The 72,089-nt window shown below is 41.4% G+C and overlaps 1 long non-coding RNA gene across 2 annotated transcripts; it reads right to left on the reverse strand.

Annotated features, from left to right (window-relative positions):
• Positions 1-36,394: 36,394 nt before the first annotated feature.
• LOC123599124 lies at positions 36,395-58,622 on the reverse strand. Of its 2 annotated transcripts, XR_006712986.1 has the most exons (5): positions 57,944-58,622; positions 54,198-54,256; positions 52,081-52,249; positions 46,980-48,055; positions 36,395-37,724 (listed from the first exon to the last, which is right to left on the reverse strand). It is a non-coding gene; the product is annotated as an uncharacterized LOC123599124 (long non-coding RNA). The 2 variants fall into 2 exon arrangements; XR_006712985.1 differs by lacking the exon at positions 36,395-37,724 and having other exon boundaries at positions 46,592-48,055.
• Positions 58,623-72,089: the final 13,467 nt, after the last annotated feature.

A 72,089-nucleotide genomic window follows, 5' to 3' on the forward strand; every position in this document is an offset into this window, starting at 1 on the left:
CTCTTCATTTATCTTCTGATAAATGCCACAGCACACAAACATTCAAGAACAAAACCATAAGAAGGTGTCTTTAAAGCAAACTGACATTTTGAAAACTTCATCCAAGAACTCTTGCAGATGGACACTGAATACAGGCAAGGTGAGCTGTTCTTTTGTAGCGAGGTTTATAAAACATCAATGAGAATATGTGTATATTGAAATTACAAAGAAGGGATTTTACAAAGTCAGGCACATAAGTATGGGTTTCCAAAATATAAAAGTCATTGAGTACAATAGTGCAAAATTCTACAAGTTTCTATTTAAGTTTTTCGACTGTAGACTTTGCGTTTGCCTGAAGCAAGAAGCCCAGCTGTTTTACAATGGGGTCTCTTGCCTCCTAGCAAGAGACAACACAGCAGACAATGTGTGCCTTAAACAGCAAATCTGTTCTCAAGAGCTACTTCTCTTGGTTGTCTATGGTTTCAATAAAATATATTCTGGACTTATTAATTAATGTTGCACAGCATTTATTTCTTTTATTGTTTATTCAAAAATTTTGACCAGTATTAAGTTCTTATGGTTTTTATTTTTTGATGCATTAAATTTAATTGGATCACAGGACTCCCATTTTGAGGATTGGGTATTTAAAAAAAAAAAAAAAAAGCATTGGTTTTTAAACTGAAAGGTTTGATGGAGTATTAAATTTGATGAATCATAGCAAGTGTCTGTGTTTGTTAGCTTTTATAGACCACATTAAAGCATTCATTAATAAAGTCACACTACATTGCTTTGAGTAGGTCCTAAAAGGTTAACGACTTGATGCAGGCTGGTGTTCTTAAGCCTTACAGTTTGAGAGCGTCATGTGTGAAACTTAGTTCACTTTGAAATTGGAATACAAAAGAGATTTTTATTTTCTCTCAAAGGAATTTCTTATTCCTCTTTCTCTTTTCCGTTTCTTCTTCTTTTCTTCAGCCATCACCCCAAATCTTGCTCACTCAGGTGTACGTATGAAGCCTGTGGCTTGTTAGCTGCAGGATGACCCTGAGGCGTCACAGGAGAAAGTCACCCTCCCTCTTGGCTGCTCCTACGGTGACCTTCCATCAGGGAGAAGCTGACTCAATTATGAATCACCCATTTTGGAAAAGGAGTTGTTACTTGAGAAGTATATTTTTAACTGTTTGATTTCTTTCCCTCGGAGAGTCTGTTTTGGAAGATAGGATATAGAAATATTTGCAGTGTTTGAACTAGAATAGCTCATACAACCACCTATTATAATATCATGCATCCAGAGGACACTGGATATTTATTTGTTGACTGACTGGATAACCACAAGACAAGGGTCAGGGACCCACATCCTCCTGTTCTGAGGCTAGGAGCACTTGGAGTAATATTACATTTGAATTGTTTACCCTGGATAATTTCTGAGTCAAATCTTTATTTTACATGTCAGAAACAGCATCAAATCAAACTAGATTGGAATTGTGAGTCTCCTGTGAGAAAATTGCCAAATTAAGGAATTGTGCAAATCCTTAATATTAAGTATAAGCTCTATAGACACTTCATGAAAGTGCATGAAATCTGTGTCTTTTCCAGAGGAAACTTTCTTGGCAAAGTCACATTTTGTGAGGGTAAATTTTTCTTAAAAGGGGACTTTGTGCAGTGTCTTGATTCTGTGGGGAGTTGTTAGTAAAATAAATGACTCAAATTGGTTTTGTGTGGGAGACAAATCAAAGCATTTCCATGAGGCTGCAGGGCTGACCTGTAGTAGTTTAACCATTTCCTGAGCAAATAGAACCTGCTGGATTGGATGGATGATAGTTCCCGTGTTAGTCATTGTGGAGAGAAAAATAACAGTTCATATAAAAGAGGCCACCAAGGGTTATATGGCTGCAATTGTTTCCAGGCTGAAACAACTTTGTATCTGTTTATTATTGTCAGTATCTTGTTATATTGTTCTTTCAGAATCAATAAAAGCTAAACTCCCTCCATGATTTTACTACTAGACTCTCCTGGAAGGATGTATAGTACTAAAAGTCAAGAATGCCAGAACAGGGGAGGAGACAGAGCTAATGATGAGTCAAAGTTAAATCCACTTTATTTAACAATCTTTTTTTTCAGAGAGGAAATTGTTTCATTAATGTAAAACATATGGGAAGATTCTTGTTGTTTTTTTAACACGAGGAAAACTTTTTTCTTTAGAAGGAAAAAGGAACAAACACACATACAGAGATATTTTTATTTTGATTATAAAAGTTGTTTTCAGAAGATTCATTACTCTCAACTTTTCCACACTTCTACAAAATCCTGGTTGTCAGTCATCACCACGTGAGGATCAATTTATCCTCCCTAATAGTAGTTTTTATATTTAATAAATTTAAAAAACCTTTTTTTAAGAAAAAAACTAGATTAACAAGCATAATCATTTGAATTTTTCCTCCTTGGTATCATATCATCCATTCCTATCTATTTAAGGCATGAGCATATCAGATACTATTCAAATATCTAATGATTGGTGTCCACAGAAATAACCTTCTCCAGCTTTAGGGTCCAGGGCTGAATCCATGGCCCTGTTAAACCCATGGTACTTGATAAATACATAGCAACCAGCTCCTGGGAAGGTAGGAGGAAGAAGCATTTTCACAGTGTTCGAAGTGTAAAAGTGCCGTGCCTAATTTGATGCTACCAAAGTGGGAGGAGATAGGACCAGCTGACTCTGCCACCAGTCACACATCGGCTTCAGCACATTACCATAGACCCCTCTAAATTACATGATTCTGATTCTAGGATTGTTTAATAGATTGGGAAAGGAGGGCTCCATTTGGTTTAAAATTTTTTCTTTACCCCAAAGCCCTGAGAGCAATTTTATCTAAGGCCCCTAGTTCTTAATAGGTGCTAACCTTATTCAAGCACTGCCAGAAACCAGTGCCAACATATTTCTTTGTCCGGAAGCTCTTAGTTAAAACCACTTTGTTTAACACAATGTTGTAGGGGGGAAAAATCCCCACGTGAGGAAAAATAGAATGGTAGATTATAATGCATAATCCAGTTGTGTAATTTTTTTGAAGTTTATTATTATTTTTTTAAGATATGGTTTCATTATTGGAATCTGAATCTCTGTAGAATGAGGCAGCTTTGCAGGACTCATTGTAGAGTCAGTAAACAATGGAGTGAGTCACTGAAATCTCTGGACCTTCCACACTGAAACGGGGAAAATAGGGTCCATCACATGTATATATATGGTTAATCATATCGCTAAGGTACTTTGAAGAAAATTATGTAGAGTAAGGCTTATCATTTGCAGCTGCTTAGGTGGAATGTCAGCAATGCAAGCAGGCCAGTTTTGAAGATAATAGATTTATGCCTTGCAGAAAGCCAAATGTGTGATCACTCAGACCAGAATCTGTTAAGTATCATGTTGCTATTTCTCCTCTTTCTTCCCCATTTCAGGTCACATCTCAAATATGAACGTCACCCAGAGGTTACCCAGGTGATCCTAGGCCATCCTGAGCATGCAGCTGTGCAGGGCTTGACCTTGAAGGACAGATGGCATCAGGGGGAATTCTTTTATACCTTGTATTGGCCAGGGCTCAGCTTCTGACATTTCTGTCTACAGACGACAAAAGGCTTTCATTGTAAGCTGCTTTCTGATGCGTGCTTAAAACCAAGTTGAACACATTAAAAGGGAGAAGAAGCAGAAACTTGCTCACTGTGCTCTGTGAAGAATTAAAAAAATTTTATGGAAGTCGATGAAAGGGGAATAGATTTTTGAAATCTTTATGCCCTCTCCCCTCAAAATTGGACTTAATATTTATTTCAGGTTAATTATAATTCTTCATTCATTCCAATATACATTTATATTATGTTCCATAATATATTTCCCTTAAAAATTGACATTTAAAATGTTTCACATAAATTATATTTAGCTGAGTTTGCTTTCTATTTCTGATCTGAATAATATCAGGATTCTTGCAAACCTAAACCTTCCCTTAGTAAAATTTACTGTCACTGGGGTATGATATGCTTTCATGGGTTCCCCTCTAATTTTTTTCTTTTTTCAACTATAATACTTTCTCAGACCTCCTTCTCTATAATGTTACCAAGATTCTTTGAAGTATTATCTGATTTCAGAACTAAGGCTTAACCATTCTTCTTCAGGAGACTTTAAATAACTCTCTATCCTTCTAATTTAGTACTTCAGTCCACCATGTACCCACTTTAGTCCTCTTGACCCAGCATATTTCTGGAAAGTGCAAGGCAAAGTTTCTGAAATTTGGCTGTTGATCTGATTACATAGCGGCTATGTGCTTGAATGAAAAAATAATAATAGCTAACGTTTATTGAGTGGTTTTAAAGTCCCTGGCATTGTTCTAAATGTTCTTTCTACACGCATTCCTCACTTAATCTTCACAATGACCTGAGGAAATAGATCATATTATCATACCCATTTTCCAGATGAACAAAATAAGGCACAGAGACACATCAGTTGAATCAGGATTCTAATTCAGGCAGTCTAACTCAGGAGTCCTCATTTTTATCCACTATGCCGTCCTTCACAGAGCAGTCTTACAATCTGTTTTGAAAGCTATATTCACGGCTGCGTGTGTGGTAGAAAGAACACTGCACTAAGGGCCAGAAGATGGACCTTTAATGCAGTTTTGCCACTAATTAGTTGAATAAACTTGGACACGTTGGCCTCTCTGGAAAAAGCTAGGCAGAAATCCATTACATTAAGTCCTTTTATAAGCAGCTTATTTATTTTAAATAAATACTATGGCTCTCAGTGGGAGGCCATTTAAGCAGAGCCATTAAGGCCAACATAGAATAGTTTCTGGGGCCAGACTGTGAGGTTGACACAGGGCTCCATGCAGGACTTCCTGGATTGAGTCCCTTTTCTACCTCTTACCAAATGTGAGATGGTGGCAAGTTTTTCAGCCTTCCAGAACCTCCATTTCGTCATCTGTAAAATGCAGATAGTAAACGGTTGTCCACCTAAGAGGGTCACTATGGGTAGATGAAGAGTGCACATAAAGCATTTAGTGTAGCATTTTATGTGATTCTCTATATGGTCCTATGAGGTTACCATTATTATCCCCATTACACAGACGAATAAAGCGAGGCCTGCAGAAGTTAATTAATTTGTCCTAGAGTATTTATATTGTAAGTGGTAGAGTCAGGATTCTAACCCAGGCAGATGGGTATTTAACCAAATACCATCTTTTTCCCAGTCTAAGAGGATTCTCTGTGTCTGATACTATTACCTGAGCTAACAGTCCCTCTCCAGTGTATCCTCCACCCTCCCACGGTTCAGCAGCCAAAGCATTTTAACTGGTACTTAAGGCAGAGTTTTGGGATACTGCTGCAGCACTAGACCCACAGTTCATTCTGATTGGTCAGGGCCTGTCTCTGTTCTGATTGGTCCGCATCCCTCAACCCTCCTCCCCCACACACATACATGCTCTATCACCAAACATTGGTCTCTTTTCTGGAAGACAAAGAGGGAAAGCTGGAATGCTCTCTCAAGTATTTTCTCTAGATGTCAAGTTCTATAGGCTTATTAGGCATCCACTCTCCCTGGTCCATCCCACTCCCCACATGCTCACATAAACTTGTTTTGCTAGGAGCTAATTTCCAACTTAACACGAAGTATTGAGAATTAAAGTTTCACAGAAAAGCTACTGGTAGAAATAGATTTCAGATGTGTTGAAATTTGCTTATGTCATATGTCAATTGATTAAGAAAATTAAATGTTGTACCCAGGAAAATATAACAATGGACAGGCAAGAATAGCATGTATCTTTGGGACACATGTTAGAATACAAGATAGTGCCCAGATTTTGCTATATGTTACAGGTGCATTTATTAAAGGCTTTGGAACTTTCTAACCTTGAACTACCACGCCCCATCCATAGAGAGATGCAAAGCCATTTGTGACATGTAGTGGTTGCATCGGTTTCTCTGAAAATGCCTTTTCTTCTGGATTGATAGCTAAGATACTCATTTTCTCTGAATAGTAGGATTCCTATATTCTGATACTTGCCTGATTTCTCAAAGCCCCCCCAAAGTGCCTTATCACTAATTGATTCTGATAAACTTTGGTCTATTTGGGTTCTCCTTTGTTGAAGAATACTGGCAAGAAAAGTTACTGGTTAGCACTTTCGGGTGGACACCTTCCACCCAGGAAGCCATGTCGGTTTTGGGTTTTCCCAGTGATGCTGACCTGAGTCTGGGCTACTGAAAACATGGCTCTTTTGTCAAATGCCCTAGAGTCCTAGTCATCCCCACTGCTATCTCTTCTGCCCTGAACGTCTCTGGAGCAAAAACTGAGAGCTTTGTGTGGTGGGTCGGGTCCACAGAGTAGCAACACTCAGGTTTCCCCTCATGACCTATGCAATTTATTTCTAACTGGAGCTCTCTTCTTAACTCCCTGTTATCTTGCGTTTCGAGAACGCTGCTCTTTCCTCTGTGTTGTGTGCCCTGGAGCTCGTCGGGGGGAGCACCCAGAGAGGACATCTTGAGCATCTGTTCTTCTCCATGAGCTAAAGATTCCCATCTTGACTGAGGTCTTCCAGTTTTCAATCTGGTGATGCTTGATAAAAAAAATAGCAAAATAATATGAGTTGGTAAATAAATGTTAATATATGCTTCAAATACAAAAGCAGTTTCTTCTGCAGTAGATAATGTAGGAAAATATACAATGTTAGTATTTGATTTGCATCAGTAGGTGAGAGCCCTGAATCCTTCATTACGAGGTTAAATCTGATTTTTGTTTGTGACCAGCATGAACGCTGACCTCTGCCCTTTGAATGATCTTTCCGTCTCCCAGAAAGTTCATGAAAAGGTCATGGAGCTGCACTGACTTCCTCTGTGTGTGCATGGACGTGTCTTTGCTATTGATCTGGGAAAAGACCTTGCTTTGTCCATTCAGTGGTTTTGTTCACTTTATTTTTAATGGAAACCTGATCAGTGATTATAGAATTTTTCCGCAGGAATTCACACCTGAGTAAGTGCAGAAAGCTAACCTCTTTTCATGTTGGTTATTTAGTCTGTGTTTTACCTTGGCCATAACTCCCAATTAAATGCATTTCTTGAACTCTTAGCAAAGCAAAATATGGCACTTACTGGTCACAGGTTCAAAGCAGGAGAGAGAGGGAAAAAAATGGCTTAGTAGCTGGAAATAAAAACACCAGTGAATTCCTCTTACGGATTCCTTCATGTCAAATTCATATCATGAGTGACTTTCAGTTTTCCCTCTAGATCATCTTGGCATGATCGAGGAGTAAAAATAAAAATGATTTCTAGTATATTCCTGAAGTGATTCCTTCTTTTGATGCTGCCTGTCAACGTAAAAGGGGTTATGAATCTCTGGAAACCTGCTCTACTGACACCATCTGCAGCATAGGCACCAGTTTTCAAATCAGCCTACAGTAAGTGGGACAGTTGGAGGGTTTTAAATCTCCACTAGAAAACTATTGCCATTTACAAACAACAAGCTTTGTACTGAAATGGTGAAAAATGCACTTGCGTCATATTTAGAATGATTGTGGAGGGGGATATAACAATACTTTTCAAGACTGTAAGCAATACGTATATTCATATCTTGCGCTATTTATCTTGTAGATATACAGCACTGAAGTTCTTGGCTGCTAGCTGTTAGGTTAGCATCGAGAAGGAAAGATCCTGAGGTTTGTCACTGCTGTATATCACCGCAGCTGTGCCCTTTGATTACACTGGGGCACCACCAGTCATTAATAACGGGGAAAGCTTTCTGTCTGGCAAATGCATCGTCGTACAGTCCTTTCTTAACACCTAAGCATCTTGGTGTGGTAGTGAACGTAAATTAAAGGTGAAGATTGTTTATTTTATAGCCACACTTGTAAATAGAGGTGGCCTTTCCAGAGCCGTTCAAGAAAGTGTATTTTTCCTTGCTTTAAGACTTGAAATGTTCTCATATTTGGCAATTCGCTCAAGGGAACTCAGTCATTAAGTCTCACTCGAACAAACAATATGAGCACAATGTAATTACAATTTTAATTTCATCACTGTCACACTCGTGTGGCTACCAGAGGGTTACAAAACAAGCTATCATCCAAGACAACAATTGCTGTACAGACTTAAAAACCCAAGTGTGCCCACGGTTGAAGATTTCTTGAAGAGCATGATGTGAATGGAATTTGCAAATACAAAGCTTTTCAACATAAAAAAAATGCTCAGATTTGAATCTGATCGAATGTGTTTCTTTGCAAGGTTGATGCCACCAGCCAATTTTCCCAGAAGTGCTACTTTCCCATCAAAAGTCACCCCAAAGTTGACCAATTGCTAGAGAGCTCGATCACATTAAACTAACTCGCAATAAATGGATTTATAAATTCCACCGCCCTATGGGAAATGTTACAATGTTTTAAAGGCGAGTGTAACCACACTGTCAGTTTTATCTCTATTTCGTTTCTATTGCCACTAGCATCCAGTAGGACCCATCATTTCTTGCTGGGATGATTACAATAGCCTCTTTTGTTGTTTCCTTACCACCAATCCTTCTTCCCTTAATTCAGAAATATTCAAAGTATGAGTTTTTCACAAGCCAGTTCTGGGGGGGGGGGGGGGTTGAAATCAATTTAGCATTCCATGGTCAACATTTTAAAAAAGAAAAAAAGGAAAGACAACAACATGGGATAAAGCATACTGCAGCACGGTATACAGAGTAAGGGTGACTATTATTGCCTAAATTATCTTTTCTTTAGTTGTGTGTGTGTGTGTGTGTGTGTGTGTGCGCGCATGCTCTTATTCTCATTGGCTCCAGATATAAAATGTGTTTCTTCTATAGGTCCTGATCAAAGAAGTTTTAAAACTCCTGCTCTAATCCGTGTTTCCCAAAGTGTAAGATGCTTCCAGGCAATTTGGACTCATAACTGGGTCATGTGATCAGAAACTTACTGCCTTTTCTGTTCTTTACCCAGTTTATCTAATTGGATCAAGAAGGAAGTCTCATGTTGGTGCTAGTATATCCTTCACATCCATCTGACACTTGCTGAACTAATTTTTGTTCTTGTCATTTTTTTTTCAACTGAACACTCACTGTAGGCAACTGCTAAGTTCTCAAAAATACAAAGCTTGCAACACGCAACTTCACTGGCAAGGACTACAGAGACATATCAGCTATAAAAACAATTTTGTGGAAACATGTGGGAGAGAACAGTAATTTGGATGAAAGAAAGAAGACACTGGAGGGTTTGGGATGACTATTTCAGCAGAAGCAAAGGTTCAGAGGTGTGAAAATATAGTCCATGTGGAAATCTCCTATCCGTTAGCCCCCATGCCTTGCGCTGTCTTTTTGCCTCCTCTATTTCTATTTTTCCCACTTCGTACGTTTAGCTTCTTCAACTCCCTCGCCTCTATGTCACCCATCTTTCTGCCCACTACAACTTTTCTGGGGAGCATTTTAGCGAAGCTACTTTGCAAGCGTTAAAAGACAAAATTAGAACAGTCTTCAGACTCAACACTTTTGAAAAGTATCTGGATCAAATTTTATATTATTTGGTTAATATGACTACCACTGTGTTCACTTTTAAGGCAAATGACACTGACTTCTCACTTATGCCTGTGATATAAAGCTTATTTTAAAATAATTTTGAGGGGAAAAAAGGCAGCTAATTAAAAGAAAAATATTAAGGAATTTAGAGTACAGGAGATACATGTTTAAGGACAAAGGTTGTGATTGGCATATGCAAATCACTAAAGTTTTTACTGAAGTTGAGATGACATTATTAATCAATTTTTAAAACTATTGCCAAAATAATCTTTCTAAAATGCAAATTAAATTAAATCTAACATGAGATAATTAAATTAAATCAAATTAAAACTACACAAAGTCCCTCAGCACTGTTCTACTGTCTATAGGATCTGACCCCTGCCTCCTTTTCCAAATTCATTTCCTGCTACAATCCTACTCACAACCATGCCAAATAATTTGCTCCTTTACACTTCTATGCTCTTGCTCATTCTGTGCCTTCCTTGGGAATGCCAGCCACTCCCTTCCCCTGCCACCTATGAGGTCCTGCTCACCCCTCAACACTGAGCTCAAATATGAAGATCCCAAGCCCCTCCCATCAGCTGGCACTCTATTCTCCATTATTCTATGGTGACTCATTTATACCACTGGGATACCATTTATTACAATGACCTCTAAGTCTTTTTTTTTTTTTTTTTTTTTGCATTTTTATTTACCCTAAAGCACAAAGTGCTTTATTCATCTTTGTCTCTTAAGCATCAAAGATAGTTCTTGGCGCATACACACAGTAAGCACACACAAAAAAATTGAGAATGAACAAATTCCTCATAATGAAGATATACTTGGCCTAAGGCCAGGACGAGACATACTGTAGGAGCCAATTACAAAATTTAAATTTGCTACATCAGCTCAGACAAGGCCAAAGGGGATTTGAAATGAGTAACAACAGTAATAATAATACAAACCAACATTTAGTAAGTGCTCACTAAGTTGAGGGCCTTCTACAATGCATTATCTCATTTAGTCCTTAGAACAATCCCTCAGGGTAGAAACTGAGGCTCGGTGAGGCTAAGTAACTTGTCCAAGGTCAACAGCTGTTCAGCAGTGGAACTGGGATCCAGAGCTAGGTCTGTCTGCCCCCAGAGCCTGCCCCTAGCCACCAAACAGTGTGAGAAGGATGGGTCAGTTGCTTTCTGTTCTCTAAGGACAGTGAGATTGGCATTAAGAACCTACTTCCGTTGGCTTTGCCCCTGTTGGTCCCCACTGCACCTGTGTTTGGTGAGAACAGTCTGCATCTTTGCTTCCATCAAGCTCTGTGTCTCCCAGGCTTCCCTAGCACTCTGCCTCCCGGGCTTCTGGTCCAGAAGTCATTCCCCAAACTTGAATCTGCCCCATTGGCCTGACTGCCGGCTTCCCTCATAACTGTTTGGTTCACAAAAACAGCAGCAGGTCCTGGTCAAGAGCAGGAGTCTGCTGCCACACTGTTTGGTGTGTGCAGTTCAGCTGTTGACTGCAGGCAAGTTATTCAACCTATTTGTTTCCTCAAGATTAAATATGACTTATTATTTTAGAAGTGCATAGAATCACGCCTGGTACATAGTAAATATTATTGAGTGCTAATTAAATAAAGTGAAACCCCTCTGGATTATGCCATTTCCTACTCTTCCAGGTAGACATTTTGCTGCTGCTATTTCCTTGTTCCTTTTAGGTGCCCCATAGAGGCTGTCAGAACACTTGACTGTCTTCTGATATGGCATAATTTCTTTTATTCTCAGACAATCCCCGCTTTGGGGCCGGCACTGTGCTAAAGGCAACAGGACAAGAACAGATGAAAAATGTAGTATTTGCCCTCAAAGAGCTTAAGATTGGTCACAAAACAAAACAAAACAAAGCAGAAAACATTGTCTCTGTCATATGGCATGCTGAGAGTCCCCAGTAGGGGCAGGAGAACAAGTTTGGGCATGTGGGATGGGGTGGGCACTTGGGGGTGGGGCATGGGAGTCCTACAGACAGGCCCCTTCCTGGGGAGAAGTCAACAGTTTAATCTGCCCAATGCTAGAGGCACAGAAAGCTCAGATATGACCTGTATAGGGTCCCATTTGAGGGGTCTGAGCCAAAGGAAGGTGAGGAGGCAGATCCTGTCGGTGGGGACTCCTGAAGGGAGCAGTTCTTGGGGTAAGGTAAGATCCCAGAGGTCTGATGAGGTTGGGAAAAGGCCAATCATTACCCAGCATCCCTCCTATTTATTGGTTAGTGTAATGGTTAATTTTATTTGTCAATTTGACTGGGCCACAGGATGCCCAGTTATCTGGTTAAACATTATTTCTGGGTGTGTATGCAAAGGTGTTTAGAAAGGAGATTAGTATTTGAATCCTTAAACTGAGTAAAGCGGATTGACCTCCTTAATGTGACTGGGCCTCATCCAACCCACAGAAGGACTGAATAAAACAAAAAGAGGGAAGAAGGGAAATTTTCTTCTTTCTGACTGTTCGAGCTGGGAATTGGTCTTCTGCCTTCAGATTGGAACTTAAACACCATTGATAGGATTTTCACTCCCAGGCCTTTCAATTTGGACTAGAACTTATGCCACAGGTTCTCCTGGTTCTTGGGGCTTTGGGCTTGGACTGGAACTCTACCACTGGCTTTTCTGGATCTCCAGCTTGCAGAAGACAGATCATGGGTTTTCTCAGCTTCCATAATCATGTCAGTCCCTTATAATAAAGACATAAATATGTAAAGTATATAATATTTTTTAAAGTGAGAAATATTTTGTTTAACTAGAAGAGAAGCTACCACTATGTTTTTCATCTTATAATAGTATTAAGTATGTAAGTATTTTCATCTCATAATTGGTATTAGCTACTTTGGCAATGAATTATGAATCATTCCAATAACTGTGTATTGCATACTTACTGTGGAAAAGAAGGCAATGTGCCCAGAAAGCATGAGATATAAATGAGTATGACATAGTCCCTTGCCTGGAGGAACTCACAGTCTAGTGGGAAAAATGTTTACGCAAATAGGCGAGGCAGTGTGATGTAATGGTTGAGAGGGCAAGCTTTAGGCAGTGGTGTACTGGTAGATGTCTAACAATGGATGGTCTGGAATAAAATGAGGGCTGTAATGGTTTGTGGCTCATGCCTTTTCCATGGTGTAGATATTCTCACTACAGCCTATGTTAAGCTACCAGTACGACATCACCCAATGCAGAGCTGGAAGGAGATACTGTTGGCTCTCTCAAGCTGGTCCAAGCTGGCACCTGCACATCACTGGTTCTAGAGGTCATATGTCTATTCTTGAATTAACTGTGCCATGTACTAGCTATGTAGTAGTTCATAACTCCTTTTGACTCCAGCATCTTCATCTGGAAAGTGGAATTACAGTAGTACTTATGGAGTTATCTGAAGGCTGTAGGATAAGCTATGGACAATATTTAGAACAGTGTTTGGTGCATAATCTCAATAAATGCAACTTGTAATTATTATAATTAAGTACAAAGATGATGGAGAGATGGCTTCCAAGAGGAAGACTGTAGGATTTAAGAAGGAGGTAATTTTTTTGTATAGTAGGGATGGTGGGGGTTGTAGAAGGGGAATCTCGAGTCTGGGACTGCATGGCAGAGCCAGGCAGGTAAGAGAGTATCAGACATATTCTGAAAATTCAATTCACTTTGGCTGGAATATAGTGGTTACACATAGGAGCAGAGACATAATGTGCTTAGGAATTGGGCTGAGCCATGTTGTGGTGTCCTGAGGGCCAGAAGATGGGGGCTGGGGGAGCCACTGGCTATTTAGATGTAGAGAGTGACATGAGGCCTGGTATTCCTAACAAAGTTCTCTGATGAATGTTCTAATGAGTGTTCAAGTGAAATGAGGTGACTGCTTCAAATCAGTGCTTGGGAATCATTACACACTTGTTCTATCATTAAGATAAGTATTGACTGGCTCCTGCTAAGTCTGGCAGACCACTAAAGAACATCTAGGCAGACTCTCAGGTTCCATTTCTTGTCCAGTACTCCATCTGGAAACACAGTTGGGCCAATGAAAGTTTTTAAATGGGTATGTCTTCTATAATCTTGAACTCACATCAATGCAGTTTCATATCTGGCAGATATTACAGAGATTTATGGTCTCACAGAGTGGGATCTGCAGTTCACAGAATCACTAATACAAAATAAATTGCTGCCCTTTAGAAATGACTTGCAAATAGAACTACCTCAAATATTATAGGGTAGGGGAAGAATATTACTTTCAACAGAGCCGATTGAGGGAAAAATTACTCTGTTGGTATTGTTTTCCAGAATATCACCTTTTTAGAAAACACTTTGTTTCAAAATGGTTCATTTGCTCTGGATCTAATTTTTATCATCTCCAGCTTTGTTTTGTAAACAATGTTCAAAGAGCCGAATTTTGTTTAACAGTTTACAAATTGCCCTATATCACACTATTTTTAAAATAGCCTTAACATTAGTGTACTGTTTACTAGCTTAAACGCTTACATATATTACCTTATTTCATGCACACAGTCACCCTATGAGACAGAAGTCATAGGGTTTTAGAGTTGGAAGGGAACTGTGAGATCAAATTTGAGATTTTCATTCTTCATTCATTCACTCAACAATATTTGTTGTATGTGGACTTAACAGAAACCATGCCAGAATTACCCATGGCGAATAAGAGAGAAGAAGTCCCTGTGCTTAAGAAATTTACATTCTCAGTGGGAGTCAGACAATAAACAAATAAATAAATTACCAAGATAATTAAGGGCCTGTGATATATGCTCTGAAGGGAATAAACAGGGTTCTATAATAAATGGGGTGATAGAGAAGGCTTGGGTGGAAGATTGTAGTTTAGATATCATTGCTAAGAGGTGACATCTGAACTGAGAAATGAACAATAAGAAGAAGCCTGTCACTGAAGACGTTGGGGCAGAACATTCTGAAGAGGGGGGCAAGTGCAAAGGCCAACAGTGAGCCTGAAGTAGTTAGGGAAACAAAGGAGGCCAGTGTGGCAGAGTGAAGGAGCAAAGGGAAGAGTGGTACCAGATGATGTGGGAGACATAGACAAGGATAGATCCAGAAGACTTTGGTTTCAACCCAAGCCACTGAAGGTTTTTGAGCAGTGGAGAGATATGTATCTGTTAGATGGAGAATGGACTTGAAGAAGTAGCAAGACTGTAGGCAGTGAGACCAGTTAGGAAACTGAGGCCCAGAGAGGGAAAATAACATTATTGGTACCAGAATCAGTTCCAGAACCCAGGTTTTCTCCTCAAGGTCCAGTGTGCTTGTCATTTTTCAAATAAGAAAATGTCCAAGGAACTTTAAATTTTTTTAATGTTTATTTATTTTTGAGAGACAGAGAGTGTGAGCAGGGAAATGGCAGAGAGAAAGAGAAAGACACAGAATCTGAAGAGGCTCCAGGCTCTAAGCTGTCAGCACAAAGCCCAACGTGGGGCTCGAACTCACAAGCTGTGAGATCATGACCTGAGCCGAAGTCGGCTGCTTAGCTGACTGAGCCACCCAGGTGCCCCTGTCCAAGGAACTTTAATTACTGTTTATACAGGAGCATCTGGAAAGTTTATCATCTTCCTAGTCTTCAGAAAAAACATTATGGAGAGCTTTGCTGTGTGTGTGCATGTGTGTGTGTGTGTGTGTGTGTGTGTGTGTGTGTGTGTGTGTTAGAAAAATTGAGAGCATCATCTTTGCATCATCTATAACTCATTTCAACAAACACATATGGCAGAGTTACCAGGTACATGGCTGTGGCATACAATGCGCCATCTACCTAATCTCTGGTCCTTTCCTTTCTCCTTGCCCACAGAACCTTATTTTGTTCATGATGGCATTATACCCTTATAACATCTCGGTTTTCTACTCTCCTTTGCAGTTAAGAATAACCTAGTTTTGACAAAATAGAATTTTGCTAAGGATTTCTGGGAAAGGTTTCCTTTTCCAAAAAAGGCTCCACTTCTTCCTACATCTCTGTCATTTTCTCCTTCCTTGATGAAACCCTGTGTATGAAAGCCACATGTTAAGATGGTGGAGCAAAGAGCTGGAAGGGGCCTGGCCCTTGATGGTTTAAAGTGAACATACCAATTGTGCAGATACTACTTGTGAACTTTGTGACATATGAGAAGATATTGATCAAACCACTGTATTTATATATTTTTTAATGTAGCTGAACACATCCTAACAAAGTCACTGTCTCAGTGGGAGACAGAGATAAATCAATATATGGTGGCTGCAACCCAATATCAATAGCTCATGAAAATGACATGGGATGTTAACTAAGTGCTAGGGTGAGGCAAAGGAAGAGTTGATTTTCCTAAACAAAGGGACTATTTTTCTAAATAAAGAAATGTGGTACTTTCTTCAGGAGTAATTAAGCCATCAACTTATACAATAAAATTTCCCCCCCACATAAGGCCTGAAAATCAAGGAGACACGGGACAATGGGCATTTGAATTACACCAAGAGAGGGAGCTCTAGAGGGTGTCCAATTAACTTGCAGTCAATCACCCGCAAATTAATTTGAAGAGGTGTCAGGAGATTGAGGCAAGTTGGAGCTTTCTTTGTGGATTGTGGATTTCTCTCTAAGGTTGCATCTAGAGTCAGCTCCAGGGGCTCTTGGTCCCTTTTTTTGGATTAGGTTCACAGCACATCTTCCTTCCAGCTTCTCACACCCAAAAGGGTGATTGGTCTTTGAAGTTCACCCCATTCTCAATCATGGCATCTCCATGGCTAACCAAAGTAGATGTAAAGGAGAGCTTTCTGTGTCATTTTTTTTTTCATGTCTACCTGAAAATACTGTCTGGCCCCATGAGAGGCTTTTAACAGCTTATTCAAAGGCATAATTTGAATGAGGAGCAAGGAATGTATTCATGTGCTCATTTTCCACATTAACATTGCTCTTAAAATCTGTATTTTCTCTCTTACACATAGACACACGGGGACATTGGACTGTCAACTTGAGGGAAAAGTCTATTTGTAATGATGACTATGTAATTTTAAAGCCCAGTGCAGCATAAGTATTATGTGTTATTCCATAAATACTCATTGTATTTCTGACTCATGGACTTAGATGGTGTTCTCTCACCTTCCATAGAAAAGGCTGGGTAACAGCCAACTTATTAAGTGACTTTATAGGGACAAGAGGAACCCTAAGCTCTCCATCCTCTTAAAATTGCCCCAAATGTATAACCACTGTATACCATCCATAACATCTAGTCTAACCTTGGACTAGATTGAGAAATCCAGGTGGGCATTATCCATAGTAATAAGTTCTGACGTGGAAAAGCATTTTACTTCATACGCTTCTGTTCTTCTTTTGTTATCCAGCCATCAATGCATCCAGGTGTAGCCCACATTTATTGTGTCCTGATTTCAGTTATTCTGGAGTGCTTTTAGTTTGCAAAGTATCTGGGAAAATACATTAGGAAGGTTACAAAGAAAGCCTGACTATGAATGAGCAGTCTCATACAGACACAGTCCTGGAGGCCAGACTGTTGTTCTGAGACCGGGCATGGGGGTGGCTGAGTTACTTTCTGGGGGGTCACAATGCTGATGATGAAACACCTTTATAGGTTCTGGTGGTTACAGTATTCCCTCTCAAGCCACTTACATTTTGATGTTAAAACATTATTTGTCAGAGATGTGAAAACTGGTCATGGCTCATGTTAGGGAATATAATCTTGGCTTCTTGTCCAAATGATGTCCTGAGGAACACTGGCTTTGTGGTCATTGCTGGTTCCAGGGTAGGGACTTGCAATGATTTCCAAGCTGGGTGGGAAGAGAGGAAGAAGAGATCAGTGAGTTTGTTACCAGGCAGCAGGGATATACTTTTCACAAACGCACAGTGTCTTGAAAGTTTGGTTTCCCATCACCATTTATATTCCTGAGGAATAGATGTGTCTCTCACTCCGCAGCAGTGTTTCGTGACATTTGGATTTACAATGTTCAAGTTGAAGTCTCTAGCCCCTTGCAGTCTGTCAAAAACAGCTTCTTTGTCCATTTATTTTTGTCTTCCACACCCAGTCTGAATATCTTTTGTAAATTTATACTTGACAACCCTCGTATTTCAGTAGCTGGCTTTGGTTTCACAATCTACCTTGCTTGCTCAGTTACATTAGCTGAAACAACAAATTTAATCCATGATGTCAATAGTAAATTATAGCAGAGAAGTAATATATGTCTGACATCATAAAGGTCAAGGCCATGGTAAAAACACTGCAAATTCTGGAGCCATTGTGTTTGAGCAAGCAGTGGGCTCTTACTAAACACTAACATCATGAAAATCAGATTAGCACTAAAAGCTGCATTTGGCTAATCTTATTTTTTTTTAATATCTTCTTTTTTAAATGGAAAATTTCTAAAAGCAGAAAGCTCTTCTGCTCTACACTGGGCTGTGGATTTGTTCCCATGGACATTGGCTGTGTAATTATATTTTATATTTGGTAGTGGATAAATAATTAAAACTAGAATTACTTTTCTGAAAAGATTCATTTAGAGCACACGTTTTCTATTACCATAGCAGTCGGATGGGGGAGGGGACATCGCCTCCTACCTACCTAAACTACCTTGCCATTAAAGTATCTAAATTACCTCGGTGAATTCTGAGCGCAGAAGTGGTTGATGAATTGCTTTTGCATAAATGCACTTTCCCTTTGCTAGAATCTAATTTTATGAAACACACTCGTGTGTGTGTGTGTGCGCACACATGTACACACACACACACACACACACACACACTCACCAAGAGACACACATATACCAAAGCAGCCGCTGAACCCTCTCAAGAAGAAAAATTGAAGGCTGGAATTTTCTCTATATAATGAAGTTTTTTTAAACGTTGCCAGTAATATAAGCATCTCTGAGGAAAGCCCAAATGGCTTCATCTCCTATAGGGAAGAGCAGCTCATGAATCACTGTTTCCATGAAGAAGTGTTTCATTCCTTAAACTGGTGCTATCAATTGTACTGGCTGATTTTTTTTTATCAGTATCAAAATTTGATTTTGGCTTAAACTCATTTATTACAAGTAAGGAAAAAATTCTTCTGCAGAGTGAACTAAAAAGCCATTCCGTGGATACGAGTCTGAAAATCCCATGCCTTTTGTGGTTATAATGTGTTTAGATGGTTTGATCTGTCATGGGCAGCCCCAGCAGCCAAGGAGGCCTCTTAAACAGCTGACAGCTCTCACTTGGCTCAGATGTATTTTCATTTGTTAATTAGGAGCATTTATTTTAGTTTCCATGTGTTCTTGCTGTGTGTTAGACATAAGAAAGATCATATATCTGAGTTCCAAGATACAATAATGTGGCACTAGGTATTATCTCCTGACAGAGTCGTTGCTGTTTGCGTCAGTGACAAGGGAGAAAATGTCATCACGCCCCATCTGTGCCCAGTGACAACCAGCACTTTATGAGACTATTTCTTGTGGGTCTGGAGCAATGGCTCTAAAGAATCGGAAGAAGACAAGCTGAAAAGAAAGTGGCCTCCAGTGAGGTCTGAAGATGCCCAGCCTCTCCTCTAGTCAGGCCTCTCTGTTTTGCCTGCCTCCATTACTACCTGGAGTGATGAGTTGGCCTTGGGCCAGGGGGGAGAAAGAGTGTGGAGGCCAAGGTGCCCAAATCCCCTATTTCTAGTCCAGTTTGTTTGCCTCACTTGTAATCACCACAAGCAAGCTGAAAAAACCTAGCCCTCAAATTGACCTTGGACTATATGAACACCTGCCTCAAGATCATATAGCACTTCGAAGAAAGAAAATGTCTCCTGAAAACTAAGGTTATTGCAGTGAAGAACTGTACATTTTTTATTTCCAAGATTTCTTTAATTTGGTAATTGATACCCATAAATATACCCTGGAGAACATGAATGAGATACAGTTCCTGCCTGCGAGAACCTTAAAATTGAAAATCATAACAAAAATACATAGCCTCTAAGTAATCTCTCAGCCTTTAATCCCTCTTTATGTCACACTGTTGCAAGGGAGATGGGAGCGTGGGGAACAGGTGCGCGTCACTCACAATGGGCTTGGGAAATCTCTCACGGTGCCCGTCGATACACTGGCGGCATTGTCGGCATTAACTTACAAGGACTTACACATCAGTGCAAGATTGTTGGTGTATGTTATGCATCTTGCCTTATATCATCAACATGTGATTGCGATATTTTCCCTTCATAATCAAATAGAAAAATGATTTTCTTTCTCTAAGTTTTGTTACAAAATAAAATATTATCCTACAAACTAAGTTTTGATAATTTCTGAACAGTGATTAGGTTTTTCTCTATTAAAAATTTTTTATTTTATAGGTTTTTTAAGTTTATTTATTTTAAGAGAGACAGAAAGAGCGCATGAGCAGGAGAGGGGCAGAGAGAGAGAGAGGAAGAGAGAGAGGGAATCCCAAGCAGACTCCTCAGGGTCAGAGCAGAGCCGACATGGGGCTCAAACTCACGAAACTTGAGATCATGCATGACCTGAGCTAAAATGAAGAGTTGGATACTTAACCAACAGAGCCACCCAGGCACCCCTTTAATTTTTATTTTAGAGAGAGAGCGAGAGTGGGGGGAGAGGGAGAGAGAGAAAGAATCTCAAGCAGGCTCCACGCTCATCCTGACACAGGGCTCCATCCCACCACCCTAGTATCGTGACCTGAGCCAAAATCAAGATTCAGATGCTCAACTGACTGAGCCACCCAGTTGTCCATTTCTCTACTTTAATCCAAGAGTGTATTTTGTTTCCTGAATGACTGAATAAGTGAATTGTGATCTGCCCACATAAACTAATGGACTTCTCTTTCCCTCTAATAGTGACTAGAATTTGGAAAAATCTGCCCTCCTAGTTTGGCTTTAAAGACATGGCTTTTTGGCTTCTGGGCTATGTCGCTGTGTCTTTGGCCACATGTTAGTGGTAACTAACAGTTGTTGAGTGTTCGTGTCCTAGGCACTGTGCTTGGCACTTCGCTTGCTGGATCTCAGACAGTACCTAGTCCTTTGAGTTAGGTATTGTTATTTTCTCATTTTACAAAAGAGAAAGTGGGACTTAGCAAGACTAGGAAGGCTACCCACACAATAGGTCAGTTGCTAGCCTATGGACTAATTTCCTTTGGGTTAGGGACCCAACCCTGCTCCAAAAATCTGTTCATGAATCCAAACCCAACTGCCTCCAAATGTCACATCCCTAACTTCTACTAATCCTGCCTTAGTGTGGGTTCACATTACAAAGGCCCCTTGTGTGGACTATTCTCCCTGTTGCTCCTCTCAGTCCTAGAATGACAACCGCACTTCCTTTAAAATTTAGAAAACAGTAGTTTCCTGGGCTCGCCTCATCACCCCAAGCAAGCCTGTTAGCTGCTGCTCTTGGCAGGGGAACTGGGAACATGACGAATGATAGTGGTCTGCTCCAGGAATAAACAAACTCTTCATTATTCCATTAGCTATTTTCCATTTCCTGCTAAGCCTAACAATTTATTAGCACTATTTAAGTTAATGTATGGCTGTATTATTTTACGTATTTACTTTATATTCTTCACATGATGACATATTTAGGTGTTCAGATCCTCTGTGTGGTTTTTTTGAAGACTAAATTGGATGAGTTTGAGAGGGTAACTCTCCCAGTACTGGTAGGACCACCACTAATTCCTCTTTATGGAGCACATTTTTTTTAAAGGGCTGAAAAGAGATTATCTCAAGGCCACTGGGAACCAAGTAGGTTTGGAATGTAATGCCATACGAGGAGAACACATGTACCCTTGCTTCTCAGTTATCCTATGCTGCAGGTAAATCTTGTGTGTGTGCTGAGAGCAGCATTAGACAAGACTCAAGAAGCCCTGATTTCCAGCCTTCTACTATTTGGGGTTTTGTGAAAATCAAAAGGGTATGTAGGTGGTTTCTGTTAGGCTGTTTGGATGAGGAAGAAGAATCTCTGACTCCAGCAGAAAAGACAGTTATTGCAGGATCACATGTGGACGGATAGATTGGGAGGGAAAACAGAGTCCCAAAAGACAGAGGGCACTGTAGGGTCACTTCTGGCCATTTCTTTCTTGCTCTTCTCTCACACACAGGTGACATGGTCTTGCCCTCATGGTATCTGTTCTCTGTGACCTTGCTGTTCTCTTGGTGCACCCACTGCTCTTTCCACACCAACTGGCTTCTTCCTTCCCTGTCCTCCAAGGCTTAGAAAATGGAGGCCAAGAAGCCAAATACAGAGTGAAGAAGTGCTTTATTTGACTACCTCAAACATTTAAATTTTTTAACACTTATTTATTTTTGAGAGAGAGAGACACACAGCGTGAGCAGGGGAGGGACAGAGAAAGAGGGAGACACAGACTCTGAAGGAGGTTCCAGGCTCTGAGCTGTCAGCACAAAACCCAATGCAGAGCTTGAACTCATGAACTGTGAGATCATGACCTGAGCCATAGTCTGATGCATAACCGACTAAGCCACCCAGGCGTCCCTGACTACCTCAACATTTAGATCAAATTTTGAATATGAATGTTTTTTGGCAAAGCATGTGCTATTGTCATATAGTTACAAGTTCACACAGTTACTTCATTCAGATGAAAACATTTGAGTTTGCAGCCACTGTCCTCTGTATATATTTTCTGTACTTCCTTCTGCTTATTCATAATTTTTTTCTGTCTCTTAACTTTAACTTGGTTTTCTATGACTACTCATGCCCTTGACCCCTATCCAAATAATATGCTCTGCAATTTTTTTAGCATTTACTGTTTACCTTCATATGATCTGTTTATCTCCATTTACAGTCTTGAGAAAGAACCTTCCTATACCATACTACATTAATAGGTCAGTCCAAGGTACCTCTACTGACATGTTTATTATAAGTGAGAAAGTACTTTGTAATATGGACAGTGGTATACAAATGCAAGGTGTCCATTATTATTATTGTTATTTTGTGACAGTATATATAAGGGTCATATAGATAGATCAAACTATCACAAAAATTTCTCTCCTGGCACATGTGATGATTTATTGCTTTGGAGCTTATCCAAAGACCTTAGCTAAGAAACACAGCAGTTAAGCTATGGACCAATTTTCTTACTGAAGTGAGCATACCCATGGGTCTTCTCTAAGCATCTATAGGGGAATAATTTCAGATTCAGACAAATGGCTCAGAGTCTTGGTTGAGTTGTGTAATGTGTAGGCACAGTCAAGGCACCCTGGAGAGACGTGGGCAGGAATGGGTCATTCAGGGGCACCTTAAAAAGAATTTGTCATTTTTGGGTACTACAAAACCATCAATGTTGAAAAACATCAGGTGGCCTTCACTTATGCTTACAAATTTGGTCCTTTCCTTATCTTTGATACACTCAACACCTCTAATGCCATGGCAATTTACCTGTTTCACTCTGTTCCAATGTCTGTCGCCCACAGAGGTTCCAATTAAAAATAAATAACAGAAGACAAAATAAGGAGAAAAAGCTCTTCTGTTTCCCGCAAGCTTTGGGATTAAGGCTGGATCTCTCTCTCTCTCTCTCTCTCTCTCTCTCTCTCAATGTCTCCTTTTAGAAAGAGATAAAAATAGTCATTATCAAGGAAGCCAAACTAATAGATTAGAAGATTTTGTAAATATTTAGACTTAGCTAATAAAGTAGCATATATTAACAAAGAATATACTCTTAGAGATCTCATAACTAGAACTAATTAAGGTTGGTAATTAACTTTGGAAAGAACCCAAAAACAAAGAAAACAATTAGACAAATGATCTGTTAGTTTAGAAGATGCAAAACTTTGAAAGTGCCAATGACTCAGTCGAATGTCTCTTAAACTTTCTACCAGAAACATTGGAAACCTGATGGGCTAGATCCTGGTGTGTGTGCTCTCTGCTTTAGCCCTTTCCACAGGGATGTCGTGAGGATAGAGACCATAGATGTGAAGACACATCAAGCATTAGAAACAGAGATGCAAAATATACCCAAGTTATTATTATCATTCTTCAGATTGATTGTTCTAGCAGGACTTCTTCATAAAGGATACTATGGCATTAGATCCATTCATAAAAAGCCCAATAAGCAAAAGACAGAAAACAAAAATCAAAACAAAAACAACACAAACAAAGCAAATGGCAAACACCTGGAGTAAGTTCCGGAGTGCCCAGCTAAGCATCTTTCAATGGGTGGGGGAGCTCTGGCCTGTGAAGGCTGCTCAGGGCTGGACACAGAGCTGAAGAATAGCATTGCAAGGGGACTAAATCACTGGGCTCATGAAGTTGTGTGTTGTGTGTCTGGAGGGTTGTCAATCAAACCGTTCTGGTACTCACAAAATGATTCAAGGAGCCCTAACATGAGAAGGACTGAGTCTCTGTGGATGCTGAGAATTGTAGGTAATACTGCCAACTGATGTCTCCCAGGTCTTCGGATGGTAATGCTTTTATGCCAACTCCTACACCTTTCCCTCCTTCTTTTCTTTCTCTCTCCTCTCCTTTTTTTCTTTCTACCATATCATGTTCCTGTCTTCAGCTGAATTTGTCATCTATTACCATCTAATGTTTACATGATTTACTGTCAGGCCACTCTCTTCACCTGGTGCAATAGATTGAGCATTAAGGCCTCCCTGAAACCACCATGTTGAAACCTAATCTCCAGTGTGATGGTATTTGGAGGTAGGGTCTTTGGGATGTGATTAGGCCATGAGGGTGGCACCCTCATGAATGGGATTCGTGCCCTTATTGAAAAGACTTCAGACTTAAGTCTGATAAGACTCCCTTATCCCCTCCACCATGTGAGGATACAGTGAGAAGACAGTTTTCTATGAACCAAGAAGGGGGCTCTCACCAGACACTGAATCTGCCAGTGCCTTGATCTTGGTCTTCCTAGCTTCCAGGAATGTTAGAGATAAATGTTTCCTGTTTAAGGCACCCAGTCTAGGGACTCCTGGCTGGCTCAGTTGGAAAAGCGTGTGACTCTTGATCTTGGGGTTGTGGATTCAAGCCCCATGTTGGATGTAGAGATTACTTAAATAAATAAAACTTAAAAAAAAAGTCACCCAGTCTATAGTATTTTTGTCAAAGCAGCCTGAACCGAGACACTTGGATTTTTCCAAAAGTAGAGTCTGAGACAAGAACTTGTGTGCAGAACTTGTGTGGCTGGGATCAGAAGCGAGAACCAGGGAGCATGAAACGGAGAGGAAAGAAAAGCCAATCTACGGTGCTTTATGGAGTGGTCCAGGCAGCAGGCAGCTGGGACTGCATCTTACTAGGACCATCTGAGACTGTAGAATGCTGACCAGAATTGCTCACAATGAAAGTACTGACAAGCAAATTTGTCCATCAGCTCTTATTTCCAGTTTGTTAAGAGTTTCTCCAGTTGCTATTGCATGTAACCTGAGCAGTCTTCTCCCAGTGTGGTTCCTAAGCATTGCAGGGCAGAAAGGTGGATTCTTTACATTACGTGGTGTTGGCAGAAGTGGTCTGCAGTGTCTCTAAGGACATGTGCTGCAGTAGTAGATGGTATTAGAGGTGAAGCTGGAAGGATATGAGGTGATCCCAAGGGACTCTGATGTGCCAGGCCTTCCTCAACCATCTTTTCTATAATTGACTCATGTTAATCTATCTGATAGAGTACATAACTTGTTCTGGGAACATGCTTGTAATCCAAAGCACTTGTATATCAAAGTGAATTTCAAGAACCATTGGCTCAGTGATCATGTGATGTTGGGCGTCACGTACTACTGGTATGGCAAGACATCGTTCGTTTATCAAGTTAAAGTTTATTAGAAATGTTTGTTCATCTTGTGGAACACTCACAGAATAAGCTACTCACAACCCAAGGTTTTACTGTAATTGACATTTATTCCTCTTAAATTTCATAGTTTTGATTTTTTACTAGCAAATTTGCCTAGAGAATACTTTAAATATTCTGTTTCTTTCACTTACAATTGTGTCAGTCATGGTGAGTTGGAAGGTCTGGATATGGAGTGGGCTGGCTTGAACTCAAATCCCAACTCCACACTGAGTAGTGCTAAGTAGTAACTTCCTTGAAGAAGTTACTATAAACCATAAATTGGGGATGATTGCAGTACCTACCCAACAAAATTATTGTTCTAAAATTTAAATAAAATAGGGATGTCTAGCTGGCTCAGTCAGAAGAGTGTGTGACTCCTCATCTTGAGTTATGTGTTCAAGTCCCATGTTAGGTGTACAGATTACTAAAAAAATAAATAAAAATTAAAAAAAAAAGACTGAATAAAATACTAATTGTAAAACAGTTAGCTTGGTATATGGATCACACAAACTAGTGCTTATTATTTTAAAATATATATGTACACATATGTACATAAGTCAGATGAGTATAACTTCATACCTTCATCTAAGTCACTGGTAAAAATGAATTAAAAAGGTTCAAATGAAGAATGCAACAGCAATTTTCTGAGCCTTCCCTTTAGGTTAACATCAATGCATGGGATCATAAAATCTCAGGGTTCTTTTTCATTTTTTTGTTTTTTTCTTTCAAGTTTTATTGAAATTCCAGTTAGTTTACATATAGTGTAATGTTAATTTCAGGAGTAGAATTTAGTGACTCATCACTTACATATAACACCCAGGGTTCATCACAACAAGTGCCCTCTTCAATGCCCACCCCCCATCTAGCCCATCCCCCCACCCACATCCATTCCAGCAATGCTCAGTTTGTTCTCTATAATTGAGAGTCTATTTTATGGTTTGCCTCTCTCTCTCTCTTTCTTTTCTTTTTGCCCCTATGTTCATCTGTTTCATTTCTTAAATTCCACATATGAGTGAAATCATAATGTATTTGTCTTTCTGATATAACACACCCTAGCTTCATCTGTGTCATTGCAATTGGCAAGATTTCATTCTTTTTGATGGCTTAGTAATAATATTCCATAGTGTGTGTGTGTGTGTGTGTGTGTGTGTGTGTGACATTTTAGTTATCCATTCATCAGTTGACGGACATTTGGACTCTTTCCATATTTGGCTATTGTTGGTAATAATGCATCAATCCTGACACATCAGGGTGCATGTATCCCTTCAAATCAGTATTTTTTATCCTTTGGGTAAATACCTAGTTGTGTAATTGCTGGATCATAGGGTAGTTCTATTTTTAACTTTCTGTGGATCTCCATACTGTTTTCCACAGTGGCTGCACCAGTTTGCATTCCCACCAATAGTGTAAGAGGATTCTCCTTTCTCTGCATAATCACCAATATCTGTTGTTTCCTGTGTTGTTAATTTTAGCCATTTTGATAGGGGTGAGGTGATACCTCATTGTAGTTTTGATTTGTATTTCCCTGATGATGAGTGGTATTGAGCATCTTTTCATGTGTTTGTTAGTGCTCTGTATATATTCCTTGGAAAAGTGTCTATTCATGTCTTCTACCTATTTTTTAACTGGATTATTTATTTTTTGGGTGTTGAGTTTGATAAATTCTTTACAGATTTTGAATATTAACGCTTTATCAGATAGGTCATTTGCAAATATATTCTCTCATTCCAAAGGTTCCCCTTTAGTTTTGTCGATTCTTTCCTTTGCTGTGCGGAAGCTTGTTATCTTGATGAAGTCCCAATAGTTCATTTTTGCTTTTTGTTTTCCTTGCCTCCAGAGATGTATCTAGTAAGAAGTTGATATGGCCAACGTCAAAGAAGTTGATGCCTGTGTTCTCCTCTAGTGCTTTGATAGTTTCCTGTCTCACATTTAGGCCTTTCATCCATTTCAATTTATTTTTGTGTATGGTGTAAAAAAAATGGGGGGGGAGGAGGATCCAGTTTCATTCTTTTGCACATTGCTGTCCAGTTTTCTCAACACCATTTGTTAAAGAGACTATCTGTTTTCCATTGGATATCCTTTCCTGCTTTGTCAAAGATTGATTGGCCATATAGTTGTGAGTCCATTTCTGGGTTTTTTAAATCTGTTCCACTGATCTATGTGTCTGTGTTTATGACAGTACTGTACTGTCGTCTTAATTACTACAGCTTTGTAATGTATCTTGAAGTCTGGAATTATGATGCCTCCAGGTTTATTTTCCGTCTTCAAGATTGCTTTGGCTATTTGGGGTTTTTGTGGTTCTATACAAATATTAGGATTGTTCATTCTAGCGCTGTGAAAAATGGTGGGGCGCCTGGGTGGCTCAGTCGGTTAAGCGTCCAACTTCAGCTCAGGTCATGATCTCACAATTCGTGGGTTCGAGCCCCACATCAGGCTCTGTGCTGACAGCTTAGAGCCTGGAGCCTGCTTCAGATTCTTTGTGTGTCTCTCTCTCTGCTCCTCCCTGGCTCACGCTCTGTCTCTGTCTCTCAAAAATAAATAAATGTAAAAAAAATTAAAAAAAAAGAAAAATGCTGGTGGTATTTTGATAGGGATTGCATTAAATCTGTAGATTACTGTGAGTAATGTAGACACATAACAATTTTTAAAAATATTTTAACTATATTTGTTTTTCTAATCCTTGAGCATGGAATATTTCTCCATTTCTTTGTGTCATCTTCAATTTCTTTCATAAGTGTTCTAAAGTTTTCAGAGTGCAAATCTTTTACCTCTTTGGTTAGGTTTATTCCTAGGTATCTTATATTTTTTGGTGTAATTGTAAATGGGATTGATTCTTTGATTTCTCTTTTTGCTCTTTCATTATTGGCGTATAGAAATGCAACAGATTTCTGTATGTTGATTATATCCTGCAACTTTACTGAATTTGTGTTATCAGTTCTAGCAGTTTTTTGGTGGAATCTTATGTGTTACCTACATACAGTATCATGTTGTCTGTGAATACTGAAAGTTTGACTTCTTCCTTGCTGATTTGGATGCCTTTTATTTCTTTTTGTTGTCTGATTGCTGAGGCTAGGACTTCCAGTACTCTGTTAAATAGTAATGGATAAATAGTAATGGTAATAGTAACATTACTATGTTAAATAGTAAGACATTCCTGTCTTATTCCCGACCATAGAGGAAAAGCTCTTAGTTTTTCCCCCATTGAGAATGGTATTAGCTGTGGCTCTTCTGTATATGACCTTTATGATGTTGAAGTCTGTTTTCTCTTATCCTTAATTTGTTGAGGGTTTTTTATCAAGAATGGTTGCTGTATTTTCTTAAATGCCTTTTCTGCGTTTATTGAGAGGAACTTACAGTTCTTATCCTTTTTTAAAAATTATTATTAATGTGGTATAATATGTTGATTGATTTGAGAATACTGAACCACACTTGCAGCCCAGGAATAAATCCCACCGTATCGTCATGAATTATTCTTTTAATGTACTGTTGGATTCGATTTGCAAGTATTTTGTTGAGAGTTTTTGCATCCATGTTCATTAGGGATATCGGCCTGTAATTCTCTTTTTTAGTGGGGTCTTTGTCTGGTTTTGGAATCAAGGTAATGCTGGCCTTATAGAATGAATTTCTGTTTTTCTAGAACGGTTTGAGAAGAATAGGTATTAACTCTTCTTTGAATGGTTGATAGAATTCTCCTGGGAAGCCATCTGGTCTAGGACTTTTGTTTGTTGGGAGATTTTTGATTACTGATTTAATTTCTTTGCTGGTTATTCTTCTATTAAAGTTCTCTATTTCTTCCTGTTTCAGTTTTGGTAGTTTATGTTTTAAGTTTCTAAGAATTTATCCATTTCTTCCAGATTGCCCAATTTGTTGGCATATAATTTTTTATAATATTCTCTTATTAATTGTTCGTATTTCTGTGGTGTTGGTTGTGATCTCTCTTATCTCATGTGTGGTTTTATTTATTTGGGTCCTTTCTCTTTTCTTTTTGATAAGTCTGAATAGGTGTTTATCAATTTTATTACTTTTTTCAAAGAACCAGCTCCTGGTTTCATTGATCTGTTTTAGTGGTGTTTTGTTTCTTTGTTTGTTTCTATATCATTTATTTCTGCTCTAATCTTTATCATTTCCCTTTTTCTTCTGGATTTAGGTTTCATTTGTTGTTCTTTTTCTAGCTCCTTAAGTGTAAACTTAGGTTGCATATTTGAGATTTTTCTTGCTTCTTGAGGTGGACCAGTGTTGCAATATACTTCCCTCTTATGACTGCTTTTGCTGCATTCCAGAGGGTTTTGGACTGTTGTGTTTTGTCACTTGTTTCCATGTGTTTTATTTTATTTCTTCTTTAATTTCCTGCTTGACCCATTCATTCTTTAGTTGGATACTCTTTAACCTCCATGCATTTGTGGTCATTTACATTTTTTCTTGTGGTTGACTTCAAGGTTCATAGTTTTGTGGTTGGAAAATATGCATGGTATCATCTCAACCTTATTGAGGTCTGATTTGTGGCCTAGTATATGTGATCTATTCTGGAGAATGTCCCATCTGCACTTGAAAAGACTGTGTATTCTGCTGCTTTAGGATGAAATGTTCTGGATATATCTGTTAAGTCCATCCGTCTCAGTATGTCATTCAAAGCCATTGTTTCCTTGTAGATTTTCTGCTTAGGTCATCTGTCCATTGATGTAAGTGGGATGTTAAAGTCCCCTAACATTATTGTATTACTATCAGTGAGTTCCTTTATGTTTGTTATAATTTTTTAATATATTTGGGTGCTTTCAAGTTAGGGCATAAATATTTATAATTGTTAGATCTTCTTGTTGGATAGACTCTTTTATTATGATACAGTGCCCTTCTTCATCTCTTCTTATAGTCTTTGGTATAAAATCTAGTTTATCTGACATAAGTATTGCCACTCTGGCTTTCTTTTGATGTCCATTAGTATGATAAATGGTTCTCCATCCCACTTTCAATCTGCAGGTGTCTTTATGCCTAAAAAGCAACATATATATAGGTCTTGTTTTGTTTTTTTTTTTATCCATTCTAACACCCTATGTCTTTTGATTGGAGCAGTTAGTCCATTTACATTCAGGGTAATTATTGATAGATATTAATTTAGCGCCATTTTATTACTTTTGTTGTTGTTTCTGTATACTCTCTCTGTTCCTTTCTAGTCTTTGTCACTTTTTGGTCTTTCTTTCCTACATAAAGAGTCCCCTTTAATATTTCTTGCACGACTGGTTTAGTGATCATGAACTCCTTGAGTTTTTGTTTGTCTGAGAAACGATTTTTCCTTCTATTCTGAATGACAGCCTTGCTGGATAGAGTATTCTTGGCTGCATATTTTTCTCATTCAGCATGTTGAATATAACACACCACTCCCTTCTTGCCTGCCAAGTTTCTGTGGAAAGATCTGCTGCTAACTTTATTTGTCTTCCTTTGTAAGTTAGGACTTCTTTTGTCTTGTTGCTTTTAGGATTTTCTCTTTTTCTCTATATTTTGCAAATTTAACTGCAATATGTCTTGATGCTAGCCTGCTTTTGTTGATTTTGATGGAAGTTCCCTGCGCCTCCTGGATTTGGATGTCTGTTTCCTTCCCTAGGTTATAGAAGTTTTAAGTTACAATTTCCTCAAATAAATTTTCTACCCCTTTTCCCTCTCTTCTTCTGGGACTCCTATGATATGAATGTTATGCTTTATGAAGTCACTGAGTTCTCTGAGTCTACATTTGTGATCTAATTTTTCTTTCCCTCTTCTTTTTAGCTTCATTATTTTCCATAGTTTTATTTATTTTTTAAATTATTTTCCATAGTTTTATCTTCTATATCACTTATTTGTTCCTCTGTTTCTTCCATTCCTGTCATTGCATCCAGTCAGTTTCAAATCTCGGTTATTCCATTTTTCATTTCAGACCGACTAGTTTTTAGGTCTTTTATCTCTGTTGTAAGGGACTACCTGATGTCTTCTATGCTTTTCCCAAGCCTCGCTACTATCCATATGATTGTTGCTTTAAATTCTGGATCAGCCATATTACTTATATCTGTTACAATTAGATCCTTGGCTGTGACCTTTTCTTGTTCTTTCTTTTGGATTGAATTCCTCCATGTTGGCATTTTGTCTAGGTCTCTTATTCTCTGTGTTGAGAAAGCTTATTATGTTTCTTGCTCCTGAGAGTAATGGTTTTATGAAGAAGAGGTCGTATACTGTCCAGGGCCTGGCACTTCAGGAAGTGTCTCTAGCGTATGCTGTGTGCACTCTGCTGTTGTGTTTTGGCTGCTCTTTCCCTCAGGTCAGTTCTCTGCAGAATTTTTCCTTGCCTGCTGTGGGGAGTGCTGGACCTTGGCCAGAGTGTGGTGAATTTTAAGTAGGTGTGCTCTGGTCTGCTTGTTAAAAGAGACCCGATGCTATTTCCACTAGAGCTGAAGCTTTGCAGCACTCTATGGTCAGTATATGTAGTGTGTGTGTGTGTGTGTGTGTGTGTGTGTGTGTGTGTGTGTATGTATGTGTGTGTTGGTGGGGGTGGGGGGAGTTGTGCTGGTCTTCTGGGGGAAGGGCCTGCTGCTCTGGATCCTCAGGCACACTTGCTGAAGGAAAGCAGCACGTGCAGAGCACAGGTGGGTGGGGCTTGGTGCAAGCTGTATAGGCACACTGTTGGCATTGTGCTGCTTACTGAAGTTAGTAAGGGAGGGGCAAGGGAGAGAAATGGCACCAGCTCCCCTCTCTCATCCCTGGAGAGGGGAGTTTGCACCCTCCGCTGTCTAGGAAGCTCACCCGGAAGAGTGAAAAATCTCTCTTCACGTGTTCCAGGCTTCTCTCAGATCCCTGCCTCCACCTTGTTTGTGTCTGAGCTGTCTGCCCGTCCAGTAGCACAGTACACCTGTGGTCTATCCCAGGCAGGCCAGATGAGTTTTAAAACACCAAATTTTAGAGACCTGGCATGGTGCGAACTTGCTCCGGTCCTCTGGGGGAGGGTCTCACTGCACTGGGATTGATGCAGGTTTGTCCCAGAAGGGCATTTGCACCAAAGTGCGGGGGCATGGAGTTTGGAGTAAAGCACAGTGAAGAACCAGTGTCCAGGTTAGCCACCCTCAGCAGGTGTCTCTGCACCTATGGTGAGAAGCATGGGAGTGCAATGGTGCCCACCAACTCTTTTGTTCACTGAGAAGCAATGCCGCTTCTCCCAGATACACTCCAGGAAGGGGGAACCGTCTCTCCTAGTGCATCCCAAGGGATCCTCAGATCATGCTGTCTGCTCCCAGGCTCTGCCTTCCTTTACCACAGGAGCATTGCAGCACCCTCAGGGCTTTACACTAGCCATGACACAGACCTGTAAAACTCCAGTCTTTGAGCCCTGCTGCTTCTAAAAACTACAAAAATCTGTCCCTCTCATTTTCCCAAAGGCTTTAGGCAAGTGTTTTCCCTGTGTGATCACCCGTGTGTTCCTCTCTCTCTCTCTTCTCTTTCCATGAGCAGGGCTCCCTCCCCTCCATAGCACCCACAATCTGTTTCTCCCCCAAACCACATCACCGCATCTCCTGCCTTCCATGATGTGGCCTCTTCTCCCCTCTAGTTATACAGTTTGTTCTATTAGTCCTCAGGTAGATTTCTTGGGTATTCAGAATGATTTGATGTTTCTCTAGCTGTGTTTGAGCGACAAAGCAAGCGTAGGGTCCTCCTACTACTCTGCCATCTTAGCTCCTCTCTAAAATCTCAGTTTTTAAAGTCCAAACACACACCTCATGCTAGTGTTCATCTCAACAGATTATTTCAATTGGTTTGATAAGTTAAGGAATGCTATATCTACATAGTAGTGTTACTCAAAGTGTGGTCTAAGAATCAGTGCTGGTTCCTCAACTGTTACTGGTCCACAATGAGATATGTACAGAAATTGAGAGTAAGTGGGTACAAATTTGTATAACAATTTGGCATTGCCTTGACATTCAAATGCACTTGCCAATGAACTATTTCATTGAACAGCACATAGGCCAGATCAGAAAGTATTGAACTTGAGGGGCACCTGGGTGGCTCAGTCAGTTGAGCGTCTGATTTTGGCTCAGATCTGATTTCTGCTGACAGCTCAGAGCCTGGAGCCTGTTTCAGATTCTGTGTCTCCCTCTCTCTCTGCCTCTCCCTTGCTTGTGCTGTCTCTCTCTCTCTCTCTCTCTCAAATAAATAAATATTAGAAAATAATTTTTAAGAAAGTGTTGAACTTGTGAGGTAAGTCATATGTGGTGAGAAGTAGGGCTGTCTAAAACACGATATTCTAAAGTTAATTTGCCAACTATAACCCCAAAGTATATAAAGACAGAATCCCTATCTTTCTTCAAAAGTTAACTTAAATGTAACTAATTTTACAGAATAAATAGCTGGAACTCACTGCTGATAAAGAATTGAGAAAGTTTACAAATAGAGTATCACTAATTCATTTTGGAAAAAGTTAAAAATGAATATCATGTTTTGTCCTTGTTTCCATGTATACATCCCTGCAAGACTGGTTTCTCTATTTTAAGTATTATGAAGACACGGAGTTTTGATATACATTTTCTCCTATGAAAACCATTGTCATCAATCTAACCTAGATGAGGTAAGTTAAGAAGCAAGAGGCAAATTCATCCATTACATTAACATTAAATATTAATATAAAAATTGGCCGTTAAAAGCGTGAATATAGGTGTTTAATATGGGAATGTATTCCAGTAGTGATTTTGTGTTACGATGGCACAATCATCAAAATTATGAGTGTAACAGAAATTTTCTCCATTATTTACCTCTACAGATGTTTTCAATGAACGATGTATATAGTTTTTAAAAAATTCAATCTATATTTGTTTTGATATTTAATGAAATATAATTTAATGTCTATTGAACCTAATATTAAAAAGGGAGCATGTATTTTGTATGCCTTTGTTTTTTTACTGGTAATTTATTTTTATTGGTTTCATAAAAGTTACCCATCTGTTGGAAATTTTGTAAGATTAGATCTTCCACAAGAGTTTGAGAAGCATTGCTCTATGCTTTCACTTGATTTATCAACCCATCAGAAAAAAAAAAAAGAAAGAGAGATGAATAGCTCCTATGCAACTGAGGAATATAACCCTTTAAGATTTTATCATCTATTATAACAACAACTACAATTACAACAGCAATTATACCACCCATGACTGTGTACAGCTGAATTATTGCATATGAACTGACTCTGAAGACAGGTTTTAAAATAACCACAAAACTAGACTTTTTTGGTGACCATTTTACAATATATATTAACATTGAATCGCTATGCTGTATACCTAAAACCAATATGATATTGTATTTCAGTTATGCTTCAATAAAAAACACCACCACCAGTTTTGACATTCTCAACAACTTACACCAATCTCATCCACGTAATCCACATCATAGCATGTGAGAAGAAGGTATCACTGGGGCTCCTGGGTGGCTCAGTCGGTTGGGCGTCCGACTTCAGCTCAGGTCATGATCTCGCGGTCCGTGAGTTTGGGCCCCGCATCTGGCCCTGTGCTGACGGCTCAGAGCCTGGAGCCTTTTTCGGATTCTGTGTCTCCCTCTCTCTCTCTGCCCCTCCCCTGCTCATGCTCTGTCTCTCTCTGTCTCAAAAGTAAATAAAAACATTTTAAAAATTAAAAAAAAGAAGAAGGTATCACTGAAAACATCATCTTTACCTGGTGGTGCCTGAGACCACAATAAACATCCACACCCTTAGGGGCAATGAGAAGTGGGAAGGTTGGTGGGCAGGAGTACCACACATGTAGATCACCACTCTGGGTCACTTTCATCTTTGGTACAGTTTTTCTGGCTGACCCCATCGCATGGACCTGGCCTGGCAGCTTTAAAATTGGAATAAAGCTATAGTCCATCAGCCAGCATTTACCGATCCTGGCGTATACCCTGGGATTACCAAGACTGCGAGAAGTGGAAAAAAAAAAAAAAAAAAAAAAAAAAAAAAAAGAAAAGAAAAAGAAAAAGAAAGGAAAGCATAGAAGGAAGGAAGTTAATAATAATGACAGAGCCCAGTGTATGATTTTTTATGTGTAGAAAAACAAAGGGATGAATATGTTCATTTTAAAAAAACATCTGCAGTGAGATGCAATTCACAGATACAATTTATCCATTTAAACTTACAATTTAAGGGGCATTAGCATTTTCAGAGTTGTGCAACCATCACCACCATCTAAGATTAGAGTGTTGTAATTCAGGGGCACCTGTGTGGCTCAGCTGGTTCAGCATCCGACTCTTGATTTCAGCTCAGGTCATGATTTCATGGGCATGAGATTAAGCCCCACACTGGGCTCTGTGCCGGCTGTGGAGCCTGTTTAAGATACTCTCTTCCTCTCCCTCTGCCTCTGTGAATGCTTTAATTCATTCACATTTATATAAATAATAATCGTGCAGGTACATATACATGCATATATAGGCCTATATATGCCTATATATAGGCCTATATATGCATGTACAAATACTTAAACTCTAAGTCATTACTGAATAAAAAAAATAAATCTTTGAATCTATGGTCACCTTAGAAGATTAACTAAAGGAGCGTAACCTTTTGCCATTTCTTTATTGCTCCAGAGAGGAGTTGAATGCGTAGCCCAGGAGTGGATGTCTCAACGTGGTGCCCCATTACGTGAGCATAAATGGCACTGGACCTTTTTGGGCAGGTTTGGGCCATAGTTGTGCTGTGCAGCCCGTCAGTGGTGCTGGTGATTTTTCAATGTTGACTCTGGCTGAAATTACCAACATATTTCTGAGGTGGCCACAAGATGTCAGATAATGATTTTACTTCCCACTAAGATTAGGTTCAAACTGGATATCTACAGAGGAGATGACCCATGTGTTCCCCCTTTATTTTCCTCTATTTCAAATCCTTAGTTCCTTGACCTACTCTTGCTCCCAAATATAGTTTGTCCCTCTGGTCTGCCCCTCCTCACAGTTCTCATCCTCTTCTTGGACTCTAGGAAATCTGATTGCCACTCTTGGAAGGCTATCTGGGATAACTGGGTTTTCATGAACTGTTATTTTAGTGGCTAGACATTCAGCCCACTAAGTATTTTTCTTAAATGCAAATAACACATTCTTTTCCAAGTGCACCACTCCAGAGCATCCCAACCACCAACCACAGTCCCATGTAGAACCCTTCATGATTAAAACAATAAATGTGTTCATCTGGGAAGAGGGAAGAAAATGAGAATGTTATTTCATTGGAAAACTCAAATGATTTCAAAATAAATATAAGGAAAATACAGCTCCCTAATGTAAACTTGACTGTGGAAGGCAAACATCATAAAAATGTGGTCTCTGTTTCAGGTGTTCTGGAAACAAACTCACTTTTAGGGTTCGAGGAGCTATTCCAAGCATTGATAGAATGAATCTTGTGTTTGAAGGATTATGTAGACCCTTCCTTCCTTCCTCAAGCAGTCTTTTTAAACTTTCAGTGGTTCTGAGGCTAATTTTGGTTCTGATAAACAGCTGAACTCTAAAACCATACTGGTTTACCTTTTCATTGCCAACAGTGAAAACAGATCATCTGTGTGAAGAATTTTAATTACATAAAATCACAACTTAATCAGAGCTCTTCGATATTTTCTAAGTATTCATCATGTGCCAGCCCTGGGCCGGGAACACCATGAGCCTTCACTCATAGGGTAGGTATACGTCTTAGAGTGGAGACAATCATTGAGAACAGTAATAATACCTAAGAATGCTCTGCTGGGCAAAGAGCATGGTTCCAGGAGACTTCAGGGCAGATGCACTGGCAAGAAAGTAATATTCATGGCACATGGAAATCACAGGCTTCCTCGAAGTGGCATATTATCCTCATTACTTGATTCCTAGATCAGCAGACACTATGCCGAATACAAGCCTACTCCTTAGAAACAGTTTCCCAAATCCAGGAAACCACCACGATAGAAATGCTTGCCTCAGTGCATTTAAAAGTTTTTCAACAATAAAGGATATCACTTGCGTATCTTCTAAACAGGAGCAAACTGGCAATCTTTTTCATGTTTCTTTTTTCTCTAGGACGCTGGCATCTGTTTCTGCTCTGTTTGCTAGGGTTTTCATTTAAAAAGTATAATATATACAACTTCTCTATGATTAAAATGTATTGCCTTTTGTGAATGATGAATTCAGGCAAGTATCCCTGTCTTTATTTTCCATCACAGTTGGTCATAAATCCTGCAACCCAGAAGTGATAATGTTCTTTGGCTTCATGTAATTGTGCTGGCTGGGGCTCTGGATGCTCATGTCTCCATTTTTATTGTGTTGGGAAGTCAGACAACTCTTCCAACTTGCTGATGGAGATGTTGGCGGTGGCCCAGCTCTCTAGGGTGATGATAGTTGGATTGCTTTCTCTAAGGGATTGCTTTCCTCTGGCCAGCGATTTCTCTCGTGGTTCTGTGTCCATTCTTTGGAAGGCCACGAAGAAAAGAAAAATATTTCCCTGCTTTACAACTTAATGGAGGGTGGGGGAGGGATGGGCATGTTGAGCTGGAAAGCTTAAAGGAAAATAAGTGAGTCACCTTAAATGCGTCCACATTGATTCAATCGCTCCTCCCCCCTCCCTGTCTCCCTTCCTTCCTTCCTCCCCCCTCCCTCCTTTCCTTTCTTTCTTCTTTCCTTCCTCCTTCCCTTCCTGTCTCCCTTTCTTCTTACTTACCTTCTACCCTCCCTCCTTCCCTCCTTTCTTCCTTCTTTCCCCCCATTTCACATGCATTTATTAAAATACCTTATATGCTTTGAACTATACTGGGTGTCATCAAAGTCCTAAAGAAATTTTGTGGTCTGGCGGACATGCAAAAGACAACTATAATAGGAAATTTGGGGAAGAGTGTCAGCTTTGGCAGTGTATGTGTTAGGGTTACATTAGTTGTTGTAACAATAAACTAAAAAAAAAAATGGCTTAACACAACAGAAGAGTGTTTCTTACTCAGATAATAATCCAAAGCAGATGTTCCTTATCTATGGGTTAAAGGATTCAGGTTTCTGTCTACGTCTCAGAATCATTTTCAGCCCTCCGAGACAGTGAAGAGGCACATTCACTTCTTAGAAGCCCTCCTTCTCCTCATTTTCCACTGGTGAAAACTTGTCGCATGACCCCAGCGAGATGCAAAGGAGACTGGGAAGCACAGTCCCAGCTGGGCAGCTGCATTTCCACAGGATGGAAGGAAACAAAAAGGTGAGTGGACAGTTACCCACAAGGAGAGTAGGAGCGAACTCTCTTTTTTTGAACAATTAGTCTTCAGATGACAATAGAACCCTTAGTAAGAGAAGTCTGGTGGGCATAATTTCTAGCATAAACTAGCATAGAAACTAGACAGACAAAGTGATCTGAAGATCTAAAAGTTGGGATACAAGCAGGGGTAAAGAAAACACGATAGTGTTTATACCACTTCGTATGGAAGAAGGGGAAGTTTCCACTTTCAAATCCACCATCACAGTGTGATTTGGCTCATTTTCTTTTTTTTTTTTCTTTTTTTTTTTCTTGAAGGGATCATAAAAATTAAATCTAAAACGAATGTAATTCTTCAGAAAGCAGATTTGGTTGCCCTTTGAGATACCTAATTTACCAAGCTCCATTAATGGGTGCCATCTTGCAGTTGGGGAAATGAGCCACTACCTTTGGAAGTCAGGTTTGTTAGCTTTTTTGCCTGAATCCCCTCCAATTTTCTCACAGCCTCAGTGAGCACAGTTTCTTTTCATCCTAATGTGGCGGGGGATAAAATGAAAGGAAGTTTTCCTTAATTCAGTAGTGAAACTTGCCAGTTGGGAAGCACTTTGAAATACAAACTAATTAATAAGCACAACTCTCTTCTAGAGCAGGAAGGATTGCTGTTCTCATTTTTCACAGCTGAGAAGGCTGCAGTTAACATAGTGGGCCCCAGGCTGTGTACCTCATCTGCCTAAGAACTTTGAGGCACCAGCCCCGCATTCTCTCAGGATGGCATGTGGCCTCTCTAGAGAATAATCCGTTTTTATATGGGTTGTAGCTAACAGTGATTTCCTCGATGACTCCACACTGCCACTGGCACTGGGTATGCAATTAGTAACGTTCTTGTCACAAACTGTGAGTAACCCATTAAAGAGAATTAAGGAAAAGTGACTCACTGGATGACTCTATCTCACAGACACTTTAAAATTTTTTTTAAATGTCTTTATTCTTTTTTGACAGAGAGAGAGAGAGAGAGAACACAAGTGGGAGAGGGGCAGAGAGAGAGACACACACACAGAATCCAAAGCAGGTTCCAGGCTCTGAGCTGTCAGCACAGAGCCTGATGCAGGGCTCGAACCCACAAACCATGGGATCATGACCTGAGCCGAATTTGGACGCTTAACCGACTGAGCCACCCAGGCGCTCCTCACGGACACTTTTAGAGATGGAGAAATTTGTTCTGACATCAGCACTGTGCTAAACTGAGAATAAGAAAGATAAGAGGTATCTGTTCCTACCTTCATGGTACTAAGACCTTGGGCCCCAAATTATGACTGCCATTGTCATAATGATCTCTGGAGATCCAGAGATCACTGCCTTCCCAAGGGGACTCATTAGCAGGACTTTCATCCTGATATCGTTCTTCTGTCTTGCCCCACAAAATGTAGTAAGTCATATACAGATAGCAATGCAACTATTTCAGAAAGAGAAACACTTACCATAAGTGATGTTACGCATGAAGGGTTGCCTAGAGCACATCTTTTGTGATGGAATAATTGGTTCTGAATTGTATCATACTCACAAACTGGCCCCTGTGGCAGTGGACTCTATAATTAACCTGTGAAGCCCAAAATGCTTTGTACCCATAATGAAAACATTTATATTTTGAGGTATAGGGCTTATTGCCATAAACTGCTGGTAGTCAAATATAAGGGAATACTTAGGAAAGAACACAGATCTTTGTGGAATCTTTGTTTATCCCTTCTTGAAGAAGTATATGCTCCTCATATATGTGAGAGAATTAATATTCAGGAGTAAACCAAGTCAGGGCACTTTGGGTTCATTTTTACTTGTGACCACAGTGAGCTCTGATGTTATAAAACCACACTGTGCAAGACGAGAGCCACTAGCCCTCACGTATGACTACTATGAACTGAAATGTGTTCTAGGTGTAAAATACATGCTGGATTTTGAAATGTCAATGTGGAAATGAGATTGCAAAAATAGGTCAATGAATTATATGATAATATCTCTGGATATATTGGGTTAGATACAACATATTATCAAAATGAGTTTCACCTGTTTCTTTTTACTTTCGTAATATGATTACTGGTAAATGTGAAATTCCATATGTGGATCACAACTTTGTACTGGAAGGTGATTTCATAGAATTCTAGCTTCTTAAGGGTCTTCTAACTGTGAAAGCTTATTCAACCATTGAGTCCTCCAGACTACCAGAAGCCTCTGCTGGTAACAAGAGCTTCCTTTAGAATCAACAGGAAGACGTCAGTATGCGAGCAAAGAAATGTTTCCTGATTTTTGAATTTTCTTCCTTATTTTATTTCCTAATATTAGAAACAATCTGGGGGCACCTGGGTGGCTCAGCTGGGTAAGCGTCCAACTCTCGGTTTTGGCTCAGGTCATGATCTCATGGTTTGTGGGAAACGGCCCTGGGTTGGGCTCCCTGCTGACAGCTCAGAGCCTTGGGATTCTCTTTCCCTCTCTCTCTGCCCCTCCTCTACTCTATCCTTCTTTCGCTCAAAATAAATAAACTTTTAAAAGCTTTTTAAAAAGATCTGGAAGAAAATACTTTTCATATCTTTCTTCCTTGGCCACTTCTTACACGCCCTTTAAGACACTCCATGTCTCTTGGAAGCCATCCCTCACCAGCATCCTGCACCTCCGTAGTGTGGCCGAAAGCTGAGTTGGATCCTTCTGTTCTGTGCTACCGTAGCCAGACTGTCTTCACGAGCTTGTCTCTTTATCCCATTTTTCTATCAATTCCTTATGGTCAGAGATTGTCTTTCATTTTTGTATTTCTGGGAAATAGAGCCAGGAAACATTACACCAATATTTGTTGACTAATTGCTTAATTGAAGGGGGAATGAATAAAAATAATTCTTTAGTTGGAATTGTTACTTCAGAATTATTAATAATTCTTACAGCTTACATTTGATTGACATGCCACAGAACTTATATTAGTTTATCTTCACCAAAGGGTTTGGGGAAAAATCCTTCCTCATTGGAAGCATTATATTGTAGTAATTACAATTCTTCATAATGACTCCCCCCATCCAGTCAGGAGTACCTTGAAAATTATATTGCTGAATACAGATTGCCACGTGAAAATTATAAAGTAACAATGTATATGTATTTGCATGTCATAAACAAAGATGATGGCAGAGAGGATATTAGTGACATACATGAGGCATTCCTTGGGGGTGGAGAAGGTTCCTACAGAAAAATTGATCTGTTGTATTTGGGGTGTCATATAATTTTCTGTCCAAACCCAAACATTTTGAAAGTTAATGAGAGTGTTATAATATTTATTCTGGCACAAAAAGGGCTGTTAAGGACAAATCAGGATATACATTCACCCTAGTTATATTAAATAAGAACAATTTGTCAAGATAAGGGGCCTGTGGTACAGAAAGGATGGACGAGCTGTCCCCACAGGTTGAGGGGATGGAAGCGACTCTCATTGTGAATGGAAAACCTAAGAGGAGACAAGTAGTTCAAGATCCCGACTGTGTCCCCTGATGGCTGGACTATGCTCTACTAAGTGGATGAAACTTTACAGCTGTTCCCTGCAGATAAAGCAACTTCATGCACTCTGTGAGTAGAGGTCTGATCACCTACTCCTCAGCTCACAAACCCATAACATTGCTTGGAAGGACCTATCCTGTCAGTTGTGGGAAGATGGCTTCCTTGACCAATGCTAACTGAGCTAACATCTTTCTCTTGCTTTCTATGCTCCTCATCAAAGTGGTTGGAAAGAGGGAGGGGCCACAGAGCTGCAACTCATTCACGCCACAAGCCTCTGTCATTGTTTCCAATGTGTTCCTACTAGCCTTCGAGAAAACCCAAAAGCTATGTTATCTTGGTAAAAGCTTTCAATTAAAACCACTGCATATACTATTATTTGTTTCAGAGATGAAGAAATTGAGTCTTAGAGATAGGAAAAAATCTGCCCATAGTGAGAACCAGGGAGTAGATTTCTGAATCCCTGTCTGGCGCACTTCCCACTACCGCACACAACTTTGGGGAAACACCCCATGAAGATTGCCCTGCCTTCAGTTAGTTTGCAAATAAACTTGAAATTTTCGAGACAAAGGTATGACATTGGCTCTTTGTTTCCTGGAGGTGTGGTTACCTTGGTCCATTTTTTAGGCTGCTTCTCTCTCTCTTTCTCTCTCTCTCTTTTAATGTTTATTTCTTTTTGAGAGAAAGAGGGAGACAGAGAGCAAGCAGGGGAGGGGCAGAGAGAGAGGGAGACACAGAATCCGAAGCAGGCTCCAGGCTCTGAGCTGTCAGCACAGAGCCCGACACCGGGCTCGAACTCACGAGCCGTGAGATCATGACCTGAGCTGAAGTTGGCCGCTTAACCCACTGAGCCACCCAGGCACCCCCAAGGCTGGTTCTCTTTGAGTAAATGGGACTCTGTGCGCCAAACTACCACAGCAAGTCTCACAGATGGCCTGTGTTGCTCCAGAGCTCCACGGACGCCGACCAGCATTATTTAAGTTTTCATTCAAAATCTCCTTTAGGGTGACTTCTGTGCACCTGAAGTGCCTGTTCAAGAAGATCAACAAATGGCTGAAGACAGATTTTTCAGCCAGAGGAAAGAATTATTACCTTACCATCAGTCTAATGAAAACAGAGGTGAAATACCAACCTGCACCAGATAAACAGCATACCAAGCCATCCATCACACTCAGCCGCACTGAGCAGAACACCCTAACTGATTTCACCTGACTTTTCTGCTTCACTCAGACGGGCATTCACAGCATCAGAGAGCTGGGACCTTTTCCCACAAGTTTCTGTCAGAATAAAGACCTGGACAGGAATCCTTTAGGCTATTCCCTCTCCCAATCTAAACTTTCTTTTCTCTATAGTCCCACACAGCAATAGCTTCTTAGGGGCCCACTTCTCACATGCATGCTCCAAGCTAGTGTTCCCTTCTGGGACCTGCTTTCTACTACTGCTCTACTCAACACTTCCAATGGAAACATTCTTTTTCAGGGTCAACAGTCAACAATTAGTATATCCAATCATTTAATATAAGTGCCTTCTGGGTATACAGATGTAAGACCCTGTGTTCTAAGAGCTCTGAGTCTAGGAGAGAAGATAGAAGTCTTGCATATATATAGATATCCTTTCACTTTTTGTATATATCATCACTCATTTTGCCTCAACAGTATCATGCGAAGTAGAGGAGGTTCTATTAAACTCGCCTTCAAGAAGAGGAAGCTATGACTTAGATACATGGTGTCACCCAAAGTCATAGATGGAAGAAACCTAGAGCTCAATATTTTCTGAATGTGTGATTAGATTCCAGTCTACCAACCCCCGCTCCGTGATTTCCCTTCACTACGCGAGACTTCTTTGATTCTGTTTTCAGATTGCCCCTTTTCTTCTAGAAATCTAAAAACCCAATCTTTTGTAGCACCTCCCAGGCCAGCTCCCACAGGAGACCCTCCACCCAACTGTTACTCTGCTATCATTGTTTTCCAGAAGTTAGTGCTGTGATAGTCTTAGGGAATCTTAACAACTTTCAACAGGTGTACAAATTTGGTAGCAGCTGCTGGGTGTGGCTACTCTGACACAGCGTGAGGCAAGTACAAAGAATATGGCTCCTGGTTCAAGACACAGCTATATTTTGTTCAGGATTCACATTCCATGCCATGGGGTCCTGAGTCTTCGCTGTGCCCAAAGATCTGGCTCTCCTAGCAGCAGTGGTCCTGGCAGGAAAAGCATCTTTCCTGCTGGTGATGGGGCTGTGATGATGTTGGGACCAGGTGATGGTGAAACTCTTATAAGTCAGCCAAACAGAAAAGAACCCCATGAAAATAGGATCAGTGTTGTAACCAGTCACAGTCACCGGTCACTTCCGTACCCAGAGCGGCGATGCAGAGAATTTCTGGGTGGCAAGAGAGTATATAAGCCATCCTTGATACATGGTTCCTCATGTCTTTCTATTGCACACGACTTGCATCCGAAAATTTGTTTGCTGGCCTTCCAACGTTTGTATGCTAAATGCCACCAAGTCAGACTTAAATGTCGATTTTTCACTTTCTGAGTCTGTTTATTAGAAAGCATAATGCATGTTAATAAAGAAAAAGCTTCAACAGATTTTTAAACGTATAACAAATAAATTAAAAACCATCAACTTGCTCAAATACCACTATATGTTTGTGGCTGGCAGGGCCAAGGAAGGCCAGGAAGCCGATTTTCTATGTTCCCAGCTTAGCATCACTCACAAATATTTGGTCTTGTAAAAGAGAAGATGTGACAGCCTAACTGGCCAAATCCTTACCTATGCCCTTATCTTATGACCTTCACTGGCTGGAAAATCACAGACCCACAACAAAAAGAAGTAAAATTCTTTTTTAAAAAATTTTTTTATGTTTATTTATTTATTTTAATTAATTAATTAATGTATTTATTTATTTTTCAATATATGAAGTTTATTGTCAAATTGGTTTCCATACAACACCCAGTGCTCACCCCAAAAGGTGCCCTCCTCAATACCCATCACCCACCCTCCCCTCCCTCCCACCCCCCATCAACCCTCAGTTTGTTCTGAGTTTTTAACAGTCTCTTATGCTTTGGCTCTCTCCCACTCTAACCTCTTTTTTTTTTTCCTTCCCCTCCCGCATGGGTTTCTGTTAAGTTTCTCAGGATCCACATAAGAGTGAAAACATATGGTATCTGTCTTTCTGTGTATGGCTTATTTCACTTAGCATGACACTCTCCAGTTCCATCCACATTGCTACAAAGGGCCATATTTCATTCTTTCTCATTGCCACGTAGTACTCCATTGTGTATATAAACCACAATTTCTTTATCCATTCATCAGCTGATGGACATTTAGGCTCTTTCCATAATTTGGCTATTGTTGAGAGTGCCGCTATAAACATTGGGGTACAAGTGCCCCTATGCATCAACACTCCTGTATCCCTTGGGTAAATTCCTAGCAGTGCTATTGCTGGGTCATAGGGTAGGTCTATTTTTAATTTTTTGAGGAACTTCCACACTGTTTTCCAGAATGGCTGCACCAATTTGCATTCCCACCAACAGTGCAAGAGGGTTCCCATTTCTCCACATCCTCTCCAGCATCTATAGTCTCCTGATTTTGTTTGTTTATTTTTGAGAGAGAGACAGAGCATGAGAAGGGGAGGGGCAGAGACAGAGGCAGACACAGAATCAGAAACAGGCTCCAGGCTCTGAGCTGTCAGCACAGAGCCCGATGTGGGCCTTGAACTCAGAATGGCAAGATCATGACCTAGGCTGAAGTTGGATGCTTAACTGACTGAGTTACCCCAGGTGCCCCCAGGTGCCCCCAGGAAGTAAAATTCTTAAAGTAGGGACTCTATTTATAAACCTCTTTGGCTTTTGCAAGATGAGAGCCACTTGTGAGTGGCAGCTTTGAATGCTTGGCTATATCTCTGCAATGGTGAATAAAAGAAACAATGCACATTTTGTTAACAATGGCCTTTTGGGGAACTTGTTTAGAGAGTTCTAGTGCGTTATAAAAATCATGTTGACATCTGCTGATCTCTGAAATAAGGAATCATAATAGAAACAAAACAATATGAAATATATTTGTGGCAGGCACTAAGCATATGTTGGCTTGCTTAATACTTACAGCCATTCCAAAATATTTTCATAACCCCAGTACACAAGTGAAGAAACCGAGCCACAGAGCCAGGACGAAAACTACACATCTAGTAAGTGGCAAAGCTATTACCTGGACCCACATCTTTCAAAGCTGGTCATGGTCTCGCGTTAACTCACGAGAAACTGATGAATATGTGAAGGTGTTGACTACCTGTAGTGAAGGATATCCCTTTCCAGGGTACAGAAATACCTTTTCTCCTACCCTTAACAACACTTTCCTGATATCACACTAGCTGAGAAGCTGTCATTATCTAGAAATCTGCACAGGGAGAGTGAATAGTATCGGAAGATGCTCCATGTGGACCATGATAAGGACAGATAACACTTCAAGACACACAACATACACACACACACACACACACACACACACACACACAGAGTCTCTGACTACCGGAGTGATTCCTCTCCTTGTGTTTTGGGCCATGCTATAGTCCCAGAGCAGGTATGTTTTGCAAATGAGTTTCTCAGTATGCTAATGAGCATGATTTAAAAAACAAAGTTTGGGGGTGGTGATGAGGTTTCATGGTTTAAAAAAAAAAAGGTTGAGAGAAATGGAAATGTAACCAAAGGAAAAGGGGTGTGTGACTATCTACCAAAGATTACCTCAAACTGACTAGAGAAGCGTCTTGCAGGACTTGTGCTCCTCAGGACACTGTCCTCCTTTTTCATCTGAACACTCTTCCCGAAAGGTAATGAAACGTTGTCTCCTTCAATTATATTCATTTATTTAAGTAGCTTAATGCTTGGCGACAATCACTTGCCCTCTTTCCAAGCTTCTCAGAGACGCCTCGCCATCACCCCCAACTACATCTATCATTCATTTATTTCCCTTGCCTCTAACACTTACACTTAGTAGATGCATAAACTTTTAAGCGATAAGTTCATTTTGCTGGAAGCGTGTCTAACCATATTAACATCTCACCCACTGCGGCTGCTCCATAAAATGCCAAATGATAAGAAGAGCTGGGATTTGGGAGTTTTCTTCTGTAGTTGTGAAACGTGGAAGTAATCCAGCTGTCAAGTCAAAGACAAACTTCACCTGTGCCGTTTCAGATCCATCATGCGTACGAAATGGAAAGATAAGGTTACACCCAGTGAGGTGCTGAAACATGGGAAATCGAACCAACCCGAGGGCCATGTTAATTAAAGCAGAGCTCTGCCAAGCAGGGCTTATCAACAAGGGACCTGAGACTCCCCAAATGCGCACAGTTCGAGATCAAACCCAGTCAGCCCCTCGCCCGTGGCTGAGAGGTGCCCGAAGCCCTGTTTGAAGCACAACCTGAACTTTGTTGGCACCAGCCCAAATGCCTACAACAGACTTTGATCATGGAGCTCTAAGTGCCACGGGATTTCAGGCCAACCTGAAGCTCAGCTACTTTCATGAACAATGACAAAAGGGGGAGATCAGAGAAAAGCAAGAAAGACCCCCCCGAACTCCAATCACATGCTAAGGGCATAACATTATGTGGAGACGCAGCTAATGTCTGCCTCACAAACCCTGTCTGAGCCTTACTTAGGTCAGAACAGAAGCATCAACACCTCCCTCACGGATATCGTGTCTTTTCGCATTTCCTTCTTGTCACGTAGTTCTTGAGCACCAATAGCTTTCTCTATAGTGCTGTTTCTTTGGTGCATTTATGTTCTCCATGCCATGTCCTGTGTGCTACGGCAGTCAGAGGGTTTGGATGTGTTCTAGACTCTGGACAAACACAGAGATTTGTTTTTCTTTGTTGCGAGAGAGCTGAACCCAAGCCTTAAGGCTTGGAAGGCTGTTCTCATGACCAGTTTGCCAGTTTTGAAAAAGACGTGGTATGCATTCAGCCCGTTTCTTGTGTACCTTTTGCTCGGGAGGCTCCAGTCATGGGGGCCAGATGGCTGGCAGCCAAGTGTTGAGAGAAGGAAGGCTGGTGTGCAGGCTGTGCTGGCGGAGCGCGGGCGGCGAGGGAGCCCCTCGGGCGTGCTGAGTGACGTTCCACATGGCCAGCTGGGCCAGGTGTCCTGCACAGAAGGCACTGCCATGACCCCCACACGTTACGAACCCTGCAGTCTGCAGCCATGGAGAGGTATTTCGAAAAAGGAATTTCTTCCCCTTCCATTCCCTTTCTGGAATGTCTGAAACTCCTGTCCTGGGCTCAGAGTGACTAGGTATTTCATTCCTTACGGTGCTGAGTGTCACCTGATAAAATGAGTTACTTAATTGCTAAGTAAAGGAGGAGAAGACAAAGAACAAGGCTTCCCAAAACTGAGTTCTTGGAACTCAAACCACAACTATTTTCTATATTGTTATCATTAGATAATCACACACTCCTCTGCCTTCTGCTGTAAAGGGAGGACTCTAAACCCAAACCCTTTGGTAACTGAAGTTACCAACTTTCATGCTTTTTCGCCTCCAGGCATAAATCTCCAACCAAAACACGAGTTGGGGGCAGGTGCCCCTTAATGTCACATAGGGTCCTTCTGCATTTTGCTCAAGACCCTCAGGGGGTGCTTAGGTTGGTATCTTTTTACTCAACTGGGTTACGATAGCGGAGCTTTGTTCCATGTTGTAAATCATCAAAATTGTCACTTGAAATAGTCTTTAAAGCAGAAAAGGCACAGCCTGGTTTCTCTGGGTCTCCCAATCCAAAGTGCTTATAGGAAGCAATAGCAGCAACAAGCAACAATCCTATACCCATGATTAATGTCTTTCCCACACTGTCCTCGTGCTCTGACCTCACGTTCTACTTTCCTTGCTCTCTGCACTCCAGCCCACTGACCTGTGGATGCTCTTGGGGCACACCAGTCCTGGCCTTTGCACCTACTCCTTCCCCAGTCCGCCTGTTCCTCCCCAGTATCTGCACGTCTCACCACCTCCCCTCCTCTAGGTCTTTGTTCAAACGTCACGGTCTTCAGGAGGCCTTCCCTGGCCACTCCACTTAAAGCTCCTTGCGCACCTGACACTTCTGTTTTCCTTTCCTGCCTTATTTTCTCTTACGCGTTTATGCTAGCCTATAAATACATACGTTGTATGTATTTTATGTTTAGCTTGTTTTGGCGTTTGTTCTCCCAAGCAGAGTATAAAAACAGAGGGTTTTTGCTTATTTTGCTCCCTGTTGCATTGGGGCCTGGCATATGGTGTTTAATAGGGATTTTTGACGGAATGAATAAATGAGGGGGGCGGTGGTGAGCAGGCTCTGTGCTGGCCACTCATGATCAACCCGACATGGTTTCTCATTGCAAGGAGTTTATAGTCTTGTGGGAAAGATAGATATCAGGTAAGAAATCAAGACAAAATATGCTTCCTGCAGGGAGCTGTGAGAGCAAATGGTGGGGGAGCCTTAACCTGGTCTCCCTGCAGAAGAGACAATGTGAAGTCAGAGACAAAAGAGAATATGGTGGGTCCCAGGTGGCTTAAAGCTGGGTTGGGAGGAGCAAGAAGGGGCCAGAGGTGCAACGAAGTTCAAGGTGGGGAGGGAGTGGGTCGTGAAGGCATTGCTAGCAATCTAAGGGAGACTGAACAATGGAGAGCCAAGTCCGGGTCTTAAGCGGGGAAAGGACACGATCCAGAATAGCATTTTAACCGGATCTGAGAGAAGCAAGACACAAAGCTAAAATGAAGTAGACCTCTGTGTGCGCAGACTGTCAAATCTGTCCCTGGGAAAACTAGCGGTCTCCGGACAAAAAGACTAGTAAGCACGGCACACTTGGAATCCTTACGGGTCTAGGAACATACCGAGCTCATTCCTGCCTCCGCACTTTCACCCACTATGTCCCCCTTACTGGATATGTTCTTTTCATCCACCCAAAGCCACCCACCTTCCCCAAACACAGTCGCAAACCCATCTCTTCTGGAGAATCCCCTCCTAGCTTTTCCTGTCCTCGTTGGTATTTCTTTCCTTTGATCTCCTAAAGCACTGAGGTAGGCACCACAAAATTTAGCTCTTAATGCTCTGCTTTCTCGAATAACCCGATCCTTTATTACTCCAAGTAGGATGTTCTCTCCTTGCAAACGAGGACCCCACATCCCACCCGCCTTCTCCCCACCGACCTACAAAAGGAGGAGAACAAACTCGAGTCTTCCAAAAGGTACCATTTGATTTAGGTCCAGGTGATTGAATATATATTTTAATTTGTAATCTTAGAACGACTCTTTATGGAGTCATACTTTAGATGTGAGGACATCTAGGCATATGGATGTAGGTCAGCAGGGAAAACCAGAGAGGAAAAACTAAGCTTTAGAGGTATTATTTGCCTCTAATTTAGTTGAGTGTAATCAAGAAAAAAAAAATTGGAAAGTCCTCTTAGACAACTGGGCACTTGTAAAGAGCAAAGACAGACTATCCAGAATTTAAAAGCAAATCTCAAATCCCAACTAGGCAGTTGCCACAAGGATATCCAGTAAGATCTCAAGCCCAAAATTCAGTGAAGTGTGGCCAAAAACATAATGACCACAAACCTCAATACGGTTGGTTTTGCTATCCAAGGATAGCAATGGAATGACATGTGTAGGAACAGCTCTATTTCTGGAGATCAAACGGTTTGTCAGACTGTTACAATACACTCAGACATAACAGTTATTGTAGGTCTTCTGTTGCCTAAACTACGCAGCAATTATCCTAAGTTTATTTTGTGTGTCAGTGACAACATGATGGGGATGCCAATCATACCACGCTAGCTGCAGGTGTGTGAATATTTCTATTCCAAGTCCTTACATTCAGGAGTTCATGAAGTGCCCATAGAAACTAACCACAGAAGGAAACTTGGCATATAAAAGCCACTTCCCGCAAGAATTTGTGTAAAATGCAAATCAGAAAAAAGCTGCACAGGCTTTGCCATTCTTGGGTTATCCATAGACCCCAAACACTTTTCCCTTACTTGTTTTTTCCTTTCTCTAGGTAAATAGTGTACTTCAAGGCCTGTGGGTCAGTTTTTAACCTGAGTTGCCTAGTAAAGGTTATCACTTGGAGTAAAAAGAATTAAGTTCTTTTGTGTTCAAAAATTTTTTTTCTCCTTCAGATTATGATGGGATTTCACACTGAAATCTCAAGTTTGAGGTCGGGGCTATGTCTCTGGGTGGAAAGCAGATGCTAGTGTTATACCTGTGCATTTAGTTGCCCTTTTTTTCTTGAACAATCTCTAAAATTTTAGGTAACGAAAAGGCGAGATCAAAGATTCAATCGTGTTTTTTTTCCTTGCAACTCCTATAATATGTATTTACTGACTGCAAGCTGTGTTCCAGATTTACAAATATTAGGTCACTTAATACACTGATACTGCAAAGAGGTGTCACTGCCTTCATTTTATAAGTGAGGAAACCCAGGCTCAGACCGGTTAAGTAACCTGCCAGAGGTCACACAATGGAGCTGGAACAAAACCCAGGCCCGTGGGCAGAGGTTAAATCTTTGGCTATTTTCTATCATCATAACAGAGGCAGGTCATGCTAAAAAGTACTAATACTTCAGTGGTACAAGCCACTTACAGCTACATGTATACTCGAAAGGGCTTAATTCTGCTAACAGAATACGTGTCTGAGGAACAAGTGCTGGGGTTCTGCAGGGCTGGGCTTAAGACAAATTCGGATACCGGCAGCCCCTCCACTGAGCATGCCCATTCTCGCCCACATCGTGGAAATCTGTCAATTTCCCTAGCGGTCTTAAATTCATTCAGAAAGTTTACTGTGAGAGGGGCGCCTGGGGGGCTCCGTCCGTCGAGCGTCCGACTTCGGCTCAGGTCACGACCTCACAGTCTGTGGGTTCGAGCCCCACATCGGGCTCTGGGCTGACAGCTCAGGGCCCAGAGCCTGCTTCGGATTCTGTGCCTCCCTCTCTGTCTGCCCCTCCTCTGCTCACGCTCTGTCTCTCTCTCTCTCTCTCTCAAAAATAAATATAAATGTTAAAAAAAGAAAAGGGTTATTGTGAGAATTAATGTATCAGGAGGGCCGGCAGCAAGCACTGACTCAAAGCTAGACATGCTCCTGCCCTCAGAGAGGACTCTCATCCTGGGGCCTGGCTGAAGCTGGGCTAAGTGTGGTGGTTTACCCTCACCTGGAGATTCACGTTCACATGAGCCGAACTCATCCTCAGCTGCTCAGCTGCTAGATGTAAACTTTCATTTTGTCCAGATCCACTCCCAAATTTAGTAGTCAGACTCCAATTCACCAATGTTTCATGTTTTCCAAAAATCACTTTTCCTTCTCATGGTTGGTAATTTTAACTGGAGGAGAAAAGAAAAAAAAAAGAAAGAAAGAGAAGAGAACAGGAGGGGGAGAAGGGGAAATGATATGATGTGCTAAAAGCATTTGTAAAACAGTCATTGACCAAAAGGGGATCTCGGATACACAAAATCTGTTACCGTCTTTGACCTCTTTTGTTGTATATCTAGTTTTATCAGAAGCCCAAGGGGCAAAGACCAAGTCAGCTTCAGTCTTTGGTGAGGAGCCCCACTGCAATATTGATGACATCATCTCAATCATGATTGTAAGTTACCCTGTTGTCATTATGTGAATATTATTTTATAAGCTTTAATAAGTTGCTGGAGCATTTAAGACGAATGATTTCGAAGTCTAAATTCACATCACGCCAAATATGTAGGACATGTTTTTCATAATTGTTCTTGTCCCTTGGGTCAGTAATACAGTTTATAATCATCATAAAATTTCATTCTTAAATCCTTTTATCAGAAGGAAAATATGGATGGTTATTACCCAATTAAAATACTCCTGATGCTTTTAAGGTACACATTGTGGGGTTTTTGGAGTTTTGCTGAAAACAATTAAAAAAAGAGAGAGCAGCTGTGTGTCTTCAAAGTATTTTTAAGTGCTCCGAGTTTGCAGAGATATTCAGCTGCTCTGTACCCTGTTTCCACCCGTCTGGTTCTCATATTATCTGTGATGTAATCAAGGAATAACTGGAACATTTTCCCCATGTGAAAGGTGCAGGAGTGTGTGACTAAAGACAGAATTTTCATTTAGGAGCTACAGAATCCATCTGATACTCACACACACACACTTGGCTTACAGTTACCAAGAGCAGGGACCAGGGAGAAGATCACCAAAAACATGAGACAAGTGCATGAATCTGAGTCTACTTCCTCTGCTGGACAACCTACCATTTGCTTTGTGAGAGATGAGAGAGGTGTGCCCCTTGGGTGGATGCTTTGTGCACGTGATGTTTCTTTCTAGATGATTCCTATGCCACTCGTGAGAAAGCAACCCAGTAGGATGGACTCAGTTACAACGGCTACAATTTCTTCCCGAGAAATCAAATGGATCAAAGTGATTAATACCCACCAAAAGAAAAAAGTCGAGACATCAAAACTGCATTTCCATTCATTATGAAAAAATCAGATACATATTTAGCCCCATACTCCTTCCTTTAGGCACGCTCAGTTTCTTCTCTGATCATGACCTTAAACCGGAACTGTGTAGAAATCTATCTTGATTTTCTCCCTCTTACTTAACCAAAAGGTCTTAATTTCATGTATACGAGCATCCAGTTCTCTGAAAAGAAAGCACCCCAAATGTGTGAACTTCTGATAGTTTATTTAATATTCACATGAAAACACTCTTGGTGAGGGATACTGTGAAGATGCCTGATTTGTGCCCAAGCTTTCAAACAAGTAGTGAACCTCTCCAAAAGAGAACAAGTTGAGTCTTTGTAGTGATTCGTTGGTGGATGTGCCTAACTAACAGATCAGTTGGTGGACATACTAAGGCTAAATGGTCATTTAAATCTACACAAATACCTTTTCCTTCGCAGGGTGTGTTATAGTTTATAAAGAGGTTTGGCACATGTTGCATCATTTGGCAAAAATAAGCATACCTGCAGTTCCTAGAATCAATTCATGGCCGTCTCCTAACACGTTATTCAACGGGAATCGCATTTTCCTCGTAAATATGCAAATTTTCACTAAAAATATTTAACTGTAGGATCCATATACTAAAAGGCGATGAAGTAATATGCATTCTTAGGTAAAAATAATACACTTTTAAAAGCACATTTGAACGTGGGTCGTTACTTAAATGGGTGTCGCCCACTGTGGCACATTTATCCCCAGTTGTTGTGTTTTGCTCTAGCAAGAGACTCTAATGCCTAAGCACTAGTTATTCCGGTTCTCAGAAGCTATGAATTTTGATAGATGGCTCCTCATTATGAAAGCTTACCTCTTTATGGCCTCACCCAGGTGAGTGGATCGCTCCGGGCTTTTCTCGTAGGCTCTGACCTAGAGGAATGAAGTCTGGAATATGGGATCTGCAGGCGCCGACTTGTAAAGGAAAGACCCACACCTGCAGTGCGCGGCCTTCAGTGATCTGGGAAACTCCAGCCAGGGAACATGGAGTCACTAAGTCTTGCAAAGTAGGAACAGAGCCCTTACTTTTAGGGAGCCTATCCAAACAGGTGACAAAGTGCTACACTTCAAAGACAGGAAATCCCTTCGGACGTTAAATTGTAAGGACACGAAATGACCTACATTCAGGAAAACGGGGAGCCGGTGATTCAGAGTCATGTTTGTTCCAGTTTAATGAAGCGTGTCTGGTGGATATTAACGGGTCTCGAGGATCCCTACTCTAAGGAGACCGCAGCCTTTCCACCAGAAACCCACCTTTTCAAGACCTTATTTTTAAAAAGTCGCTGGAGTTCACATCAGATTGAGGTTACTACGTAAAGACTCTCTCTGGGCCAGTTTTCACTCTTAAAATTCGTCTGGTTTAAGATTACAGTAGCTCAGAATGTTTAAGAAACTCTGAAAATGTCTTAATGTCTTCCTGAACATGAAAACTCGGGGAAGGCATTGGCCTATGGTGCAGCCTTGGAAAATGAGCGATGATTGCTTCAGTTTGAAGGTCAGCCCAGAAGCTCCCCATTATCAAGGCACAGGACTCCCCAGTAGCTCCCCACCCCCACGCAGAACGCAAAGTCTCCAGGGATTTCTTGCCAATCCCCAAAAGGACTTATGGCCGCAGATGAAGCAGTTTGAACCATGTTAATAGGAGTACTAAATTCGCGTCCAGTTCTCTCAGAATAAAAGGGCTGGGGATAGGCACGGCTGAAGGGGACAGAGCTACGGTGCATGCTGTTTTCTCCTTGCAGGGCCTCTCGCTCTCCCAGCACTCAGAAGTATTACTGAACAAATGTGCAAGCGGGAAGGAAATGGGTGGGTGAAAGTCAATCCCATTTCAGAGCACGAAAGTTGTCCTTCCCTGTTTACATTTTCAAAAAGTGAAAATCAAAAAAAGGGTGAGATTGGAAAATTCCTGCGTAACCGAAAAGCTTAACCTACATTCCATAGTTTTATCAACTTAAGCCTCTCTGAACAAGGAGGTCAAAGTTGACCCTGCTTCCCCGCTTACAAAGCAAGTCAACCGATTTTGTATGTATAGCTATAAACTGTTTGCAAGTTTCTTAAGTCAGGCACTCGGGATGAATTATGAATGGAATTAGCCAACTTGACTTGGAATTTCCTCACTTTTACTGGTCTTTAAACAAGATTTTTATACATTCGTATGTAATCAATGGGACCAACACATGAACGGTCCTTAACATAAAACACTCTGTTTCAGAGTGATTTTGCAGCTAAGGAAACTTAAATATGAACTTCTAATGTGGAAAAGGTAGTTTTTACATGCTGCTTTAAAACTGATCTGGAAAACTGATGAGCTGGCCACAAGATTTCTGTCAGAAACTAAAATTAAGTTTATATTTTAAAATATGATTTTAAATGCTCGCTTTCTTTCTTGGAGCCAATCTGCTCCTCATAGCCTTGGCCTTAGTTACCTTAAAAATACATAAATTTGCTACCTGGTTATTGAGTTTTTACATTGCAGGGTAGCATACTTTAGATATACATAAATACAGAGCACAAGGAAATCCCTCCTGAGTGCAAAACTACCTTTAAAAGTTATCATCCAAATGAGTGAATGCTACAAGCACACCTCCTGATTTAATTTTGGTTATTAGCTAGTTCCTGCCTTAATATATATTCTTCCATGGACAACTTGCACTGTCTTAAAATTTCCCCACAAACTGGGATGTCCAAATTGATTTCAATAGCAGATTGTGTACATAAAAACTGTGAGATCAGGATCAATGTCAGGTTTTGGAGAGAAAAATGAACTTGGGTTGATCTTTACTCCAACAGGGTACATGTTCAAATTTATCCCATGGTACATATAAGAGAAGATTTAAATAAAACATTTCTTACCTGTTCATGTACAAAGGAAAACTACAAAGTCCAATAATAGTTTCATCATACAGCTCATATAACAAAATATTTGGAACATTTAACAAAGGTACTAATTAAAGTACACACAAAATTTTTCAAGTTTAAAAAGCAGTTGGAAAAAATACTTCTCAGCCACTTAGAATATAATTACTTGCACATTTTAATGGTCTTGTCGATTTCAGTAGTAAAATATTTCTACAAACTTCTTGCCTTTTTAAGTACCTCCAACATACCCAAGGCCAAGATGCTCTTTTTCCTTCGTAATACATTCAAAGTATCCACCATCTTGATAGACCTGTTGTTATGTAGTAATTTTTCTTATACCTGATTATAGTAGATCTATAGAATGGAAAACAGTCTCTGATTTTTTTTTTCTGGAAAACAGAAATAGTGAGGAAGAACCCCTCTCAAAAATGTTTTTATATTCATTTAAAATGTGTTAATTCCCAAGTTTCCTTACAAAAATCTTTGATTTTACCATTTTACACAGATGCACTTACAGGTTTGGAAACCTTGTTCACTCCCCTAAACTCCTTGAATAGGGCTGTACTAATCTTGTTTAAAAAAAAATTACACCAGTCATAGATCTATCTGAAGAGAATTAAAAATACTAGTCATGATGGTGTTTTTAGTAGTTATGAAAATACTTTTTCTGAAGGACAGATGAACTTCAATCTGAAATGTGAACACAGAAAGTTTCCTTTTGGACTTCATAAATGAACGAAAAAATGTGTATCATAAAATTTTAAATACAAAACTTTTAGTCTGAACTGAGAAAATCTTATGCAATAAAACATTTGTTTCCGTCCTTCCATAAACATACTTGGCCTTCGTTTTCAAAGGCAACACTGACTGACCACATTACAATTGCTGTTTGCAGGGAATGGCTCAATTCCTCCTTTAATTCTGTTTTTAGTAGCTCTCAAAGCCTTGGCTAACAAATGTCAAACCGTAGTTAAATGGACTTGTTTGCTTTTTTAACTCCAATGATCCCATCCAGGCTATTTTGAATTCAATACTTCGCAAATGACAATAGACAGTGTTTAAAAAAATTATTAAAAGACCGCTTTTTTTTTCATGTGTGTTATAACAAAAAAAAAAAAATCTAAAAACATGGGGCTATAACTACCACTATAAATGAGTTACATTTCTTTCGGGCTAGAAGTGAACACTACTTTATCAAAAAGATCCTTGGGTGCTCCGTTTGCTTTAAACATTACCTTGCCACATCAAAATCAAACGTTCTTGCCATCTGTCAAATCACAAATATCAGGTATCCTCATCCCAGTAACCTGTGCAAGCCCCAACAGGAAACTGGAAGGTCTTATATGGGAAGCTGCACTTACCTCTTCTGAGCTTCGGCAACCAGTTTACTTAGTATTTACTTTCTGGCAGAATGTAGCTAATTGTTAAGTGCAGCTTAAAACCTTGAACATCCGGGAGGAAAAACGATGCCACGAAACGTCACTCCCATTTATTTCCTATTTCACTAACTTCTCATCAATACGCTCCTAATATTGACTCCGCAGCTGACCGCGTTTGCATCATTTTGGAGCTGCAAAACAAGATGTGGCCCACTGATCATCTCTACCTAAAAAGCACCCCATCTTTCATTGGGCTCCGTCACCAACATCTTTCTCCCTAGAAGACAAATACTTTTCAGATCTCGCACCCTTCTTTACAAACCTGCGCGGGTCTTTCGTGGGGGAGGGGGCGGTAAGACTTTGGTGGGAGCTGCTTCCCTTCAGCAAAGCGAGGGCTGACTGCAAAGGCGCGGGACGGGTGTTCGAGTCATTTCCTGCCGATTCCAGATCGCACCAGAGCAGCGCGGAGAGGAAGTCGGACTTCTTTTCCAGGCGGAGCCTCCACGTTGCTCTTGAGGGGCCCGCGCCGTGGGCTGGAGCCCGGGGAGGAGCGCGCCCGGGTTCGCGCCCCAGGCCGGCGGCTCATCGCGACTGGGAGGGCTGGGAGAGGGGGTCCCAGGAGCAGCGGGGCACACTGAACTCCGGAGAGGGGGCTGAGCAGGAGAGAACTCGCTTGCCGAGCCGCTGGCTCCAACCGCGGGCGTGCACTTGAACCCGCCGCGAGGCCGGCCACCCGTCGTGCTCGGAGCGCACCAGTGCCCCGGCCCGAGACGGGTGTGGGCCTCACGCGTGGGCTCCTCGGCCTCACTTGGTGGAACGGCCGGGCCCACGGCGCTCGGCTGGGTGGGTGTGTGTGTGGGGGGGATCCCATCCCACCCCGTCCCCTGGGTTAGCAGCGCCGGGGCAGCGCACCCCACTCAGGGACCCTGAGTCTGAAGGCGGAGACCCAGGGTTGCCTGCGGCGAAGCTCGACTTACACTTCACTATCCGATTTGGAGAAAATGTCACAGGAGGGGGGTATGAAGAAAGAAAGAAAAAAACCCTCTAAATATGATTTCGGGGGATGGGGCGAGGGCCGAGGCGTGCGCGCGCGGCTGGGGCGGCGCGGCCCCGCGGGCGCCGGGCGGGGATTCCCGGTCTCGCAGCGCGCCCTAGTGGACGCCCTGCCCCTAGCCCGCTCCGCGCCGCGCTCGCTCGGGCTCCCCCGCTCATTACAATCTGCAATATATTATTTCTCCCAAAGTATTGACAATGTGTGAGACTCCAATAACCCCGGAGCTCTTGTCTGTAATCAGCACATTTATTCACATTTAGGGAGAAGAATCCGAATTAAATCCCCGTGACCCAGATTGGGTTACAGTGTCATTTTCCCTGGATCCTCTTTTAAATCCACTCCACACTGCTTCTCTGTCTATTACATGCTAATTTAATTTTACTGTGGACGATATTTTCAGCATTTGCTGAGGACAGTAAATTTTGTAGTTTATGTTATTTCACTTTTTATGACTTTTTAACACTTAATAAAATTTTATTAGAGCACTTTTGTGTTTACAAGGCCACAAAACTCTTGGCAGGTTGTCAGAAGTCCTTTTTATTATGATCCTACTGATATACTGCGAGTAATGAAATAATCATGTCCAGAAATGTATCAAAGGCCAGAGGGATTATCCCACTTAATAGCTCCACAGATGCGCCCAGAAGAATGCGGACACGCGGCGGGACCGGCTGAGAGGCGGCGGGAGGAAGGAGGCAGCCCCCACGCCTTTCTTTACCATTTCTGTTGCTTTCCTAAAAGGCTACATGCAGGGTCATGTGACTTTCCGCGGTCTCAATAAAAAAAAAAAAAAAAAGAATTTATTCTATTGCAAAATGTGCTTTTCTTTTTATTCTCCTTGTGTGGGCATTTAAGGCTGTTCTAGTGGCAGTGGGGCTGGCTCAGCAAATCCGTGTCAGTCACTTTCCTCTCATTTCTAAGTGTACTTTTGTGGCATTTAAGCAGCCGATGGTGACATTGGTGTTGATCTTTGCGGCTGCTACAGCCCTTACGGAGAGGAGGCACTGGGAGGGACCCAGGAGGGCAAGAGATGTTGGAAGGTCCTTCCCCGCATCTTCTGCCGTTGCTTTTTGTTCGGTTTTGCAAAACAGGGAAATAGTGACTTGAAGACGCCGCTCTCTGCCTTGTGCCAAAGAACCACAGTATGCTGCTTTTATTTTATTTTTATTTTTTTTGGTAAGACTTGCTAAGAGGACTGAGATGTTGCAGTTTTTTTTTTTTTTAAAGAACCATTTCCTTTTCCTTTAAATATGTACATGATTATTTAACACACTGGTGTTAAGTTCATTCTTGCTGCAAAAGAAGGCCATTGTACTTCCTGACCCCGAAAGCAAGGTGGGTGGCTTTGTTTTATAATCAAATTTTCTGTCTCCAGCTTCATATTTCTTTTTCTGTTATTTCCTGAATAGTGTGCCAAAGTGATCAAAGAGATGAGGAATAGAGTCATAAATGGAGTGATTTTGAAATTACTGTTACTATGTCCAGAGCACGTGTTCTTTTAAACTTTGGCTCTGAGGGACTTTGGTGATCTTTTTTACAAGTGTGTGTGTGTGCGTGTGTGTGTGCATGCGTGCGTGTGTGTTTCATGTTCCAACACATCACTTTCAGATTTTGCAGTCTGTCATTGTTTAAAACCACCCCTGGGAGGCATGCCCCTCTCTGGATTGCCTCCATCACCCACATGTGTGTGCTCTCCCGTCCTGATGGACATACGGCTGCTCACCAGGGCTCTTTGATTTCAACTTCAAGGGAGCAATTTTGTTCTTTGTATGTCATTTGCTAACCGGGGATGAAACTTAGTGCCTGGTCTAATAGTCTACCGTGTGTGCAGGACGGTCTAGGTTCCGAAAAGAGCATATGAAGGATAGCACCCCCCCCCCCTTAAGAAAAATTTACGTCTTGGGATTATTTGGGCAGCCATTTTTCTCGTTTTTATAGTGTTTTCCATTTGCAAATATGAGAGGGGTTTTTTTCCCCTCTTTTTCAAGTGATGTTTTTTAACATAGCTGAAAGAAAGTGACATTTGGCTCTGAATAAACATTCTTCCTTCACTCTGGTTGTTACTGACAGTTTGTATTCTTTCCCTTTTACCAAGAGACACAAGAGTGGACAGAGAAATGGGTGCAGATTTTGAGCTTTCCAAATTTCAGAGCATTTTACATAAGGGAATTTATACCCAAGTACGGGAATCAAGAGGAGCACATTAATTTTAATTCTGCTATAAAGTGACAGTTCAATTTTATAAGTAATTTGTGTCTAGGACAATTTAAATAATACTTCAAAGGCTGTAATAACCTGCAAGTTAGAAATCTGTTTTATTAGATTATGAAGCAAACCTCCCCTAAGGTAGATATTTTTAATGCATCAAAGTATGTTTATAATTCTTACTCGGAAGATCAGGAGATTGTCTTGAACACAGTAACCGATGACACACGGCTTGATCAATGGAGGGCCCAACCAGCGTCCAGGGGGATTTATTTCACAGCCCCTTCTGAGGTATTCAGAGCAGAGAGGAAAGAGTGAAGCCCCAATCCTATCATCTAGGGAATCCAGCTTCGCAAAGGGGAGTAAAGAAACCAAGCTGGAGGCATGACATTGGCCGCTCAGATGAACAAATGGAGTTAGCAGTACGACATGGGGATGATGAGGAAAGACCCTACAACTACTTTGCTGGGTCTTGATCCAATTCTGCATAATACTTGTGTGGCCTTGGACACGTTACCTCTCTGTGCTCAGTTTCTTCATCTGTAAAATGGGACCAATGCTAGTACCTCCCACCTTTGGTTGAAGGGTGAAAAGAGCTCATGTAGGGTCGCCTGGGTGGCTCAGTCGGTTAAGCGGCGGCTGACTTCAGCTCAGGTCATGATCTCACAGCTTGTGGGTTTGAGCCCCACATCAGGCTCTGGCTCTGACAGCTCAGAGCCTGGAGCCTGTTTCTGCCTCTCTCTCTGCCTCTCCCCTGCTCACACTCTGTCTCTGTCTCCGTCTCTCTCTCTCTCTCTCTCTCTCTGTCAAATAAATGAACATTACAACAATTTAAAAAAGAGTTAATTTATATGAAAATGTTTGAAACAGACCTTGAGTGCTGCTTAAAACAAACCCCAGGGAGATTGACATAGCCATCACCTGGCACATAGTCGATGTCAATAAATGCTTGTTGGATGAGTGTTGAATGTTATTTCATTGACTGCACTGGTTGTTCAGGTGTGACCCATGGGGACACATGTTATCAGCCTCAGGTCTCCACTTGACGCTACTGAGAATAGATAGAGCCCCAGGAAAAGTTGTGCCCAACTGCTCTTTTACTTTTCCTGTGGAATTCTATATTGTTTCTCAATTAACAATTAGCTAACAGTTTTTAGGGAAAGAGAGAGTTCAAATTGCAGGGTCGGGGTGAGGGGTGGGGAGGAAGTCCTTATACTAAGCACAGTGGCTTGTATCGAAGTAACAGAAAACTGATAAGTCAATGTACCAATACATATCAAAGCATTCTCCGGTATAATCTATGATTTAATAAGCAGCAATTGTAGGCACTATGCTGAATTCTTCGATATGTCATTTTACTTCCTCCTCACGCTGACCTTCATACAGGGAGTTATCAATGTGTGTTTTACAGGTAAGGCAGATGAAGCTCAGAGAAGTCAAGGGACTTTCCCAAGGTCACACAGCTAGGAAATGACAAACGTGGAAGTTTAACCCAGGGCCATGGGAATGTAAAAGCTATGCAGTCAGTTGACCACTATTCTACACTGCCTCCCAGTCTGCTTGGCTTTATAGAACCCCTAAGCAATCTGGTCATTTACGATTGTATAAGCCCTGGTGAAAATGGAAATGATTAAGGCTGAAACCTAGGCCCACTGTTCTTGAATCATCTGTGTCTTGTGCAGTGATCTGAATGCTGGGCTCAAGGGAGTGAGATACAGCGCTGCCTCCCAGGGGCTATCCCCAACTGGTGCTTAAAAAGGGCCTGCAGAGGAGTCAGGATTACTTTTCCACCCTTTGAAAAGCCATGACGATGCTGAACTTAGCTGACTTAGTCCTCACGCAACACGTGAATGGAGTTGCATGGAAAAGAGAGTGAGGAGCCAGACCTTAGACAAGTGCGGGACAGCACAGGTTTTCCTTTTCACCGGGGGACTTTAAGGATACCCACTCTCTAAAGAGAGTTGGTGGGTGTCCTAACCATTTCAGGGAAAGAAGAACAACCTGAGACAATAAGAAAAGCCTTGATTCACAAATAAGGTCTCTCAACGAACAAGCCGTGGGTAACGCAGGGGTGCATGGTTTTAACCACGTGATGAATTCTGCACCCTTAAAATGAATGTGCACAGAGCCCCAGAAGAGCGTATCAAAGAGCTCGTTAAGTTGTTCTAGGGAATATTCAACACTGCTTTAGTACAAACCCATCCCTCAAAGTCTTGATTTTAGGTTTAGTGAGACTCCTCCCCCACCACTGAAATAGTTAGAATGAATCTTCAACTTGAGATTTTGTGACTGCTCTTGCTGGGGGAAGGGGAGGGAAAGGGAGAGGAAACGGAGAGATACTTCCAAAGGACTCATAACTCGACAGAGACCAAGCTCACTGTGCGAATGGAGAAGCAAGGGGCTCTGCAAGCCTGGGTTTGCTCCTCGCGAATCAAAGGGAATTTCTGGCAGCGGTGGTTCAGGGTTGGCTCGGGTATTAGGGGGTACCAGTCCTCTGAGAACATGACGCAGGCACTTCATTCACCTTTCAGTCTCCGAGTTGTTATTTTTGAAAGAGAAAAGTCATCCGAATTTTCACGCGCACTTATGGGGCTTGGGGAATTAAGGCTATATTTAGAGTTGGTTTTGAGCTCCTCACCAAGAAGTCTGAACTACATTTTTTAAAAAAATGGATGAGTAACTGACTGTGTCTTGATGAATATTTGATTAGAACAAGAGAAAACAAAAAAGGCAAAGTTAGCTGCTAAATTTCATCCCGCTAGTTTAAAAACACAGCACTACCTACAACAGAGCTGAGGCTGGAAATCTCTAGAAAGAACCCTGAAAGAATTGATGCTGAGGCCATATATTGCAGCAGACATAATTTTATTAGCCATCCAAACTTTTAAGGACCTTGAGTCATTTTCTTCAAATTTGACTTGCCTTTCCTTCTGCATCTGTGAATTTGCCAAGTTAAAGTTTATCGCTGAAACAGGTTTTGAATGACAGTGTATCTTTTTTGAAAATGTCTGAGTACTTTTTGATTATTTGATGGAAAGAATGTATGCTCTTCCCTTTTTATGTATCTTTCAAACCAGCTGCTCTGATATAAATAACAATCTTGGGGGGAAATGTATTCACCCTTTTTAAGCTAAGAGCAAACATTCTGTTCCTTGAAAGTTCTGGCATTACCGAAAGGATGTCATGAATGAAATGGTTCTCAGAGCTAGTCCAGTCAGCTAGCTTGCGGATCAGACATTCTTCCTCAAGTTGTGGAATCAAGAATGAATGCCATGGTCAGCAAACGCCAAAATGCAAGCCCAGAGGCAACAAAGCAGTGAGCAGGGGCAAACTCTGGAGGCCAGGAAGCCACTGGAATCTGGTTGCTAGGAGACACTCGTCTTTCGCTGGCGGCAGGAACATGTCCTTGAGCGTGGCTTCCCCTGTGGTTGGCTTTGGACAAGCCATGAATCAGTCTGTCCTTGCTGGTGCTGCCCTTCCCAAGGAGCCAACCAGCCCATCGTGCATGTGACACAGAGTGGCCATGGTGGGTTCTGTTCCCTCAGAAAGTTTCTTCCACATGCCCCGCCTTTCTGGTGTACTCTTCTGAAATCAATAGGCATTTCGTGTGTCTCCTCGGGGTTGTGAGGATGTGGAAAAATAGATTCCTGCACAGTGCTTTCAATCTGTGGGGATTTCATGAAATAAAATGACACACATCGAATTGTATGAAACAGCCTTCAGGTGCCGTAGGAAAAAAGAGGGACAAGATCATGAGTTAATAGGAATTCAGAAAGGCTTCATAGAGGAGAGGGAACTGGAAGCTGGGAGGACTTGTCCAGGGAGGGACGATTCCGGCAAGAGACACCAGGTAGACTGCAGAGGGCCCTGTCTGAGGTCCTTGAGGACAGCAGACTTGTCTTGCTGGCTCGCAGAAGCACCCCCAGGGCCTGGATCAGTGCTTGGCAGGCAGTCTGTGCTCAGTCAAGGGCTGAATGAATGCAGGACTATGAAGGTGTTGGCCCATGAGTGGTGGGAGCTTGGAGTGTATGGTAGTGTTCCAGGGAAAAGCCAGCTGAAAGAATGTGAAATGAGGAAGGTTAGTCTTATTGTACCAGAGTGACTGCATCAGGAAGTGGTGAGAAATGAGGTTGACCAGCTAAGGTGCAGCCTGGTTATGAAGGCTCTTAAAAATTAAGCAGATTTGGGGCGCCTGGGTGGCGCAGTCGGTTGAGCGCCCGACTTCAGCCAGGTCACGATCTCGCGGTCCGTGAGTTCGAGCCCCGCTTCGGGCTCTGTGCTGACAGCTCAGAGCCTGGAGCCTGTTTCCGATTCTGTGTCTCCCTCTCTCTCTGCCCCTCCCCCGTTCATGCTCTGTCTCTCTCTGTCCCAAAAATAAATAAACGTTGAAAAAAAAAATTAAAAAAAAAAAATTAAGCAGATTTAAGAAAAAAAAAAAAAGAAAAGAAAAAAGAATGAATGAATGAATAAAGGAAGGAAGGAAGGAAGGAAGGGGCGCCTGGGTGGCTCAGTTGGTCAGGCATCTGACTTGATTTCGGCTCAGGTCATGATCTCACGGTTTGTGAGTTCGAGCCCCATGTCGGGCTCTGCACTGACAGTGTGGAGCCTGCTTGGGATTCTCTCCTTCCCTCCTCTCTCTGCCCCTCCCCCTCCTTCCTTCCCTTCTCTCTCTCTCTCTTTCTCTGTCTCAACACTTAAAAAAATAAAAATAAATAAATAAATAATAAAGGGGTGCTGGGAGTCCACTTTGGATCCTCTGTCTTCCTCTCTCTCTCTCTCTCTGCCCCTTCCTTGCTTGTGCTTTGCCTCAAACAAACAAACATCAAAAAGATTAAGCAGAAACTGTCTTCAAAAATTCAGGCACTACTGAGAGATTTTAAGCCTGGTGGAGAAGAAAATTCTATGGTTTACAAATGCTCTTTTAAATGTGCTGTCTCTTAAATATATGCAGTTTATCTTGTATCAATTTTAACTCAATGAAACTATTGAAAATGCACAATCTCATTAGATGTTCAATATTTGGTGAAGTGCACCTTATTACTTTTACAGCTGAGGAAACAGACCCAGAGAGGCTCATGGTTTGCCTGGGTTCAAAAGTTTGAGATGACAAGCCAAGATTTCTGGGTCTTCTGCCCCCACACACCTCTTTTGCTCATTTCTGAAAGCAGCCTGGGTGAGGGGGGAGGCCACCTGGAAGATGGTGACAAATGGCCGGCTGTTGGTGATGTGACCACAGAACTGGCTACAAGGATGCGAGAGGAAGACAGGAGAGCGGTTTTCTCTCTCCTTCTGCCTTGCTTCTCCCTCTGCTTTGCTAGCTTTGCTTTTCCTCCCCTCCTCTTTCCTCTTCCCTACCAGCACCTCAGACCCCTGAGGGACATTCCCTGTCAGGCATCACCTATGTGGGCTCCTTGACCATCACAGCTGCCGTAGGAACATAGGCAAGACTGCTGTCGGGGAGAGGAAAAGGCAACACCTTCCCCCTCCTCATTTTTATTGAGGCAGAATGAACATATGGCATTGTGTATGTTTAAGATGCACACCAGAATGATTTGATATTTGTCTAGATTGCAACATGACTACCACAATAAGATTAGTTAATATTTATCACCACACATAGGGGCCCCATCCAATCACGTAGTTCTTACATATGAGGAGAACGTTTAAGATCTACCCTCCAGGAGCCTGGGTGGTTCAGTCAGTTAAGCACCTGACTCTTGATTTTGGTGGAAGTCATGCTCTCACAGTCATGAGATCAAGTTCCTTATTGGGCTCTGCGCTAGGCATGGAACCTGCTTAAGATTCTCCGTCTCTGCACCCCACCTCAAACACATACACACACACACACACACACACACACACACACCTCTCTTAGCAACTCTCAAATCTACAATACAGCATTGCTAACCATAGCCGTCACGTTGTACATCACGTCCCCAGGACTTATTTATCTTACAACTGGAAGTTTGTACCATTTGGCCCCCTTTTTTTTTTTTATTTAAAAAAAAATTTTTTTTTTATTTTTTTTATTTTTTTTTTTTCGACGTTTATTTATTTTTGGGACAGAGAGAGACAGAGCATGAACGGGGGAGGGTCAGAGAGAGAGGGAGACACAGAATCGGAAACAGGCTCCAGGCTCTGAGCCATCAGCCCAGAGCCCGACGCGGGGCTCGAACTCACGGACCGCGAGATCGTGACCTGGCTGAAGTCGGACGCTTAACCGACTGCGCCACCCAGGCGCCCCCAAAAAAATTTTTTTTTTAACGTTTATTTATTTTTGAGACAGAGAGAGACAGAGCATGAACGGGGGAGGGTCAGAGAGAGGGAGACACAGAATCTGAAACAGGCTCCAGGCTCTGAGCTGTCAGCACAGAGCCCGATGCGTGGCTCGAACTCACGGACCGCGAGATCATGACCTGAGCTGAAGTCAGCCGCTTAACCGACTGAGCCACCCAGGCGCCCCTGGCCCCCTTTACCTAAATCACCCTCCTGCCCCACTCCCACCAACTACAAATCTGATCCCCGTTTCCACCATATCTGATTTTTAAAAATTCCACATGTAAGTGAGATTGCACTGCATTCCTCTTTCTTTGTCTGGCATATTTCACTTAGCAAAATGCCCTCAAGATCAACAACTTTTGATCTGAAACGTTGTATCTATAGCCCCTCTGAGAGAGGTCTGATGTAAAAGAGAACACAAAGAATGAGATTTGGAGCTCATAAAATACTACTAACATTTTTGGACCATACCTGTGAGTGTTGCATTTAACATATGCATTTAAAAGACACTCACTCAACTCTCACGTGTGTGAGATGCGTTAGTGACAATCACCTAAAGTTTCGACTTGAATATTAATTGGCCTCAAATGTGAGCAGTAGAGCATGTGAGAGAAGCCGGAGAGTCCTGTGGGCTTTGGAGGGAGGTTTGCAGAGACTGAAAGTGCAAACCACATCTTCCCACTTACTAGATGTTACTGAACCTCTTTGGCCGTCAGTTTCTTCATCTATAAGATGAGAATAATGAATCCTACTTAACAGATTCGTTGTAGCCATTAAACAATAAAATGAAAGGAAGGAATGGAGCGCAGTGCGGTCTTGTGGCGAGCAATCACCTTGTGAATGGTAGCCGCACGCAGCAACTTTTCCCCCAACTCTGTCCCCAAGCCTGAAGATTTGATTTGTAATGCTATAATTTTAATGTTTTCCCCTAATAGCTTCTTTAGCAGCTCTTTGTTTCCTGCCAAGTTGCCCAGGTAGAGTTACTCGGCAAATGACACTGAAGAGTTTCTTAGTAAGTGTTTGTTGAGTGAATGCATGAAATAAATCACACCACATCCAAAGCGAGTTTGTTTTCTCCCACCGGTCGCCTCGCCGTAAGGATTCTTTGTTTGTGAAGGGTGGTGGTGGTGGTTGGTGAGTCATGTTGACAAACGGAGTGACTTGGCACAGGTGTTTCTATGGGGTCCGGTGCTGGCCCATCAACCCAATAACTTGGAAATTCTCTCTCATCATCCTGCAAAGCAATCAGCAACCATCCAGTTAACTAGTTGTTTTACAGAAAACACCTAGGCAGGAGTTTTCCCCCTGAATCCCTTCCCCCACCTCCCCCACGGCCAGGCTAGGTTGACTCATTGTTTCCCACCAACAAGTTTTACCCGATGCTTTCTGTGACAGGGCCACGTCCCCAAAGCACTCAGCCAACTGCTCTGGGGAGTGGGTGTAACGGTCTCCTGTCCCTCTGGTCTTCCTGGTTCCAAACAGTCATTTTGCTCCTGGACGCCAGTTTGCATCATGAAGCCTGTGTCTACAAGCTGTAGAACATCAGCATTAAGCAGCTGAATAATGGCAAATGGGAATAGAATTTTTTAAGAAAAACAAAACAGCAAAGAGATCAAGAAGCCTGCCAGAGTGAAAGCAGTTGGGGCTGTCAAGACAGGTCTTCCAGAGGGGGATTACACACATAGCTAGAAACAAGAGGTCTTTTCTGAATCATACATTCAGACACACACTTACCTTTTAGTCTTTTAGTTATATTTTGAAGGTAAAAATCTTTTTTCTGAGTGTTAGGCCTGTGTTTTCCTTTATTACCAGAAGCGCATCTTCAGATCCTATTAAGAACGCTAGTGCTAATAGTAATCTTGAACGGGTTCTAAGATCCTTTAAACTTCATTTCACACTAGTAGCTCCTTCGTCTGAAACTCAGATTGCCATGGAAGCATCTATTTCCAAGCCCATGCTGAAGCCAATCACTGCCACGGGGATTGTCTTGAGCCATCTCTCTTAGGAACCTGGCTCTACGTTTCTTTGAATGAGCTCAGCCCAAGGCTCCTATCCCTAAAGGAAAGTCAGAAGTGCGTCTGAGAAATACTTTTATTAGATCATTTATCCATCCATCCATCCATCCATCCCTTTAACAAACATCTTCACACAGGCTATCTATTCTAAAAGGTAGGTGCCTTATCTGTCTTCTCGTTTACTTTATTTCCAAAGCTTCGCCTGTGCCTGCACAGGGTAACCACTAAAGGAATATTTGTCCAATAAATGAATGAGCACTTACCACATGCCCACTATGTGTTGGAACTTGAGGTATTGATATGATAACACACAGTTCCTGCCTTTTTGGTACTGACGATCCATTTTCACGATAACTTTGGCCTCCGACAGAAAACTAGATTTCAAGGCTGCTAATACTCTTTTTATATTCAATTGACTAGCTCTTTCAATAATTGACTGTGTAATGCACTAACACAGATGCAAAGTTCCCTTCGGAGACAAATGGTGGTGGTGGGCGGGGGGGGGGGCACTTCACATCAGACAGACTCTCATCATTTCTTCCTAAAGTGCACAGCACCTCCAGTCACTAATGGTTGTAGGAGACTTTGGGGACACTAATCTTAATGACTGCACCATTTCCTATGGGTCTTGTTAGTTCCTAAAACCATCTGTAAGAAGTTATTGTATTTGGCTTTCTTAAGCCATATTTTTAAAGAAAGACATTTAATTAGTGCTTGTTAAGATGTTGTGAGTGCTTTGGCCACCTCTCTCACCCCTGCTGTTTCTTCTTGGTCAGCACATTTCTGGAAGTGTTGTTTCCGGAAAAGGGCATTCGATGCGTCTCTGTTGGGAAAACTGCTATGCGTGTCCACACACAGCAGGTCTCTGATGGAAACTGAAGACACGGTCAGGCCGGCTGTGAAGAAAGGGCTCGTGTTCATAGCAGCTACTCTGAAAGGCCCCTGGTTTTGACATTTTTATTGAGAAAGCCGAGTTTCAAAATGGGTTTGGGACAGATAACTACAGGAGTACGCACCGCAGCCCTTGGGGAGAACGTCACAAAAGGGAGATGTATCTGAAATGGGAACTCGAAACACCTTTGTGCAGACTTCATAGAAAGGAATTTGCTCGAGAAGGCATATTTGTAGTTACTTTAAGAGACACGAGTGAAAACGGCAAAACCGGTCACCGCACTGAAAAATCCACCACTGCTTACTGGAAGAACCTAGTTCTTTCAGTTTCGCCAATATTTGATGCCATCGTGAAAAATTCAAACCACTTTACAAACCAAGACAATTTTACCGAGTTTTCCCCAGAATCCTTTAGCCGTATTTGGAGGAGCGTGGTTTGATATTTGTAATAGTTTATGAATCGCAAGTACATGTCTAGTTATGCCCAAAGAAGTATTTCAAGACAACACAATGTGCAGCCAGTGAAAATGAAGAAATACGTGCACCTGGATAGGTATAGAAGTTATTCGTGCTTTGTCCCAGAAACACGCATTTAAGGAACGAAAAGTTTCATGCTGGTAGTTGCTTAAAGGATGATAATTCAAGCCAATTCCCTTTCTCTTTGAATTAGAATGTGCTCCTTTAAGGTAATCCTAAATTGAAGAGGAAGCCCACTGAATGTAATATAGACTTAACCCACTTATGAAATCTCCATATCCCACATGCCAAGTGATTTCTACTGGAATCCGTTTTTTGCCTCCTTCATCTAAACATTTAAATATATTAAAAGCTTCAGTGAAGGATTAGCATTTGGCCCTGGGTGTAAAAACATTTCCTGCTGGGCCCTCCACCACTAACAAGCTTTTTGTTTGGGAGAGGGGTCAGGCGTGGGGGAGGGGGAGAAGAAGGGAGAGAAGGTGGCCAACGCTTGACATCTGAAATCTTGATCAGTCCCAGCAGCATTTTTGGTTTGCGCTGATGATTTGTGGTATTGTTGTTTATCATTCACTGGGACTCACTGTTTGGATGCAGAGGTCTCAAGACCATCTGCAGTCTTGATGGGTATTAGAGCAGCCAGGCCAGACATCTGGCTGTCAGTTATAATTGCCTCCCTGCCCCTGAAGTTGTTGTTGGATAGTTCTGATTCCCTTTGAACATACTACTGTGATGCAACAGTTTTAAGCCATTGATGTGAGAGACAGAGTCAATTTCTGGCCTCCGTCTAGTTGGAATCAAGATTTATGAAAGGAGGAGGGTAGTTATTTTGCTGGAAGAGTGGCTGTTTTCGTCGCACTGGGTTTAATGATACAACAGTTTCCTCTGCAGCTTGCACAACTCACTCTGAACACGGAGAGAAATAACGCACTCGAAAATTATTTTCACGGTGTAGCCACGTTTACGATTTCCTGTTGTCTTGGCCTGAAAGTGTTTTAACAAAAATTAGGGTTGCACACGCAAACATTTGAGCCAGGGGATAAAAGGAGTTGCTATCATGATTCCCCTTCAGGTTAATATGGGTGCCTTTGACAGAAGCACTATAGACTTGGGACAGGATATGACACCAATTAAAAACACGAAACTTAATTTTTGGACTAAACAATCACATACTCCTTCTTCTGATACCTGGTTGAGAGTTACTGACGTGACATTTATTTCCCAACCACAATCGTAAATTTATTGGATTGGCTTTACTTAAGGTACAGGGGGCAACTAGTATTAGCACATGCGAGAGCTTAGCAATGTCTCTGAAACTGTAAAGCAGCTATTATAAAGAGAACATATTCTTCCCAGTGACTGTCAGTACAAGGTCAAGAACTTAAGCAAACTCACTCCGTGAACCCTAGACCTACCCATCTTGGTTGGAGGCAGATTTTAACTTAAGACCCAAATTTCAAAACCAATCAATTAATTTTGCCTCATAAAGTACAACAGGGAAAATTTTAAAAATAACCTCCCCTTAGCCTTAAATCTAAATTGGCATTTTC

The sequence above is a fragment of the Leopardus geoffroyi genome, chromosome C1, assembly GCF_018350155.1.
Source record: "Leopardus geoffroyi isolate Oge1 chromosome C1, O.geoffroyi_Oge1_pat1.0, whole genome shotgun sequence".
Classification (NCBI taxonomy): domain Eukaryota; kingdom Metazoa; phylum Chordata; class Mammalia; order Carnivora; family Felidae; genus Leopardus; species Leopardus geoffroyi.